The sequence below is a fragment of the Lactuca virosa genome, chromosome 4 (assembly GCF_052849685.1).
Source record: "Lactuca virosa cultivar CGN04683 chromosome 4, Lactuca_virosa_CGN04683_v6, whole genome shotgun sequence".
NCBI lineage: Eukaryota > Viridiplantae > Streptophyta > Magnoliopsida > Asterales > Asteraceae > Lactuca > Lactuca virosa.
Genome location: NC_136429.1, coordinates 83,574,390 through 83,646,478, shown reverse-complemented (window position 1 = coordinate 83,646,478; position 72,089 = coordinate 83,574,390). Strand labels below are relative to the sequence as shown.

At 35.3% G+C, this 72,089-nt stretch overlaps 4 protein-coding genes across 9 annotated transcripts; 2 read left to right on the top strand and 2 right to left on the bottom strand.

The window, feature by feature from the left end:
• Positions 1-29,693: 29,693 nt before the first annotated feature.
• Positions 29,694-32,513, top strand: LOC145105959 (Mechanosensitive ion channel protein). The gene is made up of 7 exons (XM_079043020.1): positions 29,694-29,807; positions 30,215-30,944; positions 31,026-31,303; positions 31,421-31,521; positions 31,601-31,708; positions 31,786-32,007; positions 32,177-32,513. The coding sequence occupies exons 2-7, from the start codon at positions 30,262-30,264 to the stop codon at positions 32,267-32,269; spliced, it is 1,485 nt and encodes a 494-aa protein (XP_078899146.1). The 5' UTR covers positions 29,694-29,807; positions 30,215-30,261; the 3' UTR covers positions 32,270-32,513.
• A 16,323-nt stretch (positions 32,514-48,836) lies between these two features.
• Positions 48,837-51,678, bottom strand: LOC145105956 (myosin-4 protein (DUF641)). 3 transcript variants are annotated; one of them, XM_079043016.1, is made up of 3 exons: positions 51,524-51,678; positions 50,454-50,527; positions 48,837-50,377 (listed from the first exon to the last, which is right to left on the bottom strand). In XM_079043016.1, exon 3 carries the CDS (start codon positions 50,327-50,329, stop codon positions 49,049-49,051), a length of 1,281 nt encoding a protein of 426 aa, XP_078899142.1. In that variant the 5' UTR covers positions 50,330-50,377; positions 50,454-50,527; positions 51,524-51,678; the 3' UTR covers positions 48,837-49,048. The 3 variants fall into 3 exon arrangements, with proteins under 3 accessions (XP_078899142.1, XP_078899143.1, XP_078899144.1); XM_079043017.1 differs by having other exon boundaries at positions 50,454-50,516; positions 51,524-51,675; XM_079043018.1 differs by lacking the exon at positions 50,454-50,527 and having other exon boundaries at positions 48,837-50,453; positions 51,524-51,675.
• A 3,223-nt stretch (positions 51,679-54,901) lies between these two features.
• ARGAH1 (arginase) lies at positions 54,902-57,897 on the top strand. 4 transcript variants are annotated; one of them, XM_079043013.1, is made up of 7 exons: positions 54,902-55,254; positions 56,169-56,320; positions 56,392-56,551; positions 56,628-56,761; positions 56,991-57,200; positions 57,291-57,401; positions 57,494-57,897. In XM_079043013.1, exons 2-7 carry the CDS (start codon positions 56,186-56,188, stop codon positions 57,752-57,754), a joined length of 1,011 nt encoding a protein of 336 aa, XP_078899139.1. In that variant the 5' UTR covers positions 54,902-55,254; positions 56,169-56,185; the 3' UTR covers positions 57,755-57,897. The 4 variants fall into 4 exon arrangements, with proteins under 4 accessions (XP_078899139.1, XP_078899140.1, XP_078899141.1 ...); XM_079043014.1 differs by having other exon boundaries at positions 56,160-56,320; XM_079043015.1 differs by having other exon boundaries at positions 56,092-56,320.
• Positions 57,898-58,007: 110 nt separating this feature from the next.
• On the bottom strand, positions 58,008-62,833 carry LOC145109864 (protein NRT1/ PTR FAMILY 7.3-like). The gene is made up of 5 exons (XM_079046988.1): positions 62,720-62,833; positions 60,168-60,282; positions 59,861-60,078; positions 59,097-59,653; positions 58,008-58,931 (listed from the first exon to the last, which is right to left on the bottom strand). Exons 1-5 carry the CDS (start codon positions 62,795-62,797, stop codon positions 58,106-58,108), a joined length of 1,794 nt encoding a protein of 597 aa, XP_078903114.1. The 5' UTR covers positions 62,798-62,833; the 3' UTR covers positions 58,008-58,105.
• Between the last annotated feature and the right edge of the window lie 9,256 nt (positions 62,834-72,089).

Sequence of the window (72,089 nt, the reverse complement as noted above, 5' to 3'; positions counted from 1 at the left end):
TATCCAACAAGGTTCGATTACGCCTCTCAGCTACACCGTTCAACTGCGGTGTCCTGGGAGGTGTAAATTGTGAGACAATCCCACATTCCCTAAGATAGTCGAGGAACTCTGAACTAAGATACTCACCACCTCGATCGGATCGAAGCATCTTAATGTTCATGCGGAATTGATCATAGCACGATGGTAAGGAGTGCAAAATGATATCTATTGCAAGCTCATCAGGGAAGTTCACATTAAGCTTCAGCAACCGATCCACATACCTTTGCATTTTCTGCATGTGGCTCGTGACGGATTCCCCGTCCTTCATCATGGTTGTTATGATAGAGCATATGATTTCATACCTCTCTTGTCGTGCACTTTGATGGTATCTTTCCATCAGATCTTGGTGCATTTCAAAAGGGTAGAAGTCCTCATAGGACTTTTGGATTTCCGCTGTCATGGTGGCCAACATGATGCATGCCACTTTTGTAGCATCCCTTTCATGTGCCCGGAAGTCAGCGATCTCCTGGGGAGTTGCAGTGGTCTCATCAATCTCCTTAAGCTCCTTGTCAAGGACATATTCTTTGTCCTCGTAGCGGGTAATCATCCTGATGTTTCTGATCCATTTATTGAAGTTGGATCCATCAAAAATGACTTTCCCACACAAGTTCATAAGGGTAAAGGAGCCATTAGGATTAGAGCCAGAAGCAGCATTGTTTGAAGACATCTGAAAGAAGAGAACAAGATGAGTTTAGATATTAAGAGAGTCCTTAATAAAACACCCAAATGTAATATTAAGGCTAGGATCCAATCACAATATATTATAACTTAGAAGAGGTATGTCGTAATCCAAGCTATAACATATTTGAAAGGTAGGTGAATGACGATTCACCAATTTCCACCATGAAAAACGAAATATAGATATTAGGTTTTTAATTGGTTCTTAGAAATTCCTAGATTCTTTTGAGATTCAATGAATTTTTTTTCAAAGGCATGTTTCAATCTCGAGTGTGCCCTCCAAGTTTTGTGACTGGGATACCGAGGATCACAAAACGAGGTGTGAAGTAACCATGCAAATCACTTGGTACCCTTAAAGTTTATCACTCAATCGATGTGCCGGTAAACCACACACGCTCCACCGATACTATGATAAACCTTAAGTCACCCTTTACCTACCTTGTTAAGTCCAAGTTAGTGTGCCGGTTAACCACACACGCTCCACCAACGACTTAAACAAAGTGTAAAGTGTAATTTCATGGATTAGCACCTTATTCACATTTTTCCTAAAGTAACTAAAATTGGGAATTTAATAAAAGCATTTAGTTACTTTATAATATTCATCATACTTTTAATGAGAATTTATAAGTCCTTGTCCTACCCGTTCGGCTAACGACCCTCTACCGATCAAGGAAGCGGTGGGTGAGAGTGGACACCCATTAAGTTGCCATTTTATAGGCAACAACCTTATACCCCCCTTATAGACCGGCTTCGTGAATGAGGCGTACTAGCGGTAAGACGACTTGATCTTATACATATATATATTAGTAACTTATAATATTATAAAGTATAAGGGTTGAATTTTAACTTTTAAAATTCTAAGGGTTGAAACTAAAGTTTTAATCAAGACTTTACTTGTTCCAAAACTTGAGGGCAAGTTTTGTAAACTTCAAAAACTTTTCATTTCTTATAACTTATGAATTAATTGAGTAATAAAAATGAAGACTCTTCATTTTTATAACTCTTGTGTTCTTTTAATGGCTTTAATAAAAGTGAGACTTTTGGTTTTCCATAACTTGAGAACAAGTTATGGACTCCATTAAAACACATTATGATCATGAATTAAACTACCATGAAGGTTACAAACAATTCCTATGATCATCTAATCTTCATAAGTTCAAGAACATGAATATGAACACTTTCAAGAATCAAAAATTACACTTAAAAAAACTTGTAATTTTGATAATTGCCATTGTAAATGGATTAACATAAACATTACACCATCTAAAACAAGTTTTAAAACATCAAAACAATTTAGGGTAATGTTTCTAGTCCATTTCCAGCAACAAATGTGCAAACTTTCATACGAGCAGAAAATAGAAAAACGATTTTTTTCAAGCAGTTTGCACAAAAAAAAAACAACAAACAAACCTAGGCTCTGATACCACTGATGGGTTTTGAGCATTCTAACACTTCCTAAGTGTACATGCAACCCTAATAACCTTGGATCTATGTTTGTCTAATTATCATGCAAAGTTGAATTCCAAGGTTATATTCCTATCTAGCATACATGGGGAACAAATTTTAACTTGCATGAAAGATAGAATAACTTACCTTGTTGTTGCTTATGATCCTTGAAACCTTGTGAGCCTAGCACCCCAAGTGTGATGCCTCAAATGCTTCACACAACACCAAATGCTTTTGGAGTAAACTTTTGAGAGAATATTACACTTGCAAAATCGGCTCTAGCCCTCTTGATTCTTGTGTGCAACCAATTTTGGTGGAGCATGGGTTCTTTATATAGTGTTGACACATCTAGGGTTACACCATGTAAACCCTAATGTGTCATGACTCTTCATTTCCATGACCCATGGGTTTGTAACTCCCATGGAGCATCCTATGGGTTTAACCCAACTTGATAATCCATGGAGCCTCTTAGCCCACTATACAAGTTATGCATAATTTACATAATCAACTCATATATTTAATTAGTTATCTTTTGATCACTTAATTAATTCTAAATTAATTCTTGATCAAACTAATTAAATAATATTATTAATATATTAGAACTTATAATATACTAATAATCCACAAGTGTTATTTCTCTCATTTAGTCTATCCAATTGCATGGTGCCATGCAACCCAAATGGACCATGCCGGGTTGGGTCAAGTACATACCAGAAATAGTTATGGACTTAGACACCTTATCCAACAACTAGTATGCATGGCGTACCACATGGTACGCTTAGCGTACTGATGCGAGGCTTGATCGGGACTCTGGACAGGTACGCGGGGCGTACACTTATGTACGCGGGGCATACATGAGAATTAATGAAACCCTAATTCAGGGCGATGCACCCTATATAAGCACCTTAAGTCTTCAGGGTTGGCCTCTTTACCAATATCTAAGCCTCCAAAACCCTAGAAATTGTCCCTTAGCCTCCATTATTGTGTTTTTGAATCCTTAAGAAGTATTTGGTGGTTGTTTTGCTCCTTGTGAAGGAAGTATAGAATATTGAAGGTGCTTTGCTTGGTGAGAAGGTTATAGATCCAGAATCATCACCCTTGTCGCAAGCTTATTGAGGTATCAAGTTCAAACCTTGTCTTCTCCATGATTAGATCTCTTCATTTCTTAGTTTTTATGCTTTTGGTCCCTTTTTGGGTTGGTTTGAGGAGCTGGGTCGCTTTAAGGACTTATTCTTTTAGATCTGAGCTTATTATGAACTCCTTAGGCGTAAAGGTGCAAGCTTGATGGTATTTTTGGTTACATTCATCCATTAAGTCACTTATTAAGTCCTCTTGAGCTTTAAGAGCTTCATTTAGCCATGCATGAACGTAAAGTTAGCAACTTTACGTGATAATCCAGCTCAAGGAAGTCAGATCTACATTTTGGAGCAATGTCTTAAGGGATTAAGGGCTAAATGTGAAAGGTAGCTGAATAGGAGGAGTACGTTGGGTGTACAAGCCAGTACACGCAACGTACAAGCCCTAAAGGATGTACGCTTAGCGTACAACTGAGTACACCCTGCGTACTCAGTCTGATAGGCTTTGCATTTTGGGCTTCAAGTTTGGGCCATTCTATTAGGCTTAGGTCCTTAGGATCTTGCTGGGCCATCTGAATGCAAGTGTTTGGACTAGGAAAAATTGGTGGGCCTTGGGGTAAGGCCCATGTAAGGGTTTAGGCCTAATTTGGAAAATTGGGCCATGTTTGGGCCTTGGATGGTCAGTTGATTTTTGGGCCTTTTAGATTGTGAGTTTGGGCCTTAGTCTTGGACCAAACTAGGTAAGGGGTAAAATGGTCTTTTTACCCTAATTATGCATTGATGGTTATATATTGGAATCCAATTGTTAATTGGATGCTATTTGGTATTGATAGCTCGAGGATTCATCGGACATCAACCAGAGATTCAGTCGTGTGATTCAGCAGTCTAGGTGAGTCTCCTCACTAGGTTTAGCGGGTCTAAGGCACCAATATCGGCCCTTGTTATTTATGTTAGGATGCTAGGAGTCTGCGTGAACCTTGCATGGGATATGCGCTGCTATGTACACCGGGCGGGGTTCAATGTCGGGCGAGGCCCGATGACTGTATCGTATGCTATTGTTTTTTATCATTGTATGTGTTTGTATGATTATGTGATATATGTCTATGTGTATAGTTGGTGGGGCCCGATGTCAGGCGGGGCCTGTAACACCCGAAATATTGAAGAGGAATTGTTGAGAATAAACCTATTTCAAGGTGAACTCAGCGAGTTGGAGGGACCAACTCAACGTGTTCAAGATGGAAGAATCACGAGGGTTTAATGAACCAACTCGATGAGTTGAGATGCCTCAACTCGGCGAGTTGGTGGCTGGGAAGGAAACCCTAATTTCTAGGGTGTTGCACCCTATTTAAAGACCTTAAGTTCCTTTGGCTGGCCTCCTTATCAGCCTTTATTGTTATCCAAACCCTAAATCGAGTTGTAGCCTCCATTGTCAAGCATTTGAGCCTTGGAAAGAAGTGGGTGTCCATTTTGTGCTTTGTGAAGGAGTTAGAAGATCTTGAAGTTTCTAAGCTTGGAGGAGAGGCCTTGGATCCAGAATCATTATCCATTTTTCAAGGAGTTTGAGGTATCAAGTTCTTATCTTGATGGCTAGATGTTTAGATCTTTCTTTTTGGGTTAATTGTTATGTTTGAGTCATGGGTTGGACGGATGTTGGGATTAGGACGTCCCAAAGCCTTATTCTTTCAGATCTGGGGTTTTCATGGACTCTTTTGGCATAAAGGTGTCAACTTTATGGATTTAAGGGCTTCATGCATTCTTTAAGTCCCTTATTAAGCCCTTTTTGAGCATTTGAGCCTCTCCTAATCATGTGTGAGCGTAAAGTTGGAAACTTTACGTGGTCTTCCAGCTCTAGGGTATCAGATCTGCAATTTGGGGCTTTGTCTTTGAGTATTAAGTGTTTAATGGTTAAGCCCTCATCCTCTTAAGTTTAGGGTTTGGGGCTTGGACCCATTTCGGTGGTTCCTAGGGGTAAAGTTGGAAAATTTACCCTTCTAGATCTCATAATTGGTCGAGATTTGAGTTGTGAAACACTTGGAGTCAATAATGTCTCTAGTGAACTCGGCGAGTTTGTGGATAAACTTAGTGAGTTGTCTTGTTTTTCCCCGACTTTGCAGATTGATAGAGGAACACGGTGAGTTGAAGGGCACTTCTCAATTGTTTAGACCTTTGCCACTTCTCACAAGTCCATGTTAGTGTGCCGGTAAACCACACACGCTCCACTAACGACTTTGAGAATGCAAATATCACAATTGCTATCTAGCTAAAATCTACTTAGTGAAAGTGTTTCCTCACCATCATTTTCATAAATCGGAGAGAAACCTTATGACACTTAGATTTAATAGTGTATGTGTTCTTATCCATGTGAATTTTTCAAAACCATAATCACAAGACAAGGTTAGTGACAAATCCAAACTCATATTGATTAAACTTGTGCAATCTTAAATTCTTGCCATTTGGCAGCTCAGGTGCCTGCCATTGCTTCCAAGTAGTTGTGCAACCAATTGAGAACTCTCAGAACTCCTATGCAAAGCCAACTTGAATAGGCACAAAAATTTCAACACGATAGGTTATAAACCTCAAGTCGTGTGCTAGTGAAGGACTTTAGGTTTTATTCTTGATTAAGTCTTGAAACTTTCAAGAGCTTTAAGACTCCCACTGTCCTCTTGACATATAAGACTCCCTTGTCAAATATTCAAGAGATAGTGCAGATTCTTTATCAAGACTAACACTTTACACAATTGGCCTAAGTTGGTCTCTGTTTTATCCAAAACATCACAACTTACCAATTTCAAATGTACAAGAGTAGATAACCTTTTACTCTTACATTTGACTAGTGTTAACAAACCCTCTTTAAGATATGTCACTCAAGTTACAATCTTGGAGTATGACTCTAAGAATTGTTTTGGAACGAAGTATGACTCATCTTTTTGATTTAACCATTTCAACAATTCATGACTCCTCTTCTTAGTCATAAGAATGCACTAAGATGACTTTAGAGGACCAATTGTGATATGGTATCTTAATCATTAAGATGATCATAAACATGATACTAAAGTACTCTCCCATCTTTTCAGATTTGAGAAACTTTTATCTTTCTGCCATACTTTGATTCTTCTTATTCGTTTTGTCTCACATTGAAACTTCTCCAATGCTACAGACTTATACTTAAACTTATAAGTATAACCATATTTACTGAACTTAAGTAAATCATGACGAATAGTCTTCTTGATCTTTTGTGGTGGACTTGACCAGTGCACAAGAATGTGTACTCGATCCCTTAGTCCTTTCCTTATTCACATAAGGAATTAGTCTTAATTTTCCAAGCTGAAAGTTCTCATTTATCATACTATACAACTTGCATGATTCCAAGTTTCGGTCCAATTGAACCTTGGGTGATGAGAATCTTTCCTTATTTGGTAATATTAGACACTACCACAACCGAAAGAATCAAATCCATTTTTCCAATATTGCTATCAATGGAATCTTATAAGCAACAACTTTTCACAAATGTCATTGTAAGGATACTTAAAATAAATAAAATCAAAACCTTTTTCTTTTATTTTAAAACTTTGCGGAAAAACTTATCCTTACAATCCATATGAAAACCTTGTTGTTATCTATTCCTAAGCAATATAAATATCATAACTCTTAAGTAATAGCCCAAAATTCTGATCACCGAACCATGCGATTGAAATCCATCTTCGCGATTAGAATCAGCATGTACTTAATAGAGTTAGACAATGGACTTTACCTGAAGTAGAGCCAAACTTATTGACTTTAACATCCTTAGGTAAATTTGGCAGCTTCGTAACCAATGCCCCTTCCTTTGGCAATAGTTACCTCTGGACCCTTGATAATGGGACTATCTCAGACTTCGCCTCTCTCTTTACCATTGGGTCAACCGAGTTGACTATGGCCGATCCCTTTCCATTGGGAAGAGAGAGCTTTACTGGATATCCAATGTCATCATTGTCAATGTCCATAGCGTTTTAGGAAGTTGATCTTAGCAAATAGATAAGATCATTAAGGGTCTTGTCTTAGTCTGTTTCATAGGATTCCCAAAAGAACTTGCTATGTGACTTAGAAAGTAGTTGAGCCACCAACTTTCTCAAGACTTTGACACCCAACTCTCCCGGCTTGTTAATATGTGACTACATCTCCAAGATGTGATCACACCTAGACCTTGCCTTGCCAATAGGGCTTGAGTGACCTTAAACTTTTTAGGAACTTGTGGGTTAGGGAGAATAATTGGAGGAGGTGAAAGAAGTATGATATCCATGGGACATCATCTTCATTTAGGAAAGCTTGTTTCAAGAGATTTGGGAAGATCATAAATGTCTAGACCAGACATCTTTTTGGGAGATATTCAAGATAGTTGATTTAAAGTCCTTAATATGACACCCAATATGAAATATTAAGGCTAGGACCCAACAAACTATTTTATAACTTAGAAGAGGGATGCCGTAATCCAAGCTATAAAATATTTGAAGGTAGGTGAATGACGATTCACCAATTTCCACCATGAAAAACGAAATAATTTATTAGGTTTTATTTGGATTAGAAAGTCCTAGATCTTTGAGATTCATTGAACTGTTCAAAGGCATGTTTCAATCTCGAGTGTGCCCTTCAGGTTTTGAAACTGGGATGCCGAGGATCACAAAACAAGGTGTGAATAACCATGCAAATATACTTGGTACCCTTAATATTTACCCCTTAATCAGTGTGCCGGTTAACCACACACGCTCCACCGATACTATGATAAATATTAAGTTACCATTTGCCTACCTTGTTAAGTCCAGGTTAGTGTGCCGGTTAACCACACACGCTCCACTAACGGTTTAAACAAAGTGCAAAGTGTAATTTCATGGATTAACACCTTATTCACATTTTCCTAAGTAACTAAGATTGGGACTTTATAAGTGTTTAGTTACTTAGTATTTATCATTAATACTTTTAATGAAGGGAGAATTATAGTCCTTGTCATACCCGTTCGGCTAACGACCCTCCACCAGTCAAGGAAGCGGTGGGTGAGAGTGGACACCCATTAAACTGCCATTTTATAGGCAGTAACCTTATACCCCCCGTATAGACCGGCTTCGTGAATGAGGCCTACTAACGGTAAGACTGACTTGCTCTTATACATATATTTAAATATTATTAACTTATAATATTATAAAGTATAAGGGTTGAATTTTAACTTTTAAAATTCTAAGGGCTAACTTGGAATTAAAGTATTCATAAGTGAAAACTTTTCAAATTCCAAAACTTGAGGGCAAGTTTTGAAACTATTCAAAACTAATTAATTCCATAACTTATGTGTTTAAAGTAGTTTTAATTAAAAAAAACTCTTCAATTTCCATAACTTGAGGACAAGTTATGGAAGACTTTAAACTAATAAAAGAATGTAACTTTTCTTTATTTTTGTAACTTATGGAACTAATTAAGGTTACACATTTTATCATTTAATGAAGTGACTCTTGAACCTCCATAACTTGTGGACAAGTTATGGAGTCATAAAACCATTTAATGAGGACAAGACTCTTCATTTTTGTAACCTTTGCCAACTTTAATGAGTTTTATGATTCTTAAATGTGACTTTTCATATAACTTGAGGACAAGTTACAAAAACACACTTTGGAATCAACTCTTAGATTAAAATGGATTGAAAACAACTATTTCACACAACTTTTCTATTAATCTAAGAACCTCATAAGAACAAGATAATTCAAATCATCAATCTTCAAGAAATTAGCATGAACATACAAACTAATACAAATCTTGAAATTATGACAATTATCTTAGAAATTGGATTAGCATGAACATTACCACATCAAAAACAAGTTTATAAGTCCAAAAACATCTTAGGGTAATGTTCCTACTCCAATTCCAGCCAAAACAATCGAATATATGCATCCAACTCGATTTTTTAGCTACTTTTGCAAGTATAACAAGAAAACAAGCCTAGGCTCTGATACCATTGTTGGGTTATGAGAATTCTAACACTCCTAAGTGTACATGCAACCCTAAATACCTTGGATCTATGTTTTCTCTATTATACATACAATTATGAACATCCAAGGTATTATCTTAATCTAGCATACAAAATAATAAATATAACAAGATAGAATACATACCTCTTTGATGTAGAATGTCTTCATGAAGCTTGAGTGCCTAGTGCCCCAAGTGTGACACCTCAAATGGTTCACACAACACCAAATACACTTGGAATAACTTGAGAGAAACTTGAACACTCCTTGAAATCGTCTAGCCCTCACACTCACACATTAGTGCACGATTTCTTGAGCCATGGGATTCTTTTATATGGTGGCTATTAGGGTTACACCATGTAACTCATAACTTTACCCATTCCTTATGCTCCATGGATTTTAACCTCCATGGAGTATCCATGGGTCACCCCATGGACTTAGTCCAACATAAGGAATCTTGGATCACAAGCCCACATATATAAGAATGAATGATTTACACAATCAACCCATATATTTAATTAGTCTCCTTTTGATCACTTAATTAATTCCAAATTAATTCTTGATCAATACTAATTAAATAACCTTATTAATATATTAGAACTTATAATATATTAACCAACCTTAAGTGTTATTTCTCTCATTATAGTCTATCCAAATGCATGATGCCATGCAACCCAAATGGACCATGCCGGGTCGGGTCAAGTCTTACCGATTATAGTTATGGACTTAGACATTAATCCAACAGTCTCCCACTTGGATAAGTCTAAAACTATTCTTGCGCATGACTTCAAGAACCGACTGGCAATCGTAGCCCTCAAAAGCTTCCGTCGAACTCTGACCTTGCCGATGATCTCTGACCTTTGTCAATGTCTTGTCCATTAGATAAGGGATCATATATTCCTCCATTCTAGATATCATATCGACTGAGACATGGATTATAAATCATTCTCTCTGTCCATTTGTTGTTTCCCGATTTTCGATTCATGATGACTGACTGATTGAACAAATCAAATCAGTCCTGGCTTGGCCAAGCACTCACATGTATCATCTTTAAATCATCGAGGGGCCCACAGATATCGCTTTTATCCCGAAGGTAAAAGGAATGGATAAACTTCGACTCATATGGCTTGTTCTACTACTTGTTGAATCATACACAAAGGCACGTTTTATAACATCGAGTTACCAATGTGTTTTCGTGCAATCAATGTATAACCAACTCATAGTAACAACTCATATCTCTAGGTTTGAAGAATATAAGATATTATCGTCTCTTGATCACTCGTGATAAAATCCATGAAGTGATTCAAATGAGCGTGGGTTGAATCCAATACTCAGAACTTATGAGCACTCATGAGTGTTGTAGCACCACTTTGTCCACCAACTTGGACCTCTACAAACCAACCCATGACAGTCTTGATTCATATCTACTTCCAACATATGACCGACTGTGGATGGTTTGAATAACTTAATCATTCAGGAAGAGCGACTTAGTTATTCTGGAAGTCAAAACATGCAAAGTGAAACACAAGAATAAATGAATCAAATATGGTATCAAACCCTATGAATATAAATAAACACTTTTATTTATCACCATACTGATTACTCATTATTCATTGTTTCGGTTTTATCAACTTTATACTTGAATTTAAAACAATAGTTGTCCCATGCTCCAAGCATGTACACTATGTTTTCTAAACACTAGTCATGCCATACACCAAGTATGCATACTATGTTTGTCTATGATCTTTACTTTGTAAAATAGATCAATTGAACATCACTCCAATGATCCTCTTTTCACAGTCCCAAATCCTTACTGCAAATGCAAGAATTCCAAATTCATGCCATTTACTGAAATCTGTTAGATTCTAAACTTATATGCATTGATCCTCTTAATGATTATGCACGAAGTCAGAAAGACTTGACAACAATCATTACAGAGCATTTCAAAGGAGATCAGCTCCTTGGAAACATCCTTCTTTCATTAAGTTTCCTAATCTTACACAGATTGAATAATTTCTAACTTTGAAACATTTCCATATTCCATTTTGACTATCACTTCTGAACAAGAGTTGCATCCTTACAGATTATGTCAATATGGTCCTTCCAGAATTAACATTATACTTCCAACTGTCCTTGAGCAACCAATCTTTGGTAAACCTTAGATTGTCCTCGACAATTGCTTAATCATTTTAGTCATATCCAATTCTAGACCTTTTCCCTTCATAATGCCCCAGGCATTTGGAAAATTTTAGAAAGGATGAATATAGCACATGTAATCGATCCTATATCCGAAGCATATGGGACATGATTCATGATGTCTCACATAAAGACTAAACCAGTCTTTTGCTATAATATTTCCATTTCAATTTGCCAAGTTCTCAAAATTCAGATTATGAAAAGGGATGCCGTAATCATAATCGAATTTTAGAACGCAAATAATGGACCCATATATAGATTTTCCTTATGTTGAGCCATTCCAACATGAAATTCATATATATATATATATATATATATATATATATATATATATATCCTTGATTAAATACGATTAAAATCTCAATCTAAGCTTTTAGAATTGAAATGAAGTATAATTTCCTCTCCCTTAATTATAGCAAAACAACTTTTTCAACCCCTGCAACCTCACGAATTGAAACTTTTGTTTTCTATAATTAACATTGCTAACTTGCAACCTTTGTCATAATTATCATGCTCCCACTAACATGATGATTATTAGCATAACACTTATGCTCCCACTAGCTTTGACATGTACTCAGAAATCAGCTGACTTTCTTACCAAAGTTCAGATTTCTGATACTAGATTGTTTTTATAAAACTTTATCAAAATCATACACCTCTCTTAGATAGCTCACATGTGTGTCTAAACAATATCCGCACTATCTCTTGAATATTTGACAAGGGAGTCTTATATGTCAAGAGGACAGTGGGAGTCTTAAAGCTCTTGAAAGTTTCAAGACTTAATCAAGAATAAAACCTAAAGTCCTTCACTAGCACACGACTTGAGGTTTATAACCTATCGTGTTGAAATTTTTGTGCCTATTCAAGTTGGCTTTGCATAGGAGTTCTGAGAGTTCTCAATTGGTTGCACAACTACTTGGAAGAAATGGCAGGCACCTGAGCTGCCAAATGGCAAGAATTTAAGATTGCACAAGTTTAATCAATATGAGTTTGGATTTGTCACTAACCTTGTCTTGTGATTATGGTTTTGACAAATTCACATGGATAAGAACACATACACTATTAAATCTAAGTGTCATAAGGTTTCTCTCCGATTCATGAAAATGATGGTGAGGAAACACTTTCACTAAGTAGATTTTAGCTAGATAGCAATTGTGATATTTGCATTCTCAAAGTCGTTAGTGGAGCGTGTGTGGTTTACCGGCACACTAACATGGACTTGTGAGAAGTGGCAAAGGTCTAAACAATTGAGACTATGATTACGGCATCCCTTTTCATAGTTCTAAAATTGTTTAGACCTTTGCCACTTCTCACAAGTCCATGTTAGTGTGCCGGTAAACTACACACGCTCCACTAACGACTTTGAGAATGCAAATATCACAAGTGCTATCTAGCTAAAATCTACTTAGTGAAAGTGTTTCCTCACCATCATTTTCATGAATCGGAGAGAAACCTTATGACACTTAGATTTAATAGTGTATGTGTTCTTATCCATGTGAATTTTTCAAAACCATAATCACAAGACAAGGTTAGTGACAAATCCAAACTCATATTGATTAAACTTGTGCAATCTTAAATTCTTGCCATTTGGCAGCTCAGGTGCCTGCCATTGCTTCCAAGTAGTTGTGCAACCAATTGAGAACTCTCAGAACTCCTATGCAAAGCCAACTTGAATAGGCACAAAAATTTCAACACGATAGGTTATAAACCTCAAGTCGTGTGCTAGTGAAGGACTTTAGGTTTTATTCTTGATTAAGTCTTGAAACTTTCAAGAGCTTTAAGACTCCCACTGTCCTCTTGACATATAAGACTCCCTTGTCAAATATTCAAGAGATAGTGCAGATTCTTTATCAAGACTAACACTTTACACAATTGGCCTAAGTTGGTCTCTGTTTTATCCAAAACATCACAACTTACCAATTTCAAATGTACAAGAGTAGATAACCTTTTACTCTTACATTTGACTAGTGTTAACAAACCCTCTTTAAGATATGTCACTCAAGTTACAATCTTGGAGTATGACTCTAAGAATTGTTTTGGAACGAAGTATGACTCATCTTTTTGATTTAACCATTTCAACAATTCATGACTCCTCTTCTTAGTCATAAGAATGCACTAAGATGACTTTAGAGGACCAATTGTGATATGGTATCTTAATCATTAAGATGATCATAAACATGATACTAAAGTACTCTCCCATCTTTTCAGATTTGAGAAACTTTTATCTTTCTGCCATACTTTGATTCTTCTTATTCGTTCTGTCTCACATTGAAACTTCTCCAATGCTACAGACTTATACTTAAACTTATAAGTATAACCATATTTACTGAACTTAAGTAAATCATGACGAATAGTCTTCTTGATCTTTTGTGGTGGACTTGACCAATGCACAAGAATGTGTACTCGATCCCTTAGTCCTTTCCTTATTCACATAAGGAATTAGTCTTAATTTTCCAAGCTGAAAGTTCTCATTTATCATACTATACAACTTGCATGATTCCAAGTTTCGGTCCAATTGAACCTTGGGTGATGAGAATCTTTCCTTATTTGGTAATATTAGACACTACCACAACCGAAAGAATCAAATCCATTTTTCCAATATTGCTATCAATGGAATCTTATAAGCAACAACTTTTCACAAATGCCATTGTAAGGATACTTAAAATAAATAAAATCAAAACCTTTTTCTTTTATTTTAAAACTTTGCGGAAAAACTTATCCTTACAATCCATATGAAAACCTTGTTGTTATCTATTCCTAAGCAATATAAATATCATAACTCTTAAGTAATAGCCCAAAATTCTGATCACCGAACCATGCGATTGAAATCCATCTTCGCGATTAGAATCAGCATGTACTTAATAGAGTTAGACAATGGACTTTACCTGAAGTAGAGCCAAACTTATTGACTTTAACATCCTTAGGTAAATTTGGCAGCTTCGTAACCAATGCCCCTTCCTTTGGCAATAGTTACCTCTGGACCCTTGATAATGGGACTATCTCAGACTTCGCCTCTCTCTTTACCATTGGGTCAACCGAGTTGACTATGGCCGATCCCTTTCCATTGGGAAGAGAGAGCTTTACTGGATATCCAATGTCATCATTGTCAATGTCCATAGCGTTTTAGGAAGTTGATCTTAGCAAATAGATAAGATCATTAAGGGTCTTGTCTTAGTCTTTTTCATAGGATTCCCAAAAGAACTTACTATGTGACTTAGAAAGTAGTTGAGCCACCAACTTTCTCAAGACTTTGACACCCAACTCTCCCGGCTTGTCAATATGTGACTACATCTCCAAGATGTGATCACACCTAGACCTTGCCGTGCCAATAGGGCTTGAGTGACCTTAAGCTTTTTAGGAACTTGTGGGTTAGGGAGAATAATTAGAGGAGGTGAAAGAAGTATGATATCCATGGGACATCATCTTCATTTAGGAAAGCTTGTTTCAAGAGATTTGGGAAGATCATAAATGTCTAGACCAGACATCTTTTTGGGAGATATTCAAGATAGTTGATTTAAAGTCCTTAATATGACACCCAATATGAAATATTAAGGCTAGGACCCAACAAACTATTTTATAACTTAGAAGAGGGATGCCGTAATCCAAGCTCTAAAATATTTGAAGGTAGGTGAATGACGATTCACCAATTTCCACCATGAAAAACGAAATAATTTATTAGGTTTTAATTGGATTTGAAAGTCCTAGATCTTTGAGATTCATTGAACTGTTCAAAGGCATGTTTCAATCTCGAGTGTGCCCTTCAGGTTTTGTGACTGGGATGCCGAGGATCACAAAACAAGGTGTGAATAACCATGCAAATATACTTGGTACCCTTAATATTTACCCCTTAATCAGTGTGCCGGTTAACCACACACGCTCCACCGATACTATGATAAATATTAAGTTACCCTTTGCCTACCTTGTTAAGTCCAGGTTAGTGTGTCGGTTAACCACACACGCTCCACTAACGGTTTAAACAAAGTGCAAAGTGTAATTTCATGGATTAACACCTTATTCACATTTTCCTAAGTAACTAAGATTGAAACTTTATAAGTGTTTAGTTACTTAGTATTTATCATTAATACTTTTAATGAAGGGAGAATTATAGTCCTTGTCATACCCGTTCGGCTAACGACCCTCCACCAGTCAAGGAAGCGGTGGGTGAGAGTGGACACCCATTAAACTGCCATTTTATAGGCAGTAACCTGATACCCCCCTTATAGACCGGCTTCGTGAATGAGGCCTACTAACGGTAAGACTGACTTGCTCTTATACATATATTTAAATATTATTAACTTATAATATTATAAAGTATAAGGGTTGAATTTTAACTTTTAAAATTCTAAGGCCTAACTTGGAATTAAAGTATTCATAAGTGAAAACTTTTCAAATTCCAAAACTTGAGGGCAAGTTTTGAAACTATTCAAAACTAATTAATTCCATAACTTATGTGTTTAAAGTAGTTTTAATTAAAAAAAAGTCTTCAAGTTCCATAACTTGAGGACAAGTTATGGAAGACTTTAAACTAATAAAAGAATGTAACTTTTCTTTATTTTTGTAACTTATGGAACTAATTAAGGTTACACATTTTATCATTTAATGAAGTGACTCTTGAACCTCCATAACTTGTGGACAAGTTATGGAGTCATAAAACCATTTAATGAGGACAAGACTCTTCATTTTTGTAACCTTTGCCAACTTTAATGAGTTTTATGATTCTTAAATGTGACTTTTCATATAACTTGAGGACAAGTTACAAAAACACACTTTGGAATCAACTCTTAGATTAAAATGGATTGAAAACAACTATTTCACACAACTTTTCTATTAATCTAAGAACCTCATAAGAACAAGATAATTCAAATCATCAATCTTCAAGAAATTAGCATGAACATACAAACTAATACAAATCTTGAAATTATGACAATTATCTTAGAAATTGGATTAGCATGAACATTACCACATCAAAAACAAGTTTATAAGTCCAAAAACATCTTAGGGTAATGTTCCTACTCCAATTCCAGCCAAAACAATCGAATATATGCATCCAACTCGATTTTTTAGCTACTTTTGCAAGTATAACAAGAAAACAAGCCTAGGCTCTGATACCATTGTTGGGTTATGAGAATTCTAACACTCCTAAGTGTACATGCAACCCTAAATACCTTGGATCTATGTTTTCTCTATTATACATACAATTATGAACATCCAAGGTATTATCTTAATCTAGCATACAAAATAATAAATATAACAAGATAGAATACATACCTCTTTGATGTAGAATGTCTTCATGAAGCTTGAGTGCCTAGTGCCCCAAGTGTGACACCTCAAATGGTTCACACAACACCAAATACACTTGGAATAACTTGAGAGAAACTTGAACACTCCTTGAAATCGTCTAGCCCTCACACTCACACATTAGTGCACGATTTCTTGAGCCATGGGATTCTTTTATATGGTGGCTATTAGGGTTACACCATGTAACTCATAACTTTACCCATTCCTTATGCTCCATGGATTTTAACCTCCATGGAGTATCCATGGGTCACCCCATGGACTTAGTCCAACATAAGGAATCTTGGATCACAAGCCCACATATATAAGAATGAATGATTTACACAATCAACCCATATATTTAATTAGTCTCCTTTTGATCACTTAATTAATTCCAAATTAATTCTTGATCAATACTAATTAAATAACCTTATTAATATATTAGAACTTATAATATATTAACCAACCTTAAGTGTTATTTCTCTCATTATAGTCTATCCAAATGCATGATGCCATGCAACCCAAATGGACCATGCCGGGTCGGGTCAAGTCTTACCAATTATAGTTATGGACTTAGACATTAATCCAACAGTAATAGGCTAGGAATCTTCAGTAACTGCATGATAAATTGCCTGATGTATGATGCCTGATAGCCTAGAAGGACTTTGAATATGTTAGATGAAATTGACATCATTACTGTAGTTGTGTAGTGTGTGCATCATATTTATACATAACTAAGATTTTATATACTGTGAATGTTTGGTTTAGCCTTATTTCCTATTCCTTGTTTGGTTGTGGGTTTAGGGTATAATCAAGTATTCGATTGTCTGTGGGATTCAATGTTATGTATGATTAACATGGCCGAGCGGCTACATGGTTGGTGGAAGTTTCATGAGTGAGTATGTGAGCAGTCGACCAGATAAGGATTGATTAGCCACTCTCAAGAGAGTGGGTATATGATGTATACGTATCCTAGTTGTGGGTTTGTGATGATCCACTAATACAAATACGTGTGGGTGTGGAAGGTAGTATGGGTCTGTACTACTGCAAGCACATGACCCGTACACGTAACAAGGAAGTCCCAAACCCTGAAGGTTTAGCCTCTCTGTGATGATTGTATGGTATGAATGATGGAATTTTTTGATATATTTATTGGTTAATTTTCAGTATAGTGTTCACGAGAGGATCTGGTTCCGGATCTGGAGTAGGTGGCTAGGATAGGCCAGGGTTGACTGATGATCAGATATTGGAGTTGATTGCCACTGAGGTGGCTACCACTATTCGAAGTTCTATTCCGGAGTTGTTTGGGTCTTTCAAGACCGCTATAATTGAGCTATTTGATGATTGATATGCTTCCCTCACCGAGACTGCTGTTGTTGTAGCCACCGCAACCATTGTTGCTACGGGTGGCTGAGGAAGAGGTTCATTCAAGTATCGGGACTTCAGCAACACGAAGCCCTTGGAGTTCGACGGGGTCAAGGAACCGATTGTGGCTATGAGATGGATCTGTAATGTGGAGGGCTGGTTCTTCATATGTTCCTGTCTGGAGGACTGGAAGGTTAGGTGCGCCCTGCACCTCCTTCAATTGGGCGCGAAGGACTGGTGGAACCTGGTGACCGGTTCCTACACTCTTAAGCAGAGGACTTCTGTTACTTGGGAACAGTTCTTCGAAATGTTTTTCACGAAGTATGTTCCCCTGGTGGAGAGGGAGAGATTGGCTCAGGAGTACTTAGATCTAAGACAGACAACAGAGTTGGTGAAGGAGATCACCAAGATGTTCACTGAGAGGGCTTCATTCTCTCCTGAGTTTACTGCTTCGTATCAGGCTCAGATGATGCGGTACTTGAGCATGCTCAATACGGATATCCGGTAGTTTGTGTGTACCCAACGTTATAGTACCCTCTCCGAGCTTTAGGATGTCGCGACGAGGTAAGAGATTGAGATAGAGATCCAAACGAGGGAGCAACGTCAGGCTCCGGTACAGTCCCAACCTGTAGCGAAGCGGTTCAAGCCTGCTGATTCAGAATCTGGGGGACAGAGGGTTTGTACTTGTGGTAAGTGCGGCAAGGTTCATGAGGGTTCTTGTAAATTTTCTTCTGGATGCCATAAATTTGGCAAGGATGGCCACATAGCTAGGGATTAACGCCAGCAGGCTCCGCCGTCGAGCTCCCGGATTTGTTACCATTGCGAGCAGGTGGGCCATGTGAAAGTCCCTTGCTTTCAGCTAGACACATGCATGCACCGACTATTTCTACCCTTTGGATCACGGATGGACGCCAGGGTAGGGCGGAGCCCCTGTGGGCTCGAGGTCATTGTTTCTAATTCACAGCGGAGGAGGCCAGGGAGGCGTCAGACGTTGTTACTGGTATGTTTTCATTTATTATTCTATCAATTATTTTACTGTATACTTACGATTATGATTCTGCTAGGTACTTTCTTAGTAATTTCCCTGCCTACTCTTGTGCTTTTTGACTCGGGTGTGAGTCGGTCTTTTGTTTCTCACCCCTTTAGTAGGAGTTTTGATATGTCTCTTAGAGAGTTGGAGTCCCCGTTGTGAGTTTCCATCGCCAACGAGCACAAGGTTTCTACATCGAGCATTTATCGGGGTTATGTTATGAAGATTTTCGGGTTTCCTTACCCGATTGATCTGATCCATATCCCCATGGGGGATGTATGCGTGATAGTAGGGATGGACTGGTTGAGCAGGTTTGGTGCGATGATTGACTGCGAGGGTCAGCGGGTGGTAGTTCGAACCCCAAGTGGTGGAGAACTGGTTATTTATGGAGAGGGTACCAGGGTATGATTAGCCTTTTATTCTGCTACCAGGGCTCGGTAGCATCTGCAACATAGGTGTATGGTTATCTCGCGTATGTAGTTGACACTTCATTTAGACGTTGTCGCGGGCGCATTAACCAAATAAAATTTCACTGCTAGTTGCACTAATAATATAGCACAAGGAAGCAGGATCGAATCCTCAGGGACACAACCTAACGATCAATACATTTTTGCATCAGGCACATTCTAGTCAAGAAACAGAAAATATAAAAAGGAATTTTGATTATTAACTAAAACGAAAATAGCAGTGAAAATAAACTAAATAAAACTCAGTAATAAAAACGATTTCAGTTCGTAGGGTTTCCAAGATTTGCCGGAGATGTCACACTTAGAGAGTTTTGCGTATAACTTTTCGGTTCGTAGGGTTTCCAAGATTTGCCGGAGATGTCGACCATGCTCTTCTTCGCTTTGAGAATAGACCAGGATATCGTTGATGAAAACGATGACAAAGTTGTCGAGGAATGGTCGGCATACTCGATTCATCAGGTCCATGAATGCGGCAGGGGCATTCGTTAGACCGAAGGGCATTACAACAAATTCATAATGTCCATAGCGGGTTCGGAAAGCGGTCTTGGGGATATCCTCTTCCCGGACCTTGAGTTGGTGGTAGCCGGATCGCAGATCTATCTTAGAGAAGTAGTTCGCTCCTTGAAGCTGGTCGAATAGATCGTCGATTCGTGGAAGTGGGTAGCGATTCTTGATACTGAGCTTATTCAGTTCTCTATAATCGATACACATCCTAAAGGATCCGTCCTTCTTCTTAACGAAAAGGACCGGAGCTCCCCAGGGTGAGAAGCTAGGTCAGATGAATCCTTTGCTCAAGAGTTCGCTGAGTTGGCTTGACAGTTCTTGCATCTCCGCAGGAGCCAACCTATAGGGTGATTTGGCAATGGGTGTAGCTCCTGGCACAAGGTCAATTCGGAACTCGACTTGTATTTCTGGGGGGTATCCCCGGAAGATCTTCAAGAAAGATATCCGGGAAATCGCAAGCCACTAGGATGTCTCGAATATTGACCTCTTCCTTGGACTTATCTACTATGTGAGCCAGAAACGCCAAGTTCTTCTTTTGTAGACACTTATGTGCCTTAATGCACGAGATAAGACAAAGGTTCGTACTGGCTTTGTCTCCGTATATAATTAGGGTTTCGTGGTTAGGGAGATGAAGGCGAACGGCCTTCTCGCGACACATAATTTCGGCATGATGGGGGCTCAACCAATCCATGCCGATAATCACATCAAAACTCCTAATAGTTACAGGCATCAAGTTTATTTTAAAGGCGTGGTGATTTAAAGTTAGGGTACATCCTACCTAGATTTCCCCAGTTGATTATGTTTTCCCATTAGCCATTTCCACCGTAAAAGTTTCATTAAGCTTCTGGGGTTGTTGTTTTAGCAAATGTTTGAATTTATTACTCACAAAACTTCGCTCTGCCCCGGTATCAAACAGGATGCATGCATATGTGTGGTTAAGGAGAAACGTACCAGTGACAACAGCGGGATCCTGAACCGCTTCTCCTTGACCCATGGTCAGCATTCTCCCCACTCCTCCATTCCCTTGGTTGTTGACATTGGGGCAGTTTCGACGGAACGGCCCAGTCCTTCCACATCCATAACAGGAAGTGCTCAGTCAGCCGGCCCTCCATCCCTCATATCATAGAATTCCCTCGCCATGTCGTACGGGGGTCGCTGACCTTGCTGCCTACTCCATCTCCAAATGTCGACTCCCCATGGGGGTGTAGGGCCATTAGGGCCCATCCGATGTCAGGTTCCTCCTCAAGCCATCCGTTATTCCCCTGATTAGGGAAATACGGATCTCCAGGAAGATGGAAACCAGCCATACTGTCTGCAAGAGGGTATATAATTAAACCATTATTAATCCTAAGATATTTTTAGTTGTTATAAAATTGAATTGGTGTTCTCATCTTGTTTAACAAGAGGGTATGCCTTAGGTTTACTGACCATCGCGATCGCCCCAGGGCATGTGATAGTTGTATTCTGAAGAGATGTAGTTGATCAGGCTACATTTATCCCTAACACAACTGTAAACAGTCCTGGCTTAACCGAGACGTCAGGTTTTCCAATCACCTTCTTTGATTTGTTATTATGTTCATTTTTCTAAGTCGCACAAGTAAGACTGTTTATTAGTATATTTTATTTGTTTTGTTCAGAGTTATTTAGTCCCTCTTTGGGTTTATAGTTGCATATCAATGTGTGGTTAGATATGCTAGTTCACTATAAACAGAGCTCTGATACCAACCTGTCACACCCCCGAACCAGACGGCGGAAACATCTGAGGGCTCGTGTGACTTAAATTGAAATATCATCACAATGAATATACATGAAACATAACATAAACATCCCCATGCATTAATACATTACAACCGTCATTGTTCACATCCAGTACATTGTTTACATTACATAATTCATAGCATAAATTGTTTGAGAGTCACAAAACATAACATCCTAACACACTTGGTAATTTTCTTCAGCTTATCTGTTACCTGAGAATACAAGTTATTTTGAAAACGATCAACATATATAATGTTGGTGAGTTCATAAGCAGGTTTGATATGAAAATGTTTTGTGTAGTTTGTAAAACCCAGAAAATCCGATATTTTCTGAAAATACAATTGTTTACGAAATAGGTGTGATGATCCATAAGTATACGCGTGAATGATTTCAAAACGTGTAAAAGTAGTATGTTTCTCAAAATGAATTCTTGCATTATAGTTATCGAAAGTGAAAGTGAATAATGTTGTTTCCTCTGGAAAACCCGATGTTTTCCGATATAAATAGCATGATCGTTTTGTATTATTGTATCGTCACAACGAATAAATATGATTTCCCATGATTACTTAGATGGCATTGGATCTCTATGTGAGTCGTTATAACCATGCATAATAATGACTAATTCGTCTGTCTTGACATTCTAGTGAAAGCCGGTATTGAATTTAAGATTTTGTCACCCTAGACTGGTCGAGTCTAACTGTAGCGAACAGCTTAGGTGTGGGGGAGTCACCCCCGTATAGATCTATACACAAACTCTCGCTCTCCCTCCAGGAAACTTTGATTATAACTACAGACTACGACTGACACTTATTGGTGTCGCCCGTTATTACTCACTAAATCCAATGGAATTGAATAACCTTGTTTAACAACCTGATTTATGTTTACTTGAATAAAAGGTAAGCCTAACAGACGAAGAGAAGAGGACTACGGGGCCTACTAATCATGTATGTTATTATAGGCTGTCGAGTATGCGACGGACACGTTAGCCCATCACACATATGATTGATTTGGACCTTACTAGCAATGCAAATGGGCCACTACGGCCCAATAGCATGTAAAAGCCATTGAGGGTCCATTAGGCATGTAATTGGGTCACCTGAGGCCCAATAAACATGTATTATTTATGTTGGGCCCAATAGTCATGTTAATGGGTCACGAAGGCCCAATAAGCATGATTAAAAGTATTAAAGCCCAACCGATATAATGTTTACTTGTTTTGTATAGTATTAATGTCGTAAGGTTTGTTTCACACGAATTGTTTAATCGAAAAGTCACCACATTCGCCAAATTGTTTTATAATGATATATATATATATATATATATATATATATATATATATATATATATATATATATATATATATATATATATTCTATTTAAATCCATGAGTTATTAAGAATTATGTATTTTTGACCCAATTATTTTAATATTAACATAATTGACCCAAAAATAATTGTTTGACCAATTCAGCCCCTTTTCTAGTAAAAATGGCAAATTTTTACCCCTTTTTATGAAAAATGACATTTTAGGTCCTTAGATTATGTTTCTTGACATTTTCGGCCCAAACACTCATTTAAATCATGATTTCAGCCGAAAATAAGGTTTTGGACAGTTTCAGCCCTTTAATTAAAAAGATTTACACTTATAGTCCAAATTTTCGCAATTTTTACAATTTTAGGCCAAAATCCAAAAACTTTGCATTTTTAGTCCTATTTGGTAAGAAAGACATTTTCAGCCCCTGAAATTTGTTTATTTATGTTTTTAACTCATATTTTGATAAACTTGCAATTTCAGTCCCTTAAGTTTCATATTTTTCGCAAATTGGGCCTAAAAATTCATGAGGCCGAAATTAAAGCCCAATAAGCTAAAATTTATGTTTTTGACCCCTAGAAAAGTGTTATTTTCATAAAAGTTAGATTTCTATGTAAAAAAAAATACCATTTTGTCTTTATAAAACCGAAAATTACATATTTTACCCAAACTTTGATTATTTTTGCAAAAATGACACTTAAAAGGACTTTGACTTTGTTTTCACTTCTTAAGCCTAAAGATCCTTAGATCTTTGAAGTAAATTGTTTATTATGTACTTTGTTTATGTATTCTTCACACTTTAGCCATATATTTCAAGATTTAGCAAATAACATCATATTTTCACAACATAAACCAAAGAAATCACATATAACAAGCATACACACATAGATCAACACATAGTACTTGTATTCTCCCCCAAAACATGTAAAAACCGAAAACAAGGGGTATGAACTCACCTTTGCTTTGTTGTTTCGGTTTTTGAAGAAGATGTGAAGAAGATTTTGGTCTTAGCAACACCTTGATGTGGATCTCGAACTTGAGATGATTCTAGGAGTATGATTACCACAAATGTTTAAGAGAAGGGATCTAATCATGAGAAAAGAGTTATATACTTCTTGGATATGTATAACTTACCAAGAAATGATGTTGTTCTTGTGAAAATCCTCTTGGTACACAAGCAAAACTTCGAGATTTTGGAGGGAGAAGGAAGAGAATACTAGAGAGAGTTTGAAGGAAGTTTGAAGATGTGTGTGTGTGTGTGCGTTGCATTCGGCCGAGAAAAGAAAAAGAAGGAGAGAGATGAGTTTGCATGGGAACATGAGAAGGCTTGGATGTATGGAGTGTAATGTGTCTAGTTATCCACCAAATAAAAGTGAGGTGGCAACACAAAAGTCATCTCTCTCTTAATCGCTTTTTTTATTGTTTTGTTGGGCCGAGATGGGAGAAATAAGAGAGATGGAATGGGCCTTTAATGCTTGGTTCTAATAATAGGAGGCCCATTTTGATGGTTTTCGGCCCATTGGGCTCTTAGGAGGGTTTACGGCCCAATTAGAATGAAAGAATGGGTTTCACGGCCCATTGAAGTTTATTAGGTTTGTTATGGCCCAATAAGGCCCATTAAGGTAAACCAATTCATTTTGGATCCATTATGGCCCAAAATGTTAAGTTTCATGGAAGTGGGTCCAATTAGGGCCCATTTAAGGGTCCTAAGCCCAAAATAATCAAATTGGAAGCTTATTGGTCCATTAGGCCCAATAAGGAAATCCTAGTCCATAATGGACTTAAACCGGGATTTTTAGGGTTTCCAATCTTTTGTTGACCATTTGAAGTGTTTGTATAGAGTGTTTGATGGAATTTTGTTGTCATTGAATAAACATCATGCATACTTTCAAGTTTTAGCCACAAATGTTACTCTTGTTAATGTTTACAAAAACCTTAGAATTCCTAGTTGTGACATCATCCCCCCTTTAGAGGTAATTTCGTCCTGAAATTCTTTTTGGAGCTAGATTTGAGAATGCGAGAATAGGTGAGGGTACTTTTGCTTCATTTGGTCTTCGCGTTCCCATGTGAATTCCGGTCCACGTTTTGCGTTCCACCGAACTTTCACAATCGGAATGCGACTTTGCTTAGTACGCTTCACTTCCCTGTCCATGATTTCAACTGGTTCCTCGATGAACAGGAGATTCTCGTTGATTTCGATTTCTTCCAATGGGATGACAAGAGTTTCATCGGATAAGCACTTCTTCAAATTGGAAACATGGAACACGGGGTGTACACTGCTGGGCTCGGTAGGTAGCTGCAGTCTATAAGCCACTGGAACAATTCGGGCAAGAATCTCGAAGGTCCAATGTACCGTGGGTTTAGTTTTCCCCGTTTCCCGAAACGAATCACCCCTTTCCAGGGAGAGACTTTTAACAACACCCGATCCCCGACTTGAAATTCCAAGGGCTTTCGCCGTTTATCAGCGTAGCTCTTCTGTCGGTCTCGTGATGCTTGAAGTCGAGCTCTGATTTGAACTATCTTCTCTGTCGTTTCGCATATGATTTCTGGTCCTGTTAACGCATTGTTTGGTGTCTGTCCTCTTGCTAGCTGAGTGTCACCTACCTCGGCCCAACACAACGGTGATCTACATTTACGCCCATATAATGCTTCAAAAGGAGCAACTTTGATGCTTGTGTGATAACTGTTGTTGTATGAAAACTTAATTAAAGGTAAGTGGATATCCCACGACCTTCCGAAGTCTATCACACATGCTCGAAGCATATCTTCAAGCGTTTGTATGGTTCGCTCACTTTGACCATCCGTTTTTGGGTGGTAAGCAGTGCTCATGTCGAGTTGTGTTCCCATAGCCTTTTGAAGTGTTTGCCAAAAGCATGAAGTGAACCTACTATCCCGATCTGAGATGATAGATATTGGCACTCCATGGAGTCTCACAATTTCCTTGATGTAGATTCTTGTCAGTCGCTCCATCTTGTATGTCTCCTTTATTGGCAGGAAATGGGCGGATTTTGTCAACCTATCAACTATTACCCATATGGCATCCATTCCATCAGTTGTCTTGGGTAATTTGGTCACAAAGTCCATGGTAATCCTTTCCCATTTCCACTCGGGTATTACTGGCTGTTGTAATAGTCCCGAGGGCTTTTGATACTCTACCTTCACTTTAGCACAAATGAGGCACTTGCTAACGTAAGTGGCAATCTCTGCCTTCATGTTAGGCCACCAATAATATTGCTTGATATCCAGGTACATCTTATCTGAACCCGGATGGATGGAGTATCGTGTCTTATGGGCCTCATTCATGACTACCTCTCTGAATCCCCCAAGTTTAGGGACCCAAATTCGGTTCATGAAATAATATGTTCCATCCTCCTTGACTTCGAATTATCTGAAAATGACATAAAAATGCTAGCAGTATGAGAATTGTGATAAAAAATATGAGCTGAACATTATTTAAACTAGTGACATGCAAATGTAAAAAATGTGATGCTAAATGCTAATAAAAACTACCTTAAAAGATGCATAAAATGACATCTATCACACACATCTAAAATCGATTTGCAAGAACTCATGGAGGTGCCCCGACATTCATAATTGATTTTAGATGAAGAACTAGAAAATCGATAGGTCTGAATCATCAAAATGTAAAAAAAAAACTTGTCTTGACACAGACCTCATATCAAAATTCCATGTCTCTAAATGTATTGAACATCATTTTTAGATGAAGAGCTTGATTAATAGGGATAAAAATCAGATAAAATAGTAAAAAGTGAAATTAAACATGTGTATTTATGTGTTTTTCTTATTGAAATCAGACATGGGTGAGAATAACACATCAACATATATAAATGTCAAACTAAGGCTCTAATGTTAGCAAAAACCAGGTGTGCATCCATGTGGGCTCTGATGGTAGCAAAAACCCACCACCTTGACTTACACCCTCTAATAATTGCAACATCACTACCCCTTCTCTCCTTGTGTGTGTCTGTATATTCAACAATTGAGATCTCCAGAATGAAGAGAAAATAGTTAAGGATCAACCCTCTGGTATGGATTTTGATTGTCTCTATTATTGTGTGTCGTTTGTGGGTTTCAACCCTTCCCCTTAATTCCAACCGAAGTTGCCCTCGATCAAAAAGATTATTCCCAAACCAAAACCAACCAAGAATGCAACTCAAATCTTTATCCTTTTTCTGTTTGTTATGAAGAACAAACCGAGAAACAAAGAAGATAGTAAAATTGAGTCGACAGACCCCATGAACACTCACTAATTTGGGTTTAATCAACAATCTTATTGAGATGAAAACTACCACAATTTATGAAGAAGAAATCAATTTCTGCAATGAAGAAGACATAAAGGTGTCAATTTTAAAATCAAACATACCCATACTAATTTCTATGATGGAGACATAGGTCTCACCGACCTCCCCTTATTGCGATGGTTGGAGGTAGAGGTCTTATTGGAGAAGACGACTTCCCCTTGTTACGATTTGGTGGTCGGAGGCGTGAGTCATAGGGTTGCAACTCAATTCAAAGGGTGTTTGAGATTTCATCTCAAAACAACTTATTGACTTATTGGCTTTTTAAAAAGTCAATAAGTCAAAAAAAGTGTTTGGTAAAAAGAAAAAGACTTTTAAAACAACTTCTCCTTAACCCTTCAAAATGGAGATTTTAAGTTGGAATTTATAACTTTTCTTTTTCTAAACTCCTTATGACTTTTTGAGTTGTAAAAGTCAATATTACCTTAAATTACTCATAATCTAAGAAAAACATTTAAAAAAACAACTTATTGATTTATTGATTTTTTCCACTACAAAAATTAATCCAAACACTTTTTAAAAAAAATCATTTTCCTTCCACCATAAGTTAATAAATCATTTTTTATAAAAATCCTTTTGATGATCAAAATGAAATCCCAAACAACCTCTCAGAGATGTCACTTATTTTTGCTTGAGTAAATGGTCATTGAATAAATGATATATTTCTCATGTTTTACCTTAGACAAGAACAACATCATTTTTTTTCATGCTAACCTAAAAACAAAAAAGATAAATGTAATGTTACAAAACAATCGGTAATTTCTTAAAAAAACTGGATATTTAGGTTAATGTGAAAGATAACTAAAAATATAAGAATTTTTCTACAAATAAACAAAATATAAGGATTTTATGAATGGGATAATGACTTAAAAGGGTAGTATATTGTACATATTTGGTCACTGAATTTTTTTTGTCCACATTTACCTCTTCAACTTGTTAAACTGTATACATTCAGTCCTTATGACCGGCTACTTCAGGTTATCCAGTAAAAATGACTTAATAGGGTAATATATTTCTCACTTTGTACACATTTAGTCCTTCATATTTTTGTACACATTTAGTCCTTAATATATATTATTTATTTATTTATTTATTATTATATTTTGTTTTGCAAAATAAGACATTTTTTTGTACTCATTCAGTACTTATGAATGATTTTTTTAGTTTTTTCTCACGAAATCTTACATGAGACAATAATTAATGAGGTGTATGGGGCTTTTGATGCTTATATCCATCGCGATCTCGACTACTTGGTTGATTAGGTCATGTGTTCTGAACGTCATAACTTCTTCATACGATCTCGGATTTTAACGATCTTTATATCCATGTGTTCGTATTTTACTCTACTACAACTTTCATTTAGATTACACCCATTAAAAAATAATATATTTTTACTCACGATTTTTATATCCATACGTGTGTGCGGATTTAGCATGGTCCTGGTGTTGCACTGACAACACCTGTTTTTTCTGTTCGCAGTGGAAAAATTTTCGATTTTTTTTCCGTTTATACTTATTTTTCATGTATCGACAACACCTACTATGTATTCCTGAGTCTGCCCCTGTCCATACGTTTTTTATGAATGCACGTATGCATGTTTTTTTTAAATAAAATCATAAGTAAAATATATTACATTTTAACGGGAGTAATCTTAATGAAAGTTGTAGTAGACTCAAAAAATGAACACGTGGATATAAATATCGTTAAAATCTGATATCGTATGAAGAAGTTACGATGTTCAAAATACAAGACCTAAGCCAAACCACAATACCTACGCAATCAAGCAATCGAGACCGCGTTGGACATAAGCATCAACAAACCCAAACACCTCATCAATTATTGTTCCACGTAAGATGTCGTGAGAAAACCTAAATAAATCATTCATAAGTACTGAATAAGTACAAAAAAATGACTTATTTTGAAACAAAAAAATGTTAAGGACTAAATATGTACAAACATATTAAGGATTAAATGTGTACAAAATGAAAAATATATTACCCTATTAAGTCATTGTTCCCGGTTAAACTAGAGTAACTGGTCATTAGGACTGAATGTGTACAGTTTAACAAGTTGAAGGGGTAAATGTGGACGAAAAAAAAAACTCAATGACCAAATATGTACAAATCGAAAAATACATTACCCTTTTAAATCATTATCTATTTTTTCTGAATTTTGCCATTATTATTATTATTATTATTTTATTATTATTATTTATTTTTTTTTTGCACCAAAATAATGATTTTTACATTTTGGGACTATATCTCTTCCTCTTCAATATTAGTCTTCACCTTTTCGACTCTTCCGCACTGTCATATCTAGCCGTCGACGTGAGTCCGAGTAAAGCAATGGGAATACAGGTAAGGATATCTTTTTCTCGCCTTGCTGTCGAAGGCTTTGATTTTCCTTGATGAACTCTCGGTAAATATATGAGAAGGGTTCTGTTTAGTGTTTGAGATGCAGAGGCTCTTTTTCCTATACTTCCTAAACCTTTGGGATCTAGTAAAAATTTTCTAAAACATAAAACCAGAATACAATTTTATCTTGTTTATCAAGTAATTTTGCAGTTCTGATCATACCTAAAATTGAACCATTGAGTTCGTCATACTTTAGGTCTAGATTTTTGTTTTTTATATCAGTTTAGTGTAATTCTGTTTTTTAGTTGATCTTAAACTCTAGTTTGAATATTAGAATTCAGATTTCGTTTACTTTTCACGAATGTGCTACTCATCTGATGATTAACTGTTTCTCCTTTCGATTGATTTAGGTATAGGATTCTTCTTACAAGTTAGGGTTTCAATTGGATGCATAATCATGACCTCAATTAAGTCCTTGATCCCGAAATCTTCTCATCGGGTGTATGCAAGGAACAGATTTTTGAATCAAGCTCAAGTAACTGCAAGACCGTGTTTCACTTGCATAGGCCGAGACTACTCAACAACCCGAAGAACCACAAGCAACAATGTCGACATAATCTCACCCAAATCATCAAACCTGCACCTTTGGAGCACTTCTCCTCTTCTAGTAACTACACATCTGTTGAATCATCGTCTATACTCATCATCCACCAGTAAAGATGTATCTGCTTCAAGTTCTACTGGATCAGAAATCAATGATACCAGTGGATTCGATGGAAATGATTTGCTTCATAAAGCGAAGGAGGCTTGGGCCTCAAGTGTAAATGTCGCATCCCAAACTGGTGAAAAGGCAAAAGAAGCTTTAGATGGAGTGACTCCCCATGTAGAACAATTACTCAATACCTATCCATATCTTCGTGATGTTGTTGTTCCTGTTAGTGGTACCATAATGGGAACCATTTTAGCATGGGCAGTCTTGCCAAGGATATTTAGAAGGTTCCATAAGTACTCAACAGAAGGTTCAAGTACAATCTTACCAGTAGGATCACTGTGGGGTGCAGTACCTTACGAGAAAAGTTTTTGGGGTGCATTAGAGGCTCCAGTCAAATCTCTCATAACCTTCATGGCATTTTCTCAAATGTCAGTAACTTTTTTTGCTTAATTAATTTTTTAACTTTAATGTTAATATATCAATATATAATGTTAATTTGTGGTTTATAGAGGCGTAATGGTGGCACCAACAACAATTGCATCACAGTATATTGCACCTGTTTGGAGGGGTGCTGTTATCATTTGTTTGGTGTGGTTTTTGCATAGATGGAAAACAAATGTGATAACACGTGCTTTGGTTATGAAGACTGTTGTGGGTGTTGACCGAGATAAGCTGTTGACTTTGGACAAAATCTCTTCTGTTGGGTTGTTTGTCCTTGGTGGTATGGCTTTAGCTGAAGCCTGTGGGGTGGCTGTGCAATCTATTTTAACAGTTGGAGGAATTGGAGGTAAGTTTTTTTTTTTTTTTTTTTTTTTTCTCCCTTTTTTTAAAATAATACAGCGCCTAATAAATTGTTCAAAACTTGTATTTGAAAAGTAATACTTGTTATTTTATATCTTTGTAGGGGTTGCAACTGCTTTTGCAGCTAAGGACATTCTTGGGAATGTCCTAAGTGGGTTGTCAGTACAACTTTCACAACCCTTTTCAATTGGAGACACGATAAAAGTATTTAAATAAAAATTTTATGTTATTTATTTTATGAATTTGTTATTATGTTATTTACTTTAATTTTTTTTGGTTGCAGGCTGGATCTGTGGAAGGTCAAGTTATGGAGATGGGACTCACAACCACCTCATTGCTTAGTGCAGAAAAGTTTCCTATAGTAGTTCCAAATTCTTTGTTTTCAAGTCAGGTGAGCATTAGTTTATTCATCTCTATCTTTGAATGTTTTATTTTATAACATTTTTTTTTTGTTTTTGTTTTTCGTAGGCAATTGTGAACAAATCACGGGCTGGATGGCGTGTAATGGTGTCCAAGATTCCTGTTCAAATTGATGAGTATGAAAAGATCCCTGCCATATCAGAGGAAATAAAGAACATGATGAAATTAAATTCCAATGTTTTCTTGGAAAAAGAGCAGCCGTATTGTTATTTGTCTCGAGTGGAAAGATCTTTTGTGGAGCTTACTCTTGGATGCAATCTAAAACAGATGGTATGTGTAGAAATATAAACAAATCATCCTTGCATTTAACTCTTTTATGAATTGTATGCTATTCACTACAATAATGTAACCTGAACATTTAACTTACAACAATATGCTATTAAGTTCATGTAATATTTTCTTTTGGTTTTTGACGCTAACATCTTGTCTGATTGTGTAGAGTAAAGACAAGTTATTTTCAACAGAGCAGGATCTTCTTCTGCAGTCAATTCAGATAATCAAAAAGCATGGTGCCACATTGGCTAACACATAGAGATTCTCTGAATCTACAAACGAATACTTTAATTTAAGAGTTTGTTTCTTTTTCCTCTTTGGAGTAACCCAAATACTAAAGAGATTCGTTCCATGTACATCCCTTTTGGTGTGATAACATTCCTTTTTGCTTATATTTTTATGTATAGGGTTGACGTTTTGATGACAAAAAAATACTATACTTTTGTTTTGTAACCCATTCCATTATTATCTTAATACTCAAATGGGGTTTTAGATGTCTTCAATCACCCTTGCAAATTATGGTAATGTCACCCATAATTCCAACAAATGAAAGATCATATATCTGAAATGTCATGTGGGTGTGCGTAGACCTGACAAAACTTGGCACGACACGACAACCCGACACGAAATTAGCGGGTTTGGGTAAGAGATTCCGACACGGTTATGTAAACAGGTTGACACGACACAACACGATAATTAATCGAGTAGGGTTAGGGTCAAGACTTTCAACTCGAAGATGACTTGAATATGACCCGTTTAATTATATATATTTTTATAAATTTCATATTTTTATAAATATTTTAAATATTATACATTTGTAGCGGTCCAAACTCAAGAATTAAAAGTAAAATTCAAACTTTCAAATTGACTTAATTTTACTCTCCTTCACTACCTATCTCATTTGTTTCCCAACTCTAACTCTTTCCATTTTGCTTTCAAAACTTACCATAATTTTTTTTTTCCATTCCACCTCCCAACTCCAGCATTTCACTTTTTCATTTTTTTTCCTCCATGACTCTTACTTTTCAACCTTTAAAATGTTTCAACCCGACATGACACAACATATTTATAAGATTTAAACCTTAACCCGAAACCCGACACGAAAATAAACGGGTTGACACGACACGACACGATAATTGAACAAGTCAGGTTAGGGTCAAACACTATCAATCCGTTTAATGTCTTGACACGACACGTTTGCCAGGTCTAGGTGTGCGGCTCTATTTCTTACTTTCTTTTGGCCTAATATGGTCATTAATTTTATTTATTTATTATTATTACTAGGTGTGTGACACCCATATTATAAGGGTTTTTTTTTTTGAAATAATATATATTGGTGAGCATTACATGTTTTTTTAGTAATATTTTTACATAAAGACAAAATCTATAATGAATAAATTAACTATTTCAATGTATAAACAAATAAAATAAAAACGTACGTATTCATAAAATGATGATGACAATAATGTTGTAAACATTAAACATTAATTAATTAAAACTTGGTAAATATATAAAACAAAATGATGAATAAATAGGTAAGTTAATGTTTAATAATGAAAACAACTATTGAAATAATAAAACAACATGTTTAAAATATGTATGTAGTAAATTAATTAAGCTTGTGTATTTTTACATGTTCAATTCTACTCTTCTTCTCAATCTTTTCCAAAACATAAATAATGTCAACATTATCTGTTAGTTGTAAGTACGACCAAATCTAGCAAAATTAAAGGTCTTGACAACAATCTTGAAAACCAATTTTTTTTATGGACCATGGCCTTCAACTCAATTTGAAACTCACTTGTATTGCCGAACTAAAAAAATAGTAAATAACAACAATTAAATAAATGTATAAAAATTAATTTTTATTTAGCAATATGTTATTGGCTATAAAAAACATATACCCTTTCATATCTTGATAATAAATCAGCAGCAGATATTTTCAAAATATTTCTAACTTAACGATCAAACATTGTAAGACCGACAACTCCAACTAAACCTTCAACTCGAACTTTGATCATAAAACTTAAAAAAAAAACATTATAAAATATTAAAAAGTTAAAATAAAAATATTTTTCTTTCCAGGTACCATTGTTTTTTTTTCATGATAAGATGTGACTTGTTGGTTTTAACTTTAAGCAGGAAATGAGAATTTCTGAAGGTTGAAAGATCATAAACATGGGTTAACTAGATAGACCGATGTCAAGATCAATAGCATGGTTCAGATGATCGATCCAAAAAAGAATCATCCAAATCACTGCCATAACCCGGATATAGGAGAATTGGGTGACCTCAAAAAATTTGGAGATGATACCATAAAAAGGGTACGTCGAACCCAGAGAAAAAGGGTACTCCATGAAGAAAATACAAGTGGGGTAGACGAAGTCTGGTTCATCCAGAGCATCGAAAGACTTAAAAGTAGCATCAAAAGAAAAAGCCCCATTTGATTTCAGGGATTCAATGTCTTCATTATCAAAAGAACAAGTCCTATCATAAGACATAATCTTTTGATCGATGAAATCATCGTCGGGAAGGGCGATGATGCTAGCACGAGAACGAAACACTTTCTTGCCCATGATCAACGGAAAAGAAAAATCAGAAGAAAGGAGCAAGAGCTTTACCTTTAGGATAATCGACACCGTCTGAAAAAGAGCTAGAAGAAGTAAAGAGGAATCGAGAACCCAAATGCCCTATTTATGCGAAGATCACAGAAGAAAGAGAAACAATTTGACAAATAATTATGCCTACATTAACGGATAGAGTTCTATTCGTTAGAATTCAAATTTCTTTATCCGTTAGGATTTCAGAATCCCTATTTTCATTTTTGTTTTAATTATATGATGAAATTATACTCTTTCAAATATTAGGAATTAATCCAAAATATTTTGCAGGTATAATTTAAGGGCAATTGTAAGGGCAAGATCCTCAATCTTATCCAGGATCCCGGATCTCAAAGAAATCTAAGGATCCCGAAATATACATCAGGATCCTGATGGTTATTCTTATTATTTCCTAACAATATTAATGACTATATTTCTTGTTTATTCCTCACTTATGTAGAAATATTCAACTAAAGACTCCTTAAGTCTGAAGAATCATCTCAATCAAGCTTAAGACCCAGGAATACCAAGTCAAAACAACGTACGAATACTTATTCAAGAGGATCCCAGAAATATCGAACTCTTAGCTATTTGGATTAGACTATAAATACACACGTATTCTACACACTACACACATAATTAGAGCTACTAAAACACCTGTACTCATATTCATTTTTATAATTTACATTCAAATCAATAAAATCAAACAAGGCAGGTGATCGTTATCACATCCTAAGGTTTTATCTCGGAGATTCTACCAATGATCAAGGGCTTTCCTTGTAAACCTCTCGTGTCATTTTGATCTTAATTTGATACTTATACTAGTCACAACACCACAACCTCTCATACAACTTGGTTGATTATCATTTGATTGATTTTTGACCAAAACAATTACTTACCCAGAAATTGGGGCAGCCGATGAACCTTTTTCCAGGGTTTGTTGGATTCCATGATGTCCACTTACCAACAGGGTCTTCACAAAAGCATGTTTCCCTTAATGCTCGCCTTCTTGATCAAACATTGTTCCTGCTTCCAACTGAGCTTGAAGATGTCATTGTTGGCCAAAACTTTTTCTGCTAGGGTTTTACACGAACATATCCCATATATAAGAGCAAAATATCCACATGTATCTTTCATTTATTGACTTGGAGTTCGACTAAACTTGGGTAACCGACAAATCAAAGGTTTTACCTGATCAAAGGGCTAAAGTGACTATAATAGCCGATAACTATTATTTTTCGTTAACAAAGTTTAATTTATGACTAAATCATAAAGGCAAAACTTTGAGATTTTTCCGCATATTTCCTTTTTGGCAAATATGATATTTTGAAATCTTATTAAGGGTATATATATATATATATATATATATATATATATATATATATATATATATATATATATATATATATATATGAGTAGGATCAAATGAGAACACCTAAAAGGTTGAGAACGCGAGAACACATCTGAACCATTTAAAAAAACTAAATCTGAGGCTATTATCGAATGAGCCATTTATGTAAATTCTTAAAATTACAGGAATTAAAGTGTAACTTTAAAACTGTCATAAGGGTAAAATGGTAATTGATTGTTTACCTATGTTTAGCAATTCCTACAATCTCTCTCTCTCTCTCTCTCTCTCTCTCGTATCTCTCCCTCTATATCCCTGCTTCTGCATTTTTCACAACCCTAGGGCCTCCTCTCATTCCAGCATCGCTGGGCGTGAAGAAGCAGCGAAGTTTTGCTCATCTCTTCCGGCTGTGAGGTGTGAGTCGTCGGTCTTGGTGGGTGCTTTGCTCCAGTCGATAGAAGATGAGCGGATGGGCTGTTCGGTGGTCACGCAGCCACGAGGAGGGGAGGCAATCAATCGTTGGGTGGGAGAAGCATCTCCGGTGCTTCACTGTTTCGCAGAGGAGAAAATGAAAACAGCAATGGCGGCTGGAGGGCGCTTCTTCTGTCTCGACTGGAATGAGGGAAGGGGTCTCGATGGGGCAGTTGCTTCGATCGGTAATGATTCTCTTCTCTTTTCTTTTTATTTTGACTGTAAATCAATGAAGTTTAATAAATAGGTTTAGATGGGTGTTTGGGTTTGGTTGTTTGACAGAAATTGATAGAGATGAAAAGAAGAACAACGAAAATTCCTTTTTCTTTGTTTGTTTTGATAGAAACTGATGAAGGTATGGATATTTGGGTGTTGATGTTTTACAGTGAATCGGTGGGATTTTGTTTCTTGATCATCCATATCTCACAAAAAGATTTTATAATTATACATATTGATTTTACCGTGGAGTGTTGATTTTGTTTGAGTGTTAATCTTTGCTTGAGTGTTCAGGAGGTAGAATGGTTGCAATGGGAGGACCAAATGGAAAAATTTCTGAAGAACAGAGGCAAAGAAAGAAACACAATCCTAATTTTCGAATTTTTTGGTAATAATTTCTTGAAGGGGGTGCGTGAATGGTTGTATTTATTTATGAATAGCACGTGTATTCATTTATGAATAACATTGTAGTTATATGTGAATGGTTGTATTCATTTATGAATAGCATGTGTATTCATTTATGATAGAATGTGTATTAATTTATAAATAATAGTGTATTTATTTGTGAATTGCAATGTATTCGTGTGTGAATGAATGTATTTATTTATGAATAGTAGTGTATTCATGTGAATGGGTGTATTTATTTTCGATTAGAGGTATTCATTTTATGAAAAAATGATAATTTTTACACTATTTTTTATTTTCAATTTATGAAAAATGCATTGAATTATTTGTAATTTGATGTGTTTTCATTTATGATTGGAAGTGTATTGATTTGGGATTGGATTTCTATTCATTTTTTTTGAAAAACAAAAACGTGAAATAATAGAAAATAATATTTTTTTAAGATTTTCTTTTCAGATTTAAATAAAAGGAAATATTAATTTTTTTTAGGTAATTTTTTTGAAACGGTCATAAATAATTTTTGGGAAAAATCATTAAAAAAAATATTTATATATATTTCATTAACTAAAAGGAAATATTAATTTTGTTAGGTAATTAAAATCATTATCCCTAGATTTTAGGAAATCATTAATTAATATTTATATAAAGTTATTAATATACCCTTATAAAATGATTGGTCTAGAACTGTTCTCGCGTTCTCAACCTTTTAGGTGTTCTCATTTGATCATATATATATATATATATATATATATATATATATATATATATATATATATATATATATATATATATATATTAGGTTGAATAAATATGATATTTTGTTGTTTATTAAGAGAAAAAAAAAAAAAAAACTTAATTGGTTCATTTAATCAAGAACCGAGAAAGTAAAAAATAATACTAATAATAATAATAATAATAATAATAATAAATCAACGACTCACTTGACTACAGAACGGTTAAAACCCTAATTTGAATTTCTTTTACCACTTACTGCGACTCCTCTGTCTGTCTCTCTCATTTTAGCGACGACGTTCAAATAACTCACGACGCCGACCGGTAAGCTCCTCCCTTCAGATCACGCCGCCGCATCGACCGCCACCACGACTGCCATCCTCCGCAACGCCTCCTGGTTTGTCTTCTCTGTATTTTGTGCTTTCCTTTTTCTGTTTATGTTTTTAGATTCTATCTGTGTCAAATTATCCGGTAGTTTAATCTGTCATTTTTTTTTTCTATTTTGAACTGTGGATGCTCCAATAATTTTTTTTATCTGGTTTAAAATCGAAATTAGTTGATTGATTGTGTTTTTCTCGATTACAATATGCTTATGATCTTGTTGCAATGCAAGTACTGTACCTGCAAGTATCGTGTTTGCATGCAGATTTTTTTTTTTTTTTTTTTTTTTTAAATTTAAAGGAAACAATCAGTATGGTGATATTAGAATGTTTAGTTTGTTGTCGTATTTATTTCACTTCAATCCAACGTTTAACATTTTAAATACTTAGACATTTTGCTTTGGAATGGCATGTTGCGTTTAAGTTATTCCATTGCTACAGAGACTTAAACCCCTTTCCCCTGTTTTACATGTCTACAGTGAACATGCCAGAATTTATATTTGTGATAACTGTTTTTCTTGATGCTACTGATTAATTTACGTACAGGATTAAACCATGAACGGAATTAGCTTGATGATGTCAAGATCTTGCTTTCCGATGTATAATACCTGTTTAAGCAAAAGAATCAACTTAATCCCACGTCGATTATCAAACTTACATCTCCAAAATATTTCACCTCCTGTATCAACTACACATGTGTTGAAATTAAAACATCGTGTGTATTCATCAACCTCTGCGAAAGATGCAACGTGTTCAAGATCTCAAGTACCTGAAGATAGTGGTACTGTGGTACCTTTTCGCTTGCTTGGTGATGGTATTATTGGTTTGGTTTTACTTAAAACTTGGGAGTTTGTTCCGCAATTTATTTCAACTAGGGGAGGGATTGAAGGTAGGTTTATTGGATTTATCATATGCCCATTCCCCTTTTTAATGAAAATACATCAAGTTATACCACTAATAAATCTATCAAAATGTGTATTATTTCAGGAGTTTTGGAATCGAAGGCTTGTGACTATATCCTTCTAGGGGCTTTGGTTTTTTTTGTTGCAAGATGCATTATTCTCATGATTATGTTAGGGTTTCTAATACTACCTGAGAAACCCATTTCGATTGGAGATGTAATAGAAGTATGTTAAATAAGTTATCTGTTTATTTAATCACTCGTATGAATTTGTTCTTATTTCTAGTGTTTTGGGCTCAAGGTTGGATGTTTGAAAGGTCAAGTTATTGAGACGGGACCCATAACCACCTCATTGCTTACTGCAGAAAACTGTTTTAGAATTCCAACTTACTGGTTTTGGGAACAGGTGAGTTCACCGAGTATTTCATCATTACCCTTGAAAGTTTTTTTTGTCGTAATAAAGTTTATTTTATAGCTTATTAGGGAACAATCACATGACACCACACTAGTTCCATATCACTCCATTCGTGGTCAGGTGAGCATCGAGTCTTTGATCACTACACTTGAAAGCTTTTTTGTCATTCATGATATAAAGTCTTTTTATAGTTAGCTGTGAACAAATACAGGCCTTGGTTTCCAAGATTTCTTTTAACATTTACGAGAATAGCAAGATCCACAAGATAACTAAGGAAATAAAGAAAATGATGGGATCTAACTCAAACATATATTTGGAGATAGGGCGTCCGTATTGTCATATTTCTGGATGGAAATCTCATCGTGTAGAGCTTACTCTTGTATACAATCTAAAACAAATGGTATGTATACTTCCTCAAACATTTTAACGCATGAAGTAGCTTCACTGAAGTTGCTATTTTATGTGCACGTTTTATGAATAGTTAAATGCAAGAAACAACAATATTCTACTTTCATTTAATTGTGTATTATCTCATCTCTTTCTATATTACAACATTTTACTTTAAAAAAATTCTTATTAAGACATTATACTCTTTAAATCTACTTGATAATAGCATTTATTATATGAGTCAAAGTTGCTTTGCACATGGATAACATAGCTATAGTCCGGTTGATTTTTCAAAGTACAATGTTGTAATCAGTGAAAGTGCATTGCAATTTCTTGCATGTAACCCTTTTATTAATTATATGCTATCTACTATTAGCAAGTTATAATTGCTATAAATATAATGAGAGATATTTAATTGTGAATATAATAATAATGTAGTTTTATGATCTTAAAGTTGATATTTCTCCCACACGTAGTAGATTCTGATAGGAAAAAAGAGAATTTTTTGCTAGAAAGAATACACTTTATTGAATTGGATGGAACCGAGATTTCTTTTATTGTAAAATATTTTGTTCTGATTTTTTGGAGCTTGTAATTATATCCTTGATCTAAAGTTTCGTCTGGGACTCTTGTTTAATTGTATCAAATGTTTGCAAATAATTTTTTTTTACTACACACATAGTTTAATGGACAAAGCAAGATAATTTAAGGACCAAAATCATTCTAGTTAATATTTTGTAATGTCCCTGATGCATCATAAAGAGTCATCCTTTTAAACTTTGTGAAAAGAAAAGTAAATGTTGTATATGCTTCAGTCATCTTAGAAAACCTGCCCATTTTAAGATTTTCCATATTATTTGCAACCCCCCCCCCCCCCCCCCCCCCTTTTTTTTTTGTCAAAAATCAAGCTAAAGTTATGGAGTTACCTATTTGTTTATGCAATCATTATGAAGGATTAATCGTATTGATTTTATTCCACAGGGTTCATTTTGTTTTTTGGTCATTGATGGTATTTTGGACTTTAACTAATAGTCTAAAAGCAATTTTCATTGCCATAAATGTGTAGATATGTCCAAGTATAGTGTCCTAAATCCTAATAAGTAAAAAGTATTGAAAGAAGAATGTTATTAGCGGGTATGCTTTTTTTTTAATACAATATCTTAATAAATTTTTTTTTAAAAGGTACAACAGTTGTAATAAAAAGAAATACTAGGAGGATGCCATAATTAATATACAAATAAGTAGAAGTAGGATGCTAGATGTTGAGCTTATGAATTTTATCCAAATTTTTGTTGAGCTAATTCTGTGTCGTATTATACAGTGTGAACACAACAAATTAGATTTAGTGAAGCAAGATATTCTTCTGCAGTCAACTCGGATAATGAAGAAGCACGGGGCCACACTTGTGAGCACTTGAGGATGCAACCAAATATGTGTATGGACAACATGAGAAGTCTTCAATGATATTGATATGATGGTCAAAAAAAAATTCTATAATTATATATAAAAGAGCATAAGTGTAATTTTGCAATATAATTAATTAATAACTAATAATTAATTATTTTTTGCCTATAATAATGAGATCTTATCATCCAGTTTCCATGATTATAGAGATCATGTTCCAATAAAATTGCAATTTATTATGGGCGTGTTCGGCACGCAGCGTTTGGGAGCTCTAACTTTTAAGAAAACGCTCCAAAATCAAAAGCTACATGGAGTAGCTTTCAACAAAACGCTCCAAAATCAAACGCTACCCGCTAGTTTTGCCGAACCGCCCTATGTTGAAGTAGAAAACTAATTGGAATTTCTTGGTAATAGAATTCAATTTGCAATGTCATGGATAGGGCCATTTGGGATATCGATGAAATTCTAATTGCAATTAATCTAGAGATTAAGGAACATACAGTTCTTTGAATTTTCATACATTAAATGGAATGTACCATACTGGTATGGTAGTGATGAATGGAACAATCAATCCTAAAGTAGCAGTCGAAACCAGTGTTTTAAAAACCTGTTTCAACAAGCCGGTCGGGCCAGATACCATGGAATGAAGCAGTTCAACTAACACTGATTTTATGTTTATTATTGGACAAGAACAAACCATCATCTTTTTACAAAACTTTGGTTGAATCGTTTAAATCAAACCTCATATTAAATCGTTGAAACTGGACTTTGTGGTATTTTTCACATTTATTTAGACTTCTTTTATCAATGTATACATCTTTTGTTTGATAACCATTTGTAGATCCATTCTTTGCAATTCTAGAAGATGAATATTAGAACCCTTTGAATATGAGATAATCATATAACATTTGATTTGATTTCTAATGCTCATATTGGCAAACTTTGTGGACCATCAAAATGAGAAAGTTTAGTATTGGATTTTTTACAAGTTTTTATGTATAGCTTAAGTGGTGTGGTTTTGTTACTAAAAATGGTATATGTTATGAAGCTTTTTAATTTTGTTTGGTAATGTTATGAAGCTTTTTGGTGTTGAATAAAAACAACAAAGCAGCTAAACCACAACCAACCACCAAACTGGTTGAATAAAAACACGATTTTTAAAACATTAGGTAGAACATCGAACATGATAGCAACAGTTATTTCTTTTTTTTTCATTTCGTAATTACAGTATACTATAGAAGATAGGCTACTGAAATTGAATGGTTTGGTGTCGAAAAAATCGGATTTTCTTTATAATCACGAGTGAATACCCGATACGGTATAATTAATGACGGGTATGTTATTATAGTTGATGGATTTATTGGGAAAAATGCTTTAACAAATTAATTGAATAATCATAAATAAAATTGGAAACAAAGAACAAGGGAATTTATTAATGATGGTGGAATGAGATTACTTACGATTCAATGATTATGAAATTAGAATAACATGTGACTCAATTAGTTGGGATTATCTTATGCAAATTATGGGACATATTAGGTTTGATGACAAATGTATCCGTTGGATCAGAGCACATGTATTCTCCTCAATGGCTTCGGTGTTAGTTAATGGTAGCCCTACAGAAGAGTCTATCATTTATCGTGGATAACATTACCAAATAAAATGATATTTATTGGCATACTTTTTTAATGTCATATGTTTGATGAGTCATTATATTATGTTTTTAGTAGCATAATTTGTATGTCATTTTAAAATTTAATGGATTTAATGGCGCTTAACATTTTATGTCACTAAATTCATATTTTTTAGTGCCATAACTATATAAAATGTAACTAATAATGATAGTTTTTATGTCATACAAATTATTATGTAGCACTAAAGTTTAATCAGTTATTTTTTATGTCATTAGATTTTAACTTAATTTAGAATCAATTTTAGTGGCAAAAGAAAGTGGCTAAGGTGGTTTATGGTGGTGGAGTGGTGGTTTTTGGTGGTGGTTTTCAATCCAAGAAAAGAGAGAGAATTGAGAAGGGAGAGTAAGGGATTAATGGATGGTGAATTGGTGATGAGAATGAGAGCCCAAGCTATACTTATATAGTTTCTAGCAAGTCCCCAAGGCAAGCCATGCAAGCCTTACTTCCTTAGATACTTACACACACAAAGGGCCATCATTTGTATCTATGAAGTGTATACTCCAAAGAAGAAAGGGAAGGGAAGGGAAAAGGGGTTGGGAACATGGGTAGGGAGTGGGGGAGGGTAGATTTTGATGATTTTGGACTCCATACAAGGATGGTGGGACATGGTGATGTCACACATAGCCAAAAGTCCAAAAAATGCTTCTAGATTTGCATGCCAAATCCTGACACCTAATATTTTTTTCGAAAGTGTCATATGATAGAGTAGAGTTCAAAGATTCCAAAAACTCAAACGGATTAATTTTTCGAGTTGTAAATTATTTAACCGAAATAACTGCCTCAAGTACTATTTTTACCCAGGGCTTTGCTACTTTGGGTCTTTTAACTAAAATACGTAAACCCACAATATTAGTACCTCCTCCACAATCAGAGTGGTTAATAATGCACGTAAGTATGATGATATTGAGCTATGTGGCTCTTTTTTTGGATCCTAGAACTCCGGGATCGTGTTTAAAGTTTCACGTCTAAATTACCCGAAACGTCTGATTTTTCGACTTTTGCAAATGTTTTTAATAAAAACATTTTTAGTATGAAATTAAATATTATACCACAGTCTAAGTCCAAAAACGTCCTCGAAATTCCTATCTGAGGTGTGCAAGTGCCTCAACGGATCAATTCTGGTTTAACAGTTTAAAGAAAATCATGTTTTACTGGTGTGTTTTCTTATAAGTTATAACTGACATATATTTTGCATACGAACTTCGTTTTGGACGTTCTTTATATCTTTGAAAACAGGTGAACATGTACTACGAGAATAGAGTGTTTGTTTCTCTCACAACTGCTTAATATGAAATTTAAGTTTTTCAGACGTATTAACTAGGGTTGCAGTTTGAGCTGTTTGTTTCATTTGAGTTTTCCACAATTGGAAGTAAGATATCATCTGGTATCTTATAATAGTTGTAATGACACTATATATTATTCAAAATATGTTTAAAGCTCAATAGATCAAATTACAAAGAGGCTCGCGGTGAATTAAATGTCTATAGTTTTAGACCTAAATTCTAGGATGTCACATACAACCATCATAGTTTTCATGTTTTTTTTGGATTTGAAGGGAAATCGGGAAAGGGTAATACATTGAGCTACAATACAAGAGAAATAGAATTGATATGGGATGTAAATGATAAGTTACTAGTTACAAATGTTATATATATATATATATATATATATATATATATATATATATATATTAATGGTCTTTATAGTTTAGAAAACATTTATATAAAAAAACAAAAAATATAAAAATGTTAAAAATGTCAATTTACAAATTTAATGGCATTTTCTTTATGTGGTGTGTTAGAATGGAAGTTTTTCATGCTTTTGAAGTTGTACCCTAAGTGTCTATTTCATCAATGCATAGAGACATTTATGTAATTTTGTCTTATTAATTTACACCAATCATCCCTTATGTGTCAAAATGCATGTTTAGTTCCTATTTTCAAATAATTAACTCGGACCGTCTTTCGTTTGGTTAAAAGTTGCACATGTCATCCCTCGTTAGTTTATATTTTCGCGTTTCATCCTTTGTGAAACGTGAAATGTCTATTCTACCCTTTATTATTATTATTATTATTATTATTATTATTATTATTATTATTATTATTATTATTATTCTTATTATTTATAGTAATTTATAAAATACAAAATAAAATAAAAATCCGACCCCACCGACCTTCTCTGTAATACCTTGTTTCGAATCGTTTCATAATCTGGGGCCGTGACCCGAAGACCCGTTATCATAAGGTCTCGGGCCTTAGGGGAAAGAGAGATTTAGACAACTTTGGATGTGGGTAATGTAGATTTGGTGATCCGAGAGTTAGGTTGGTGCTTTGGAGCCCAAAGGTATAACCGTCAAGTGATAGTTCGAGCCTTTTATGAATTTTGGATTTAAGTTCGGTAAGTTTTAAGTCAAAGGAGAGTTGATAGGGTTTTAGAGCTTCTCAACACCTTTCCGTGGATATAAAGATCGTCGAAATCGGAGTTGAAACAAAGATGTTATGACCGTTTGAAGTTAGGACAGTTTTGGGTTGAGTCGCGTACGCTGGGCGTACTCAACATGTACGATGAGCGTACTAGGGCATCCCTAGTACGTTGTAAGTAAATTGAGTATGTTGTATGTACGCGATCAGTGCCCAAACCCTATTTCCATGGTTTGGGTCCTATTTAAGCTCATTAACTCCCTCAAACCCATTCCATTCTCAGCCTCCACCTCTCCAATAACCTCTATTGAAACCCTAACCCTAGTTTGAGCCTTGCGAGCAAAAATAAGGTGTTTTTAAGTGCTTTGGAGTTTTCTTGGTGCACCTTGGAGAAGAAAGAACTCATTATAGAAGTGTTGGTTGCATTAGAGCTTGTAGATCCAAACTTTGCTCTCCTTGAACTTTCTTCTAGAGGTATAAAGCTTAAATCTTGATGATGCATTTGTTAGATCTAGCTAGGTTTCGGGGTGTTATGAGCTTTTGGCCACTTTACTGCATAAATTTTAGATCTTGAAAGTTTGTGACCTTGTTATGGATAAAGTTGGAAACTTTATCCATCTAAACATCATATTGATTCAGATCTAAAAGCTTGAGACTTGGACTTAATGAATTAAGTTGGAAAAGATGCATTTTTGGTCCCTTTGAGACTTAAAGACTAGATCTTGGTTGGTTGGACCATTCTAATGGATAAATTTGGAAACTTTATCCATTATGGAGTTACTAGGAACCATAAAAATATCATCTTGATGGATTTTGATGAATCATGCTTAAGTTGATGTTTATATTATAAGTTTAGATGGATAAAAACGGGTTTTGGGTCCCATTAAGACATCCAAAATCATAAAGTTGGCAACTTTTTGGCTTACTACATTATAAGGGGCCTAGATATGAAGTTAGACGTTATGTCTTAACCGATTAAGACCTCAAAAATGGAAGTTGGTCATCTGGGGCGTACGTAGGGTGTACGCATATGTACGTTGTGCGTACGTGCCGAAGGTCCCGATGTTGCAAGGGTTTTTAGTACGTCGGGCGTACTCCGAGGGTACGTTGAGCATACTCATTAGAGGGAAGACTTGGGCTTTATTTCGGGCCGTTTTGGGGCTTAAGGACTTTGGGCCATTATTGGACTGTGAGTTATTCTGTGATGGGATTTTAGACTTGGACCCATTTTTTTCATGGCATATCTTTTGGGCCTTAGGACTAATTGTATGTGGGCCTTGGTGGGTTAGGCCCAGTAAGGCTAGGATTAAGTAACTTTTTCCCTTAAAGATAGGATTTAAGGTTGGGACCCTCGTGGTGGGCTATTGACCTAATTTCTAATTAGGGTATATTTTACTTGTGATTTAGAGTGAGAGGATTTGCGAGTCAGCAGCTCGAGTGTGATTTGATACATTCAGTCTCAGGTGAGTTTCCTTCACTGTATCCATGGGTCGAATTCACCAATGTCGGCCCACTAGTTTATAATGTAGTATAATGACTGTCTTGGTGACAATTGTCAGTTATGCATGTATTTGCTTGATGACTTTGTGATTCTTTTGTTATGATATTATGTGGTAGTGGTAGGGTGACATAGACCCGATACCGGTTGAAATACACCGAAGGGGATTGCAAGCACCCAGATATGTTTGACTGTATCCGGTTGAAATAGACCTAAGGGGATTGCAAGCACTCGGATATGCTTGATTGTATCCGATTGAAATAGACTGAAGGAGATTGCAAGCACCCATATATGCTTGATTGTATCCGGTTGAAATAGACCGAAGGGGATTGCAAGCACCCAGATATGCTTGACTGTTATGTATGTATGGTATTTGGTATTTTGGGGGAGCTCACTAAGCTTTGTGCTTACGGTTTTCAGTTTATGTTTCAGGTACTTCCAGACCGAAAGGGGAGGGTCCAGATTGATCGCACCGTATCTAGTATCTACCCATGTTTTCTGCATTATGTGGTTTTGAGATTTGTACTCTGATATTACTTCAGTATGATACACTTTTGGTTGTTTTGACATGGTTACTGGATGCTTTAAAATAAACTAAAAATGAAATTTTTACCTTATAGTTTTTCGGATGTTACATCATCATAATCCCTTCCTTTTAAACTCTCTTTCCTATAAGTCACCAATGATCCACCAACAATCATCACCACCACCACCAAAGAAGAGAGTCTTACCGGAAAAGACACTATCTCGCCGGAGAAGAGAGTTGTCAGACTACCGCCCACCACCATCGATGGATCATAGTGCTCCTCTCTCTCTCTCTCTCTCTCTCTCTCTCTCTCGCGCGCTCTCTCTCGTCCTTCTTCTCTGATCAGAATACTCTCTCGCTTTCTCACTCTCTCTCCTCCTCCAATATGAATACTCCTCTTTTTTCTCCTTCTTCTCCGGCTGCTGCCAACGATCTCCGTTGTCACCTTTGCGCTGCAGCCGATCTCAGTCGGGTAGGGTTTCATCACATGTGTGTCGTCATCGGCGTCAGCTAGGGTTTCGACAGATGCCATCGATCTACATCGGTTTGGGTTTTGAAAGATGTCCAGATAAATATGCCTCCATCATGGCTGAGATGATAGCATGTGCAAGGTGGAGAAGACGATGAACATTGCAGGGGCATATTCATATACAAGGAAGAAGGCATGTACAAGGTTTTCAAATTAAGGGTTGATCGGATGAGGTGTTGGCGGTGACAAGTGGTGGGGAAGAGCTGGCGGTGATAGGAGGTGGTGTCGGAGGTGCTGGCGGTGATAGGTGGTGGCGGGTAATATGTTGAGAATCTTATTGTACTAGGGAAATGGAAGGGGATGGGTGGGGTTATTTGTTTTTTTTTTAAATTTAAAACTCGAGAAATAAAAGAAAAATGAAAAATGAAATTATTAAAGACAAAATAGTTATTTCATGTCAATAGGGATGAAACGTGTAAGTTTAAAACAAACGAGAAACCGTTCGAGTTAATTTTAAAAAATAATAACTAAACGTGCATTTTAACATTTGCATCATGGACCCTTATTTATTTTAGAGGTATATTGCTTTCTTTAATGACTTGATTACTGCGACGAGGAAACAATTTTTTGTGATTATACTTGACATTTAAAATTTATTAAGTAAATTAATTTGATTAGAAATGTTTCTTGTTGACCAACCCCAGTCTGATCCAAGCGTTCGGCCCACATAGAATATTGTTCTACCAATAACAAGCCTATACTCTATATATACTCTATACTCCATAACTCTATAGACAACAAGTGCGTAATTCTTTAGATGACATTATCCTACATTCCTACTAGTAGGATAATGATTTTAATGACAATTTGATCATTCAACATTTGTTTTCTTCCTCCCCTAATCTCATATCAGTAACAGTTTCTCAAACTGCAATAATCAACGTAAGGGCAAGTTAGTCATCAAATGGAATCTCACGACAAAGAGCAATTTTTACACAAGAACTTGTTACAAATACAACACATACTATTTTCATTCTCATTCATAACCAGCACCACATAATATATATATTATGAAAAACAACATCAAACACATCACAACCCACATACCCTTTTACATATTTCATCTTACTACAAATTTCAAGACATCTTCTTCAAACAATACAACACATCTCCTATTCAATCTCCTTGATTCCAGTCAAATAAACCCGACACTGAATCACACTCCCACCAATCCCAAACCCTGGCATCACCATCAACCCAACTTTCGGCTTCTCACCACTTTCATCCACCACAAAATTCTTCACCACACTTTCCATATAAACCTCTGAAAACTCACACCCTTTACTCACCTGATACACCTTTATCACAGGCTCAAACGAATGACTCAACAAATGCAAAACCCAAATCGCTTTCGCCAGTTTCAAAAACGCCTGATAAAACGGCGTCCTCGGATGCCCTCCTCCCATTATATAATTCCTATGATCCAAATTCCCAAAAAACGAAGCTTCCATTTTCGGATGCACCACAATTACGTATTTACCCCTGCAAAACTTCCCAAATTCCGAATCCGGGTCTTGCCCCACCGAATCAAGCGGATCCGTGTCACGTAACGCGAGATACTCACGAAAGAACGTTTCTTTGTCTTTGTCTTTGTTTTTGTTTTCATCATTTAAACCGAAATTTTCTTGTTGAAAACCGGTGAACATTTTTTGACAAATATGGTATTCGAACGCATATTTCTTGTGGGCCCGTTTCGCGTATTTAATATCCGGTTCTATAGAATTCGCAGCAGCATCAAGGTCCCACCCCGCAGCCTTCATCATGTTGATTAACGGTTTTGAAAAATCATGAATTGCCTTAGAAGCAAGTTCAACAGCGGACTTAAAAAGCTCGGGGGACAATACGGGAATATTTTCATTTCCATCGACCGATCCCCCCTCGGAATCTTTCGAAGATGACGATAGCCCCCTCAGCTTTAGATTCTTTTCAAGTTTAGCCCTTTTGAGAGTCGCGTCTTGGATATGTTGTTGTAATTGTACAATCTCGGAATCTTTGTTGTGGATTTCGGATTGGAATTTCTTCACCATGACTTCATATGTTTTTAAGAGGCTTTGTTGTTCTTGAATCTCTGCAGCCAAACGGGAGTCTTGTGGAGAAATGTAAGTGGGTCTGGGGTTGTTTTCGCGATAAAAGTGTTTGAGTTCTGATAGATTTTTGAGTTCTGAAATTACGAGTTTGTCTGCAGCTTGGATTTTGTCAGGGTCATATGGGGTGTGGGCAGCTTGAAGGCAGATGTAAGCGGATTTTAAGGATGAAATGTTTGTGAATATTTTTGAGACTAAAGCTTCAACAGCTTCAGGGTTTTGGTTTGCAGTTTCTTCCATAGGTTGAGGGTGGACCTTCGGGTTACTGCTGTCACGGATTTGGGAGTCTTTTGCTCCACCAAGTTGCATAGTTACTTCCTATGGAAGGGATGGTATGTGGGTCCCCCACCCAATCGCCTAAAAGATGATAATCATTACATAAATAAATATAACACCCCAAAGAAGTAGGAATAAAGTAGCTATATATTTATACCTGCAAAATCAAGAAACTGGTAAATGGTAGTTGGATTCCCCCAGCAACCATAATAGTTTCAACCTACAAAATTGCTTTTGGTCAAAAAAATTACATTAAGACATTGAACTGATTGAAGATATTAGTGTCAGTCAGAAATAAAGTCATTTATGTGGGTTGAAAAGAAATTCTTCCATTTTAATCTATTCTAACCAATGTAATTCAATATAACTTCCTTTGTTTCTAAACTATAACGGCCTTTTTAACCTTGGTGAAAGTCGACTACTTTTCAACTTCAAAATTCACCTAGTATTGCAAATTGGGGATGAAATACATACATCAAGGTTAACAGAGTACATGAAAAGGTGAAGACAGGCCCAGTTCCTAATTAAAAAAAAATGAATTCAGCATCTTCTTTAGGAACAGAGTAGCAACTTTGGACGCCACATCATGTCAACATAGACAGTAGAACTTTCAAGTTTTGCATCAAAACCACTAACCCAAAACCCCAGCACATCTATGTCACAATGAGGGAGGATGCATAAAAAAGAAATATGACTAACAGCCTATAATAGCTTAGATAAAATGTCAGTAACTTCTTTAAATTGAACACCTTTCCTCAATGTTTGGAAATTACCAAACAGGTGAATTCTGGGAAGAAACAGAAGATGAACTTTCAAATTGCAATGTGAAAATGTAGTTGTCTTTCTCGTTTTAATGTCAATTTCTTTTAGATTCAATCTCTGAACTAGGTTAACCATTTAATGTAGTGCAATTGTTTTTTAAAGTTCAAACTTCTTATCTTTTTTTCTAATTACTTAAGTAGTATAACTTGTAGCGAAAACTCCTAGATCCACCTCCGATCCCAAACACGAGACTAGATTCATATAATTACCACTAGTTGTCAACTAATCACTGATGATGCTCTCAATGCAATTTACGACTATACAAGTTTACACCACTCTAGAGCTAATCAAAAGTATCAATTTCGAATTCTATTCTAAAGTACCGACACCAAAAGGTAACACAGCAAAGAAAGTGCTAATTTTGTTGTAGTAAAGAGAATAAAGCCCAGGTAGATCGGAAAATACCTAATCAGAGACTTCGCCGGATATCTGCCGGAGAGATGATGAGTACATGCCTGTTTTTTGCCGATTATAGTACGTTCTAGATATAGGAAGATGGAGAAGAATACGAGATTTGAGGTTGATTGAAATGGATGGAACCCTAGGAGAGAGAAGAATCATTGTTGCTTTATATTAAATTCATATATATTTTTTTTAAATCTATTTTACAATCGATTGGGCTTTTCCTATTCGGCCTATCTCAATGACTCAATGTCTCAATCAATTGTTTTAAACTTTTAATCCAACCCATTTAAAATTATATTGACCTATTTTGAAAATTTTGAATTATTTATTTTAATCGTAAATTTAAAGTTTAAGATCTACGTTTTTCTTTATGTGTCACTTATATTATTTGCAAGCCTATTTCTTTCCATATAATAGAATATTATTGTATTTAATTGAACTTAAAATTGTATTTTATTGATTTCATGTAGTTGTTCCAATTTGTTCTTCCAAAACATTAGAAAATGACTTGCAAAATTTCAAACTTGCAATCCAACTTTGTTTTTTCGTTAAACACAAGATGTAACATCCACATATTTTGTTGAAATTAATATACCTTGTTTTTTTGTGGTTTAAATGAATCCAATTTATTTACACGTAAGAGTATTAATGGTTTTGAAATTCGATTAATATATTAAACAAAATTTATTGTTTGTGGACACTAGCAAATAATAAAATGAAATATATGAATTTACTTGGACTATAAAGTTATAAAAAACCTCCAAACTGGTGGTAGTTTTGTATGGTACGGAACCAAAAAAGCATAGAATTTTTTTTATTTTACGAACTCATTCATATTTTTATGAAATCAATTTTTAAAAGAACAATTTTTTGAAGTTCTTTTTTGCGGTGATGATCTTCAAAGACCATTTTCTCAAAAAAAGAAAAAAAAAATCAAGATTCGGATTGAAGAAAAACGTAGTCTTAGGTTGAGAGTTTTTACAAGAAAAATTAATGTAAAATGAAAAAGAAAATCATTAGATATCAGTTCATTTTGTAAGGGTCATTACGAAATGTTGTTGATTTTTTGTGGCTTTTGTTGTGCCTTTTCAATATTTCGCAGTGAGGCACAACGAAATTGATGGTTGGTGGGGGAATATTCTTAATTTTTGTCTAGTTCTTGTAAAAAAAACTTAATAACAATTCTTATTTTTGTTATTTTCTCTTATACTGGGATCTAAAAATAAGTAAATTAAACTATTATACAATAAAGTTGATGATTGGATTGACATCAATAGACTGAATTGTTAAACCTGAATATATAGAATATGATTATAGAATGAAAGTTGAATACAATCTTAAAATTTTGAAAATAACTTGTGAAAGAGATAAGTTAACGTAAGGAAAAATGGAGGTTTCATGTTTATTCAAAATAAAAAAACTTGTTATGATCCCACATCGACCAAAAGTACTATAAGTTGGTGGCTTATAAGTCTAGGTGTCCCCTCCTCTTTCAAGTTAGCTTTTGGGAGTGAGTTCTACACTTGGGCTCATGACATGATACGAGCCTAGTATGGGATGCGTTTACAAATACGGAAGATTAAACTCTCATGTAGTTCTTTGACTCGATAAATGAACTTATCCTCTATATTTGATTGTTGTTGGAATTTTAGGAATCAACTTAATTACACATTGTTAAATATTCTCTTCTTACTTCTTGGTTCAACTAATTAGTAATGAATGATGAGCATTGCTTATTTGCCTATGCTAATCTAATATGTGATATAAGTTAAAGGACTGAATAGCTGATTAATTGATTTTGAATGAATTGTTTTTTTATTTTAATTTTTTATAGATATAATCATAGGAAATATGAAAATCATTCATTCTTTCTTCAAAAGAAAGGTTGATAATGAAGAAATTCATGATGAAAATCAAGAGATTAAACGTTAATTCTAGTTTATAATACTTTCGGCCCCAAATAAATTGTTCAAGCTCCGCCCCCGGTTGACAAGTCCGTACTATATCAACCTTTTGTAGAAAGTACTTTCATTTTTTTTAGAAAAAAATGTTTGCAATAGAATCAACAGTAAACACACAAACGCTTTCTATTGAAAGTTGCAATTAAGTCCCAAAATTTTATTCATTTAATGCAAGTCCGTATACCAACTACTCCAGGGAACTTGTTACAAGATTCGGGAGTGTGACTTCACTAGCTGATAGTATATGAATAAGACTAGATATCTTCAATGATTGTAAAGAATACAACACAAATAATTCATTTAGATACTTGAATAATTTCATACAACTCATTTTTCAATACAAACTCAAGGATTTGATTTCCAAAATTTAAATTTTATATTTTAGTTTTTAAATATGAAAAAAAAAAAACATTCCCCTTGGTGCCCACCTCAACAATTAATCCATTTGTTGTTTCTTTCGACTTTCCTTAAAAAAATATCACCAAACACTCCACTTTCCTAATTCTTTTTAATTGCGCCAATAACTTACGCAGACACACACCCCCAATACACTCACACACATGTATAAACACCATCTTCATATCAGATAATCAATCCTCAATTTTCTTTTTCCAAAATTTCACCTGTATACCCGCCCGCTGCTGTTCTGAATCTCAGTTTCTCTCTAGATAACGCTTTAATCTATTGGGGTAACGCCTTTATCCTTTCAGTTTTTCTCATAGTTTTCGTTAGATTTACGTCTGCTCTGTTTTTTTTCGTATGTGTTGATCTATTTCTTTCTTTTGGTGGAATTAATTTTACTTTCACAAGTTGAAATTCTTTGAGATGAGACAGAACTGTACCTTTGAAACCGATTCATATGTATATCAGTAACATCGATTTTTTTTTCGTGACGAGATATACGTAATACGTTAATGTTTGAATTGCGTGTAATTGTTTTTGTAGTGTATATGATCCAGTTAAACTCTTTATCCGTTTTGAAAGTTTAAGGGAAATTTTGTCCATAATTTTGATGTGGTGATTCTTAATCAGTAAATAGTTGAGATTAAAACATTAGGTAATCTAAAAGACTATTGATTACTTGTTCAATCGGTGAATTTGCTCAACATCTAAATGGAACATTTTGGGGGAAAATATTTGTTTGCCAAAACGATCTGATCAGTTCAACCGTATGTTAGATAGTAATAGCAAAACTGCAAATTCACCCTTTTTCTTACCTAATTGGTTAAAAATTGAGATACAATGGCTAACTAAATGAGATAGCATAGTTCCCAACTTAAAAACATTTTATTTAAGGGGCTGTTTGATTTTGATCTGGCTGGGTCCGGTCAGATGTTTTTGTCTGACCCGGTCAGATCCGCTTGTTTGATATGGGCAAATAAATATCTTACTCGGCCCTTGGACATCTGACCCAGTAAGGAAAAAATAAGAAGCTGACCGAGACCGATTGTCTTCTTTATCCCTCGCATGCCCTTCTCCTTCTCTAAGGTCGTATTTTCCTTCCGTTCCCATCTCATTCCTTGTAAATCCTCCCACCTCTCTCCTCCCTTTCCTTCGTTCTCACCGAGCAGAGCCGCCCTTGGCCGACCCTCCACCAGTGACGCCTCCAAACAAATCGATCAAACTTCTTTTCCCCCTCCTTGAACAAAATTTCTCTTCAGCGACTTCTTCACCCTTGGTCGGCCTCTGCATCACCGGCTTCTGTTTCATCAGCACCGACCACATCGTCTTGCTCCTCCATTCTCCACCGAAGCTAGCAGCGCCGTCCAGGTACTCCATCTTCCTCCCTCCTTTTGATTTTATGTGGCTTATTTGTTTTTGTTTTTTTTAATCAATATGCTGATATGTCAAAGGTCGAACCTTTTTTAGTTTTATACGATTAGGGATCAAATTTGGAATTAGTTCTTTTGTTGATTATTGATTGCGAAATGATACTTGTCTTATATCTGCTTGTGAAACAAAAATTTGTGACAGGGAGGTATTTCCCGTTTTATGGAATTAACTAGAGGTTATTGTTGAGTATACAAAGGAACGCTACCATATGGAACATAAATAACAGTCAAAGCGCTATAATTACAAACATGTAATTTGACCAAAACTTTCAACAGATCAATGCTAAGGTTATTGCTGCTTTGCAACAATGTGGGGTCGATGTGTGTTATTTATTGTTGTCCATGATAAAGAAACAATCATGGACTTTTGGTTAGATGTTTTGGTAATGGGAATTACATTTGGTGCCAACCTGATGAACTCAAGCCATTCATTTAGCACTTTGAATTGCAATTTTCTTTCATATACACGTGTGTTTGTTGGTGGTGATAAGTCGTTGCTAAATGAAGTTTCTACTATTATTTTTGCAGTTACGGTTTTTATTTATGTAGAAAAGATGAATTTGTATCGGTTGATGTTTGGATGTTGTGTGTGTGTGTGTGTGTATATATATATATATATATATATATATATTTCTATTTTGTTATGAAAAAATGTATGTTAAGTTGCAAATAGAACCAAGGGTAAAATGGTCATTTTGCACCGGTCAGCACGTTCAGTCAGATGTACAATCAAACAATATGATTTCTTATTCGGTCGAATTTCTTACTCAGACAGACCTTTCTCAGTCAGCACTTTCTCAGTCAGCAACTACCAAACGGGGCTTAACTTGTTCTCTGTTGTAGCTGCAACAGATATCTATCCAACAAACATGATGAAGATTGGGAGAAGAGGAATTCATTATCTGCACACATTAAACAGTGTTCCTAAGGATGTGATAGAGAAGGGCCAGAACCGAGTCATGGAGGCATCTCTTACACTCATTCGTGAGAGGGCAAAACTTAAGGTATGTCCATATTTCATTATGCATTTATAACTTAAGTTTTGACAATTATGTTTTATATATATTTTTTCAAGGGAGAGCTAGTTCGTGCATTAGGTGGTGCTAAAGCTTCAGCATCTCTTCTTGGAGTTCCTCTTGGACACAATTCATCCTTTCTTCAGGGTCCCGCATTTGCTCCACCTAGGATTCGAGAGGCCATTTGGTGTGGAAGCACAAATGCCACCACAGAGGAAGGTATAGATAATTAAATACATTTACAATGTGTTATGGTGTGTTTGAAAACATGAATTAATCATGTTGTGTGATGCAGGGAAAGAGTTGAATGATCCTAGGATTTTAACAGATGTGGGTGATGTTCCTGTTCAAGAGCTTCGAGATTGTGGAATAGATGATGACAGATTGATGAATATCATCAGTGAGTCTGTCAAACTAGTGATGGAAGAAGTAAGCTGCTTTACTTGTACAAGAAATAGCACTGTACTTTCATTGCTTTGTTTGTTATATTTATTTCTTCATATTACAACGTTTTTCTGTGAAAATCTACTCAGTTATAGCAAATATCATCCAGTTAGTTACAAAGCAATTTTCCTTGTTACAATTGGTTAGATTTTTTAAAGTATAATAAGTATGTCCTAATAAGAAAAAGATGCTAAAGTATATGGTCTTTTTGCAGAGTCCATTGAGGCCTTTAGTTTTAGGGGGTGATCATTCGATATCATATCCTGTAGTGAGGGCTGTGTCTGAGAAGCTTGGAGGACCTGTGGATGTTCTTCACCTTGATGCACATCCTGATATCTATGATTGCTTTGAAGGAAATAAGTATTCACATGCATCTTCTTTTGCTAGAATTATGGAGGGTGGTTATGCTAGGCGTCTCTTGCAGGTATTCCTTTTGAAATAGTATAACAAATTAAACTAAAAAGTTGGTTCCTTTTCTATATTTTTATTTATGAATTCTTGTTTCCTTTTTCAGGTTGGCATCCGATCAATAACAAGTGAAGGACGTGAACAAGGGAAAAGATTTGGAGTTGAGCAATATGAAATGCGCACATTTTCAAAAGATCGACACTTTTTGGAGAATCTGGTAGTGGGACTTGCTCTTGATTTCTTGTTTGTGCAAAAAGACGTAAATGTCCTGCTCACTCATCCTAATCATTGCTTATTGTTATTATCCAGAAACTTGGAGAGGGTGTTAAGGGAGTGTATATCTCAATAGACGTTGACTGTCTTGATCCGGCATTTGCCCCTGGTGTTTCCCATATCGAGCCGGGAGGCCTCTCATTCCGAGACGTTCTCAACATTCTCCACAATCTTCAAGCCGATGTTGTTGGTGCAGATGTGGTCGAGTTCAACCCACAACGTGATACTGTTGATGGGATGACTGGCATGGTTGCTGCTAAGTTGGTCAGAGAGTTGACTGCAAAAATATCTAAATGAAGAAACCAGTTTGCTTGGTTTATCATTAAAAATAAATATTAATGATGTAGCTTCATTTGAGTTATTCCGTTGGTTTATTTCCTGTTTTTAAATATCATATCTGAAGAACTCAAGTTGATCATAGTGAAAACCATCTTTACTAATTTAGCTAATGTTAACAAACTAGATTATAAAACGACATTATGTTAACTCAGAGACCAAAAATGAAAAAAGATTCATTTTTGGACCTAAACCGAATAAAACCACCAACCAGAAGGACCAAATCGGCAATATACTCTATAATTTAACTTGTTATATTTCTCTCTTTGTATCTTATTTAAACAAGAACAACAACAACAACCACAAGGTGATTCAATGCATTTCACGTGCTTCATCTCTTCTCTCTACAACTATATTCTTATACCTCTTAGCACACGAAACAAACAACACAAGATTAACCGCAGTCAAACCCGCACAAAGGAAAAAAAACCGATCCAAATGCCCGTCATTCAAGTTCGCCGGGACCCACCCAGGCTTCCCATCTTTCGAAGTAATCTTCATAACCACCGACAATATAATACTGCTAGTATAACTCCCCATTGCGGACGAGCACATAGACAATCCAAGCCCAATACTTTTCAACTTATCCGGAACTTGAGCTGCAAAAAACTCCCACTGAGCCACATAAGTAAACGCCTCAGCAACCCCCACCAACACATACTGTGGTGTTTGCCAAAATATACTCAAAGAACTCGTTTCCTTCGGTCCTTTACTTTTTAGTCTGTGATGTTCGACAAAACCAGCTGTGATAATGGCTAATGTGGCTATAGCAAGTCCAATTCCCATTCTTTGTAACTCGGTTGGAGGGTTTGGTTTTGTTTTTGTTAGTTTGGTGTATAGAGGGAGGATGAGTTTGTCGTAGCATATGATAAATGCGGATGTGCTTATTATGTCAAAGATTGTCATGCTTGCGGGTGGGATGTGGAAGTTTGAGAGTTCTCTGTTCATTGCAGCACCTTGTTCTACAAATAGAGAAATCATCTGTATGAATACTACGGATGATAGTATGGTGCATAGCCATATTGGGAGGAGTCTTAGCACGCATTTTACTTCTTCGACTTGGGTGATGGTGCATAGTCTCCATGGGTGTGGGTTTTGGGCATCATCTGGGGTCATGATTGATGCACGATCAAGAAACCTGTAAAATACACGAGTCTCAGAAAAATGAAAGTAGGAAAATGAAAAATGAAATAGATTTTTTTTTTCAAAATAGTAATAGAAAAATGAAAGTAGGATGTGCTATTATAAACAAATTAACAAAATATGTTCTTATCTATTGCGTTTAATCTGAAACCGAACTTACTTGAAGTCATTAGTGTGATATATTCTCCTTGTTCCACCTTCATCTCTAGAATAATCTTCATAGAGACCATCTCCATTAGATGGCACCTCAAGCTTAATTTTCCTCATAGAAGCCACAATAACTTGAGAGAATCTGGAGATGGGATTACCACTAGGCTTAAAATGCCGATATCTAAAACTCCCACTCAAAACCGACATCAAAGCAATAAAACCACATGCTGTAGATATCCAAAAAGCCACCACATACTCTCCCATGGTTTCAATATAAACTAATAACGTCTCTGAAATCAAAGATCCTAGGTTTAGGGCAACATAGAAGTAGCTCAAAAAAGTCGTTTTCGCCCTCTTTTCTTCCGGATCTTCCTCATCAAACTGATCAGCACCAAATGTAGCAAGGGCTGGCTCGGCGCCACCGTTTCCAAGGGCAATTAAGTAAATTGATAAATAGAAAATTGCTTTTTCCACCGAAGAATGAGCGTTGCATACTTCTCCTATTTTGCCACAACCTTTTGGTTGTAACATAAACGCTTGAGTTGTCAATGACAATGCAACCAAACCCTGCAACAAAATCCCAAAAAAACGTGTTAAATCTTCATCTCCTGCCATGAGTATCACATCATGTGAGATGTAAATAAAATAACCATGACAATAAATAGTCAAATCCTCATTGGAATTGAATCTCTAACGCTGTAACTGTTGAGACTCGAACTGGTATGTAATAAGTTTCGTGAAGTTATGGAGAAATGGGGTAAAGGGTTGACTTACAATGGTCAAAATAACTTGAAAAATGACACAAGTGAGGTATCTTCCCAAATATGAGTCACTAAAGAAAGCACCCAAAAGTGAGAACAAATAAACACTCCCCATCCAAGTGCTAAACATGGTGGCTGATTCAGCATTTGATTGTCTCAAAGCAGATTTTGAAAACAAAACCATATTCACTTCCACTCCTGTGAATGCAAGCGTTGCTAATCCTTCATTCACTGCACAAACGAATCAGCATAAGGTACAACACATAAAGCACAAATTTAATCTTATGTTTGAATTCGAATTTTGTGACTTAAAAACATACCAAGCAAGAGCATCCCGGATTTCCATCCTCCGGTTTTTTGCTTTACTGCCGGTTTTCCATTCCAATCCAAGGAGCCGTCTCTTGTGCACTCGTTTAAAAGTTTGTTTTTAACGCTCTGCATGATATAATGGATCAGAATGAATAAACACCACTCTTAATTAAACAAGATTAAATACTTTTTTTTTAAGATTTTAAATTCAGATTTGATTTTTATGTATTATGCAATAAAATATTACAAGTACGTTTCTAACTGAAGTGAAAGAATTGCAAATTGCAATGGCGTAACGCATGTTCTTCATGTGAATAATTGTGTATGATTACTTTTGAAAGCCATGAAACTTTCTTTTTTAATTTCTATTAGTTTGAAGATAATCTTTAAAATAGTTTAAAAAAACGGAAAAGATGATGATGGTGTTCGTTGAAAGTGAAAAACTTTTTTGGTGTGAAGCTCAAGAAATAATTTGACTCCACTTTTCCTCACTTTAATTTTCTTGGGTCAAATACAATTAAATACCAAACTAAAATGAAGATTTAACTTATATATATATATATATATATATATATATATATATATATATATATATATATATGCGCGCGCAAATGATTTTCTCTCTTTGGCAATGCCATGCCGAGAAAGGTTTGTTTTCCCAACATGTCGAGCTTATATCAGTTTTACCGAAGATTTTTTTGTCATCCACTCCTTGAAATCTCAGAGCTGTCGGAAATGGTATATATGTATGGGTGTATGCATGATTTAGAAGGGCATTATAGAACATAATATTAAAGTAGCTAGACATTAATTTTTATCTTTTGTCACAATTAATTGATTGGATATTAACTCTTTTTTAGATAGTAGTAATAATCGTTGTGAAGTGTAAAAGTGAGAATGATAACTTGGGTACCACTTGGATTTGTATATTCATATCAATCAAATCCTAAGCCAGCTTTTTAGACTATACAATCTTTAAAAGTGTTTTCAAATCATAAGAATTATAAGTGTGTTCCCAATTTGGGGCATACAATATAATTCAAGACTTGCTGAACTTCATCATGGTTCATGTGTTTTATAAATAAAAAAAGTTATGCAATTTTCCTCAAAGTCAAAGAATTAATTGATGATGTTTTTGTTTTATGTTTCTATGGTCATGTTTTCAAATAAGCATAAACATGATAAAATTAGCAATTGTTTATAATTTTGAAAATTGAAAACAAATTTAATAGATTCTGCATACATCAGTAATAATTTTTTAATTTGATTTCAATATTTTCATGGTATGCAAAATTGACTTCGAGCAAAAACATGCATCAACCATTTAATTTTGACGAGATCAATTTTTCCAATCCAGAAAACAAAAACATTAATTCCTTTTTTTCATATTTGAAACCATAATAACTTTGTAAAACATTATAAAAATGTGACAATTAATTGGTAAATAATAATATAATTCTTGTGGAATAGAACCTGCTTAAGTTTTATATATTTACATTTTTGAAACATAAACGAAGTTAATATAAATTTTTTGAGATTCATTTATTTTTTTCTATACTAAAAGTTGTCTAAGCAAAAATGTTAGTCAACTACATAAATAATTACCACTCTGATTTATTGTATATAGTTATAGTAACAAGCACCAACACTATATAGTTATTAAATGCAAGATTTAGCAAGGTAATTAATAACATCTGTTTTATTCAGTGTTTACTTCCTTTTTTGTATTATAAAATTTATATTAAATTTCTATCACTTATAATTAAAGTTTGCTTCAATAGCTATCATTTTTCTAGATATACTCATTGTGTTTCATAAAGAATTCTAATATTTAATGAAACAATTATTCAATAAATATTATATAATTACTAATTATATACCAAAAATACCATGTTATAATCAATAACAAAATACAAAAAATAACCATCTGTAGTAAATATATATGAATAAATATGTAAACTAAACTCGAACATTTGATAAAGAAATTATAATTAGTAGGGGAAACCCCAAAATCAACACATGTATTCAAAACAATGCCATAAAATGATAAAGAGAACAAAAACTAAAGATATATTCTTCGATGGTAATTAAGAATTTTACTACCGTTTGTTTAATTCTGGAAACAAGTTTATATTTTCTTCTTAGTTAGTAAACAAAAGCATTAGAAACACACATGTTCTTCAATGACATTTGAAAAACACACATACAAACACAAATATTAACTAATAAATAAAACCAAGCATAATATGTGTATCAAGTTATTATACACATACATACACTGCACCTAAGCACACACATGTATTAATGTGTATATATATATATATATATATATATATATATATATATATATATATATATATATATATATATATATATTACATTTCGTGGCTATATCCAGAGTTGTTTAATGTATATGCATGTATTTGGAGGTGTATGATAAGTTTGCTTGTCGTTAATTAGTTAAACAAAATCCATGCATCCGATCTTAGTACTCATCAATTGATTCAAATACTTTAAAAAGATTTATGAAAATTGAGTTATATTTATTAAAGAAATGCAGTACCTGGAAATCATTGTTGCATAACATTGACAGGTGATCTGTTGTTGATGGAAGCTGATTGGATTCTTTTCTTGACTCCATTTTTAGTGTGTGTTCTAGAGAAGGAGAACCAAAGGGTTTATATGGACTCACTCACTCAATATATATATATATATATATATATATATATATATATATATATATATATATATATATATAAAGTTTTTTTTCCGGTAAATTGTCCAAGTGTGAGAAAACGAAGTTGTAGTGATTTATACGGCATGTGTACATGCAAAGATGGTGTTCGAAGTTTAAGATAACTTACACCGATAGAATCTCATGGATCAAGTAGTAATTAGTGATTAATTTGTATATTGTAAAACAGAACTGTAAATGTTCTTAAATTTGGATATTTTGTAGTGACAAGACACCAAACATTGAGATTATTTCCATTTCCATTGTTACGGTTTATTTTGACTTAAGAACTTCTAATTAAGTAGGTAGTTTGTTGAGGTATTTATACTTTGATAAAATCCATTTAATGATGGCGTAGTGATTTGTATCTTGTTAATTAAGCCGCACACGCACATATGGATGGTGTTTTACACTAGGTAAATGTGCGTTATCTACACTAAGATGTTTGGGTAATCACTACAAACAGATATAGACAAATAAGATGCAAAGAAAACTAAAGAACACACAAGATTTACGGATTAATTCACAACATTAGGGCAATTGTTCTTTTTCCACATACGAACAATTAAGGGATGTTTATTTATTTTGTAATGGGGTTTACAGTTATCGAGGTCAATATATAGAGCTAGTTTTTTTTTTTTTTTTTTTTTTTCTTCGACCCTAATCAAAACTGTTAGATTTTCATTTCAACTCTAAAACTGGTTATAGGTCGGGCTAGCTAGCAGGACCACATTCCTAAGTTTCAGTAGTAATAATAATGTCAATGAACCAATGTTTTAAAATCCGGGTCGACCCGGCCGGTTCAACTAGTTGGACCGTGACTCGGGGTAGAATGCGGGTCAATTGAGAACGGTTTTTTTGTAAAAATACGGACCGGATCGAACCGGCCGGGTTTCCCCTAAACCGCGGTTCAACCGCTTATGTCGAACCGGTTAAAACCGGATTGACCCGTTTTGATAGGGCTTGAATAGTTGGATACAAGTAGCGAGCGCCAAAACAACAAGCCGTTTGCGGTTTCTTCAATTTTTTTCAATGTTTAAACTTTGTGGACATCAAATTATTGGTTTTATATGTTTATGCATTATGCAGGAAACTAAAAATATATAAAAATAAAAAAAGACTATAAACCGGGTTGACCTGTCGGTTCAACTGGTTGACCCGTGAACCGGTCATCACACCGGGTCAATTAAAACCCGGGTTTTAAAACATTGCAATGAACAATCAGACCTCATAATTTAACATACAGTTTTATTTGCTTACATTATTTTACTATATAGTTTTTACTTTTGATCTTTTAGTAGGTTGCTAGTAGAGAGCGTTCCCCATATAAAATCTATGCAACAGATGTCCATCATGTTGTTTTAAGACGTGTATGATACTTACGATATATGAACTTTACTTCCAAAATGCATATCTCAAATAATAATATAGACAAATCTATATAAATTAAGGCCATAATGGGCCCAATTCAACTAAACTTACTACATCTTGGGGCTGTATATCTTAGGGTGATCTCACCAACTACTTATGATAACTCAAAATATTGTTAAGAGTATAAAGGATGATGTCCATAATACTTTAACCTGACTAGTGAGCTATGAATTCACACAATTTGCCATACTACTATAAGACATATAATAGTACTTTCACCTAACATTATGTGAATGTCTTAAATGTTGAGTTGTGAAGCATAATATGTCCATGGACCTGAAACTTAAGAAATGTTCAAATTTTACATTAGAGAATGATTCAAGAGATTCGAAATTAGAGAGATTGACCAGATATTTGAGACCATAGATTCTGAACCATAGAAAAGGGGAAAGTATATGCCTATGTACTCTCCCTTCTTATGGAGTTCCTTGAGGTTGACTTGGGTTTTGGGGTTTTGACTCGTATACATATTTATGCCCGTTTTCTCAATATACATAGGTTTCGTGTATCTTGTAAACCCTAATGTTCTGACTTGGGTTGCCCAAATCTTGTGAACCATATTAATTCTTGGGGTATATATTTATTTTTTCGCATATTTGTCATGATCAACCATAACATTAAGCCGTGTCACTTTCTCGTGTACGTTTGGCCGACTCCTTTATTATATAAGAATATATGTAATATGTACGCTTGTCTTTTGATGAGTATTACAAGTTATTAAGTACAAGAATTATGTTTTACAGGATCTTTTCATTTTGGATCTTAATTAATAATGGAATAATTTTATTATTTAATATCAAATGTTACAAAATTATACAAAATATAGGATTAGGCAAAACGTGGGTCCCATATCCTAACAAGTTAGGTGAGAGATACAAAATGAAAGTGTTTAAATTTTAGGTGAAATGTTGTTGAAAAGTATAATCCATGCAATTTTAGGGAAATAATGTTGCATATTCTTTTTATTAGATGAATGGATATTTTTAGAAAGATATTTGATGGTTAGTGTTTCCAACACATAAATGTATAATATTTCTTTATATAAATATATATATATATATATATATATATATATATATATATATATATATATATATATATATATATATATATATGGCTGGTCCAAACGTATATGGGGCCCGGGCGTAATGAAAAAAAGAAGCCCTCAAAGACAAATATAATAAAAATTAAAAACAATATATCATTTATTTTTCAGTATAGACGTGCTCAATTAGCAATAACAAGCAAACCAAATTGTTTATTTTTTGAGCTAATTTGAGTTTGAACAAACTTTAGGCTCTAAAAATCATTTAGGTAATATATATATATATATATATATATATATATATATATATATATACACACACACACACACACACACACTACATAGCCCATAAATTTTGGGCCCCCTGCAGACGTGGGCCCTGGGCGGTCGCCCGGATTGCCCACCGTCTGGACCGGCCCTATATATATATATATATATATATATATATATATATATATATATATATATATATATATATATATATATATATATATATATATATATATATACAGAGAGAGAGAGAGAGACGAGATCTTTGACGAACCACCTTCAGGGACACAATCAACGAACCCAATAATAGCGCTAAGATTTTAATTAAGATCAAATTCCAATAGATTAAATCAAACACGTTTTAATTTCAATTCGGGGTAAATCAATAAACATAAATTGATTTTAATTAATCAATTACTTGAATCAATATTTATATCTTATAGAAACAAGTTATGCATCTATCAAATGCATAGTATTTGTAATCGATAAAATGAAAATGAATTCGTGAAAGATTTGATTTGAATATATTAATCGATGTTAATTAACAAATTTCTGCAAAAATGAAGCTGAATCCAAATCGATATCTAATGAAAAAAAGTAATGCATCTATTAGATGCATAGTCGATTTAAAATAAAAAAAAAACTTTGAATTCATAAGATATTTGATTCGAATATATTACTTGTTGTTGATTAAATTCAATCGATCAAATTAATCGATTTTGTTTTAGTTAATATTAATTCAAATGACTGCATATTGAAGACGAATCCAGTTCGATATCACACTATCTATATAACACTACAGATAAAAAAATATCTATCTTATCAAATGCACAGTCCATGATCTAGGGAAAATTTATTTTATTAAATAATAAATGCATCTATAAAATGCATATATATATATATATATATATATATATATATATATATATATATATATATATATATTCATAGATAAATTATATAATATTCATAGATAAATTATGAATATATTTGAAAAGAAAATTTATTTTATTAAATAATAAATGCATCTATGAAATGCATATATATATATATATATATATATATATATATATATATATATATATATATATATATATATATATATATATATATATATATATATATATATAGGGAATGGTTATTTGGAAAACAAAAAAAACCTAAAAAAACCCTAAAAATCATAAAAATGCATAAAAAAAATACTTAGAGATTACAAAACTTTTTTTTGAATTTTTTTTAGGAAAAAATCGCAACTTTTTTAATAAAATCGCTGGAAAAAAAAATAAAAAATGAATTTTTTTTTTAATAAAAAAAATGGTTTTTTTTCAAAAAAAATTTCAACGATTTTGTATTAAAAGCAGCGACTTTTTCATAAAAAAAATTCAAAAGAAAGTTTTGTGATCTCTAAGTATTTTTTTTATGCATTGTATTAGAAGGGAGTGGCCATAAGAAGCCCTAGTGGCAGGGTTGTAATTTTGGGGTAGGAGTACGCTAAGCGTACATGTGGGTACGCTAAGCGTACTAGGACGCGACCTAGTACGCTACGCTGGGCGTACACATATGTGCGTTGGGCGTACTCATGTCCGAAAGAAACCCTAAGTTTTAGCGTTTGAGGGGTATTTAAACATCCTTATGGCTCATTTATCCCCACCTTTTCAGCCTCCAAAGCCTTAGAGTTGTCCCTTGCAAAACCCTAGTCCCTCAAGTGTGTTTTTGAGCTAAAACGTGTGTTTTGGTGTGCTTAAGGAAGTAGGTGTTGCATCAAGGAGCATAGAAGTGGAAGCAAGCTTGTGAATCTTGGATCATTACCTTCTTGAGAAGCTCCAAAAGGTAAAAAGTTTTCACCTTGACACTTTGATTGCTTGGATCTCAGTTTGGTAACCTTATGTTGTTCTTCTTGTCTCAAAAGTCCCATTTTTATGCAAATTTGGTTTTAGACGTTTTGAGCTGTCCTTCTAGACCCTAGGAAGGGTCCTAAGCCATAAAAATAAGGTCCCTTTAGCTAGCTTGGCTCCATGCATCTTGTAGAAGGTCTTAATGGATTAAGACCTTGTGTTAAGGACTTTATGGACGTGTAAAGTCATAAAGTTGGAAACTTTATGACCCTAGTATGCCTCTGGACCTTGGATCTGAAGTATGAGCTTAAGTGCTGAAGTTATTAAGCACTTAATGAAGAAATTGGGGTTGCGATGGTGGTCTTCTGCATAGCTTCGTGTACGATGAGCGTACCTCCGGAGTACGCCCCGTGTACTCGCATGGGTCAGCCCATGTTGAGTTAACCCGGTTGGGTTGACTCGGTTGGGTTGACTCATTGGGTTTATTGATTTTAACCGGTTGACTTTGAGTTTGACCAAGTTTGACTTAGAGGGTATTTTGGGTATTTTGGGATTTTGATGGAATTGGTCACTTGGTGGATGTAGGCATTGAGTAGAGAGCTGAGATTCGGAGTCGGGCCTTATCAGTTTTGTTCAGCTTGTGAGGTGAGTTTTCCTCACTGTACTTTCGGGTCGAAGGCACCAAGGCCGACCCATTGGTTTGATAACCTGATATTCGTTGACATGATGAGTATGGAATAGATATGCATGCTAGTTTTGATATGCTAATCTGGTAGATCTGTAGGACTACGTGTGATACTGTCTATTTATCTGTGTATGATATTATATGTTATATATCAGCATATTGTGTGGGTTGGGTTGAGGTTGTACTGCTCCGTGTTGTAGCCAACAAACCCTAGTGCAAGTCAGATATGAGCTGAGGGCCGGGGAGGGCATGCCAGACTCATACTGAGGGCTCATGAGCATTCCAGATAAGAGCTGAGGGTCGGGAAGGGGATGTCAGACTCGTACTGAGGGCTTAGTGGTATTCAGTCTAAGGACTGATCAGGCCGGGGAACAAGCTAGACATAAGTTGTGGGCCAAGGGCAAGTCAGACTTATGATGTGGGCTCAGGGGTAACCCAGTCTTTTAGCTGTGGACCCATTGCATGTTGTTATTATATATGTGCTATTTGTTTGAGTATTGGTATTTTGGGGGACTCATCGCGGTACAAGTGTAACAGCGGTAGAATCAAAGAAGACATTAGAGCACTTACACAGAATGCATTGTCGAACACCCTCAAGATACATTGTAGAAAAGCGATCAATTCTTTCAAATCAGTCTAACTCTTTGTCTCGGTAAAGAGTCTGTGATCATCAGTCATCATGGATTGGTGTGGTCCTCACCATACTAAGTTCACACGTTCCGTCGCCTGGATCGTCAAATTCACAAGATCTCTGTCATTGGTAACAATAAACCGACATAAATCTCTGAGTCGCCTTTTTCATATTGTAGACCCTGAGGTACTCATGCAAGGAGTACCTTACCCTCCGAAATCCTTCCAAAGTTTATTCAGTAAACCCTCCAGGACTACCACTTGTTCAATGGGCCGAGTTTAAGCGTAGAGTCTAACCCAAATCCATATTCATGAGTTAGACAAGAGAGTTGTGTCGGAGAGACGAAAACCTCTTTTTGGAGTTCCAGGTTGGTGATTGTGTCCTTTTGAAGGTCTCACCCTGGAAAAGACATGATACGCTTCGAAAAGCATGGAAAGCTAAATCCAAGATACACTGGACCATTCGAGATCCTCGATAGGATCGGTCCCGTGGAATACAAACTTCGTTACCCCAAGAACTTAGTAACATCCATCTTGTCTATCACATCTCGATCCTAAAGAAGCGTCTGTCCGATGAGACACTTGTGATCCTCTCGATGAGATCGAACTAGACAAGAGCTTACACTTCGTAGAGGAACCAGTTGAAAATCATGGACCGGGAAGTCAAGTGCACAAAACAAACGTCGTATCCGGATACTGAAGGTTCACTGGGATACCAAGTGAGGACCTAAATTCACTTGGGAGCACGAGAATTCTATGAAACATAAATATCCTCATCTTTTCCCGAACCCATAATTCGTATTCTATGTTTGAATTTCGGGACGAAATTCCCTCTAATGGGGGAATGATGTGACAACCCGAAACTTCTACCTTGTGCATCTAGTCAATTTAATCAATGTTAAACTCATTTCTGTTAACTTCTAGCATTGTTTAAGGGTTCATTTAAGCGTTCTAAGCTTGAGTTCAACCAAGGTTGAGATTAGGAATGAGTCAGCAAGTCGTATAGTAACAAAATCAGGCCATACGCTACTTTAGGAGGAGTGTACGGCCGTACACATGGGTGTACGGCCGTACACCCCCCTCATGGCCGCACACCCACCCCTATATAAAGGGTAGACCCCTTTCCTTTCATTCCTTTCACTCCTTGGCCGTACACTACTCCTTTCTCTCAAGCTTACTCAACCGTGAACCCTCCAAGGCTTCAAAAACGTGAGTAATCCATCCTTTAGCTTGTTTTACTTGAAGAACCTCTTGATCTAAGCCTTGATGCATCAAATTCCATCATGATTCTCCATCCTTTAAAGGAGTACGGCCGCACACCCCTTTGTACGACCGTACACCCCTTTAAAGGCTCTCCAAAGTGAGAGCTTGGCCCTTATCTTTGAGTTGGACATGATCTTAGCTTTGATGCACCTTAAAGTCGACAACTTGGACATAACATGGAGAGTGTACGGCCGCACACCTCTTTGTACGGCCGCACACACACCTTGTGGCCGCAAACCCACCTTGATGATCCTTATTGGCCTCAAACTCGCACTACAACTAAGCATGGACCTAGAACACTTCATGGATGCTAGTTAGAACCTTGGAATCACCTCAAAGACACATCCCATCATGAGTGTACGGCCGCACACTCATGGGCCGCACACCCATGGCCGTACACACCCTTAGGGTGGCCGTACACCTCCTTCACTTAATCCCTTATGGTTCTAACACTTAGTTTAAGTGTTTCCAAGTCCCTAAAATGGTTTCTTATCATGTCTAGTAGTGAAATACCCTAATTTGGATCCTATATGTGTCATTACGTGTTAATTAGGATCAAGTTGTGTTCGAGGCTTCACTTGACACTCAACATCTCATACCGGTCTTTCGTGCTAACCACTCACCCAAGGTGAGTTCATACCCCTACATTTTCCGAGTTTTTAATGTTTTCAGGGGGGAATACCAACCAAACATAACTGATTTTATGAAAGTTACACAAACGGATTTCAGTAAACTTAAAACGGACGAAATCAGTACAAACACACAGTTTCTACAGTTTTACAAAATATTTTAGATATTTTATCCCTTCTGTATTATGCTGAGCATAAGGGACGTTTTCAACGTACTAACTTAACCACATAGTTTTCAGAACAATACATAATTTACACTTACAAACATACAAACTATAATAGGTATAGTTTGGGAATTCATACAAGGTTATACAAATACGTACACACAAACTATATTAGGTATAGTTTGGGAATTCATACAAGGTTATACAAATACGTACACACAAACTATATTAGGTATAGTTTGGGAATTCATACAAGGTTATACAAATACGTACACACAAACTATATTAGGTATAGTTTGGGAATTCATACAAGGTTATACATATACGTACATACAAACTCTAATAGGTATAGTTTGGGAATTCATACCACAGTTTACAAACTCATACTTTATAAATCTTTCAGTTATTTACAAAAAGGGTTTTCAACATTATTACTTGTAAATTTGTTAGTCTAGTTGGAGACACGTCCTTGGTAACACTCACAAACTTAACTGAGTGAAGGACTAGCACTTGTGATCAGAATCTCCTCGAGGGAGAGCGTGACTGTTGTGTATAGATCTATACGAGACTGACTATCCCGCACCTTGCTGCTAGCTACAGTAGGACCGGCAGGTCTACGGGTGACAAAGTCATAAAAGATACTGTTGCCCGATTCGCGCCATATCAAGTCAAAGTATGGTCATGACACTCACAATGTAGATAATAACGATTTACTTACGTAATAATAACACACGAACAATACTTGTTAGTACAAGTACGGGCAAATACATGGTTTCTCAATGAAAACTAATACTACTATACGTACTGGTAGTAACCAGGGTTTTCAAACAGAACATTTCATACAACGGTTTTTCATACAATGTTCATCCTACAATACACCTAGTGGTAGTCCAATCATACAACATTTTACTAAGATTTTCTCACTTTTACTAAAGAAAATATTGGATTTTCTTGGAGTCATGCAAACATTTTTAGAGTTAACAACCGATTTTCAATATACAAACATCGCTTATGAACTCACCAGCTTTATGCTGATACTCTTTCAAAACTGCTTGTATTCTCAGGAAATCAGTAGACAGGTACTCCGGGAGTCTGAGAAGTCGGATCAACAAAGTCATGTCTTTATATTTACTTATAGTTATGATGTATTTGAACAAGACTTAAACAAATGTAAACTTCTTTTTCATACATGTATTCAATGTTTGGTTGTGTTTACTGTGATTGCTAAGATACGATTGTTGTGATAC

Bases quoted from the DNA above. Each gene is read 5' to 3' on its own strand.
- ARGAH1 (XM_079043013.1), top strand. From the start codon at position 56,186: ATGATGAAGATTGGGAGAAGAGGAATTCATTATCTGCACACATTAAAC. The intron at 56,762-56,990 runs GTAAGCTGCTTT...GTCTTTTTGCAG, and splicing joins TCAAACTAGTGATGGAAGAA to AGTCCATTGAGGCCTTTAGT. The intron at 57,201-57,290 runs GTATTCCTTTTG...TTCCTTTTTCAG, and splicing joins ATGCTAGGCGTCTCTTGCAG to GTTGGCATCCGATCAATAAC.
- LOC145105956 (XM_079043016.1), bottom strand. From the start codon at position 50,329: ATGCAACTTGGTGGAGCAAAAGACTCCCAAATCCGTGACAGCAGTAAC.
- LOC145105959 (XM_079043020.1), top strand. From the start codon at position 30,262: ATGACCTCAATTAAGTCCTTGATCCCGAAATCTTCTCATCGGGTGTAT. The intron at 31,304-31,420 runs GTAAGTTTTTTT...ATATCTTTGTAG, and splicing joins AACAGTTGGAGGAATTGGAG to GGGTTGCAACTGCTTTTGCA. The intron at 31,709-31,785 runs GTGAGCATTAGT...TGTTTTTCGTAG, and splicing joins ATTCTTTGTTTTCAAGTCAG to GCAATTGTGAACAAATCACG.
- LOC145109864 (XM_079046988.1), bottom strand. From the start codon at position 62,797: ATGGAGTCAAGAAAAGAATCCAATCAGCTTCCATCAACAACAGATCAC. The intron at 60,283-62,719 runs GTACTGCATTTC...TATATCATGCAG, and splicing joins TATGCAACAATGATTTCCAG to AGCGTTAAAAACAAACTTTT. The intron at 60,079-60,167 runs GTATGTTTTTAA...TCGTTTGTGCAG, and splicing joins ATCCGGGATGCTCTTGCTTG to TGAATGAAGGATTAGCAACG.